The 72,089-nt window shown below is 41.4% G+C and overlaps 1 protein-coding gene and 1 non-coding gene across 3 annotated transcripts; both read right to left on the minus strand.

Moving 5' to 3' along the window:
- Nucleotides 1-5,310: 5,310 nt before the first annotated feature.
- On the minus strand, nt 5,311-47,172 carry LOC101521880 (zinc finger protein 81). Of its 2 annotated transcripts, XM_058658928.1 has the most exons (7): nt 46,972-47,172; nt 41,329-41,537; nt 28,097-28,157; nt 19,074-19,194; nt 15,276-15,371; nt 8,235-9,973; nt 5,311-5,610 (listed from the first exon to the last, which is right to left on the minus strand). In XM_058658928.1, the coding sequence occupies exons 2-6, from the start codon at nt 41,343-41,345 to the stop codon at nt 8,274-8,276; spliced, it is 1,995 nt and encodes a 664-aa protein (XP_058514911.1). In that variant the 5' UTR covers nt 41,346-41,537; nt 46,972-47,172; the 3' UTR covers nt 5,311-5,610; nt 8,235-8,273. The 2 variants fall into 2 exon arrangements, with proteins under 2 accessions (XP_058514911.1, XP_058514912.1); XM_058658929.1 differs by lacking the exon at nt 28,097-28,157 and having other exon boundaries at nt 46,972-47,171.
- Nucleotides 12,849-12,981, minus strand: LOC118760456 (small nucleolar RNA SNORA9). Its single transcript, XR_004996797.1, has one exon. It is a non-coding gene; the product is annotated as a small nucleolar RNA SNORA9 (small nucleolar RNA).
- Nucleotides 47,173-72,089: the final 24,917 nt, after the last annotated feature.

Consider the following 72,089-nt stretch of genomic DNA (forward strand, 5'->3'; position numbering starts at 1 on the left):
AAAATTGAATCTTTTAAAAAAAGGGTGAATTATTTTAAAAATATAGTAATGATCAAGGTGATATAGAAATGAAGTCTGTTTCCTGTTCCTATAACAAAATAACTGTGGAACAGTTATTTACAAATGAAAGAAGTTCATTTTGGCTTAAGGTTCTGGTGAGGAAGCTCTAGATGATAGTGCTAGCATCTGCTCAGCTTCTTGTGGGGCCTCACAACATCATGTTATGGTGCGGATGCAGGTGCATATTGACACAACACATGTGTACATGTGTGAGAAAGGAAGCAAGAAAAAGTGAAGGAAATCAAATGTGCTTTATAACAATCCAGCAACTAATCCACTTCTTGGAGAGCTACATGTCACTCTGAGGGTTCTGCCTCCATGACTCAAACACCTCCCCATGGCTCTACAATTTTCTCCATGCTGTTATGTTGAAGGCCAAGCATCAACATGAGTTTTGGCGATAGTTTCTAAACCACAGCAGATGAATAAATGCCAAGAAAAGGTTTTCAAACACTAGCTATTAGGAGAGTATAAATTAAAATCACAGTGACATATCACTACATCCATACTAAAATGGCTATATTAAAAACCATGCCCAGTGAAGATATGGAGCAACTGGGACACTTCTGCATGGTTGGCAGGAATGCAAAATATCAGAGTTTAGAAAACAGTTTGGCAACTTTATATAAATTAGATTTGTTCTAATTGATTCAATATAGAGTTCATAGACACAAGTCCTCCCTTCTTTCCACCTTCCTTCCTTTGCCCTTTCTACATTTAATTTTGAGACAATATATTTAAAATACTACAGTAAAATGGATTAATGTTTCACTGAATAAGAAGTTTAACAAGCAAAAAGCAAAAATATCTTACTTTAGTAGGAATATAGACAATAACCATAAGCAATAATTGAATGGAAAAATGACAATTTCACTCGTAAATATGTACCTACTATATGACCAAGTTATTCACTATTAGGTATTTATTGAAGAGAAATGAAAACCATGTACACAAAAAATCTGTATATACATGTTCCTATTTATTTGTAATAATCCAAAACTAGAAACACAAATTTCCATCAATACATGCATAAACAAACTCGAATATATCCATACAATGAAGTATCACACAGAAATAAAAAGGAATGCATGAATATAGATATTTAAGAATACACAGGAATCTAAATTATGCTGAATTAAAGAAACTAGAGTATCCACAGTATGACTCCATTTATACAAAATTATAGAAAATTTAACTAATCTAATAGCAGAAACCACATAAATTGGTTGCCTATATACGAGAGAATGATGTGAGGAGGAGGGTTGGCTCACAATGGAGCACAATAAAACTTTTTGCAAATAACAGATGTGTTTCATATTTTTACTGTCATGGTCTGAAAAGTGTACATGTCAAAACTAATCACATTATATGCTTTAAACTAGGTATATTGAATAAATGCTAATATGCATCAATAAAGCTATAAGATATATTTTGGGGACAATGGGAGAAAGTTTAAAATGGACTAGATGTTGAAAATAATAAAGTTAGACTGATAATGATATTCCAGTTATGTGGGAGAACACCAATAGTTTTGAGATGGATGCTTAATCATTTTATGGGCGTAATATCAGTGTCTATAACTTATCAGTATTTCAGAAAAAAATGTACATATAACTGTTAAATCTAGATGAAAACTTATTGAAAATGTACCTAATAAAATGTAGGAGAAATACTGTTATATTTTTTATTGCTCAGTTTCTTTGGAATATCTACAGGGAAGAAGTAATTCTCTGTTCTGATTATCCTTAAATGTAAATAAATCTGAACATATTTGTTGTTAAGCTTTAACAGGAAGAAAAATGAGATTCATGGAGAATTGCCTCTGAACAGGAGGCTAGAGGCAATTACACAAACATAAAAGAATGATGACATGAAACCAATTATTGCATGGCACAAAAACAAATGCAGTAGATGACAAGGCCAGCATATAAATATGAAATTAATATCCCTGAAGAACAGAAATGGGTCAGGAAAAAAATGCTAAGCAAAAGAAACCATCCCTGAAATAAATGGCTCACTATAACCCAGGTAGAATTAATACACAAAAATCAGGACCAAGGCATATACTTCATATACTTTCATGAAAAAAAGAAGGCCTGAGGCCAAAAAGTACATAATGTACAGGAAAAAAAGGAGAACAAGTTCATCTAAGACTTCCAAATGGCATAACTCAATTTTAGAAGTGCAACATGTACGAAATTCTCAGAAACCTGCTATCAGAAAAGCATATGAGTGTATGTTAAAAGATTGAAAAATATTGATTATACTTGACATAATTTATAGGAGTAGCTGGGGAAGTAAAGGTATGAAAGGAAGAACTGTAAGGCGTTTTGAAACACTAGCATGAGTGGGTAAGTCAGCACTTCCAGAACAAAAAAATCTGAGATTCCAGGCATATCTAGTTGAGTGGGATAGGACAGGTGACTGACAAATCTGTAAGAAGGCATTAGTTTTGTGGATCTGCAGCCAACTAACTATCCAGATAGGTAGGCCTGGGGCTACTGCTGGTCAGCAGGGCTGGGAGTTGAAAGGAAAAGGTGGATATGGATTAGATGCTTGGGGGAAATTCATAACTTGCTGCCAAGCTCTGTATCTGTCCTTCACTCTGTATAATCACAGAGATTTCTAGAGTAATGGCCGCTCCTGTCTTTGACCTTCTAAAAGTTGTATCATTTCCATTTTGGCCAACTCTTCATTTCTCAATATAACTTTGACAGCAACAGTTCAGTCCAATGACCTTGTATTTTTCCACCAGAAAAGTTGCTTTATGGTGAAACATTATTACTTAAATTCATAAATTACTTCAGGTTTGCTCAGCTGCTTTCTTTAAACTCATTGCTAAAAATATGACTCATCAAAAGTCAATGATGAGCTTCTTATCACAAAATTAAGCAGCTGTTTTCCATCCTCATATGAACTGATCTCCAGGTTGGACAAGCCCTCTATTGAAACACTCCTCAGAAACACTGTCTTCTGTGAATGCCATAGACAAACTTGCACATACCACCTCTGGCAGTTGAAAAGCCAGTTCACTGAAGGTGCTTCAACTGGGATGGCCGGTTTTCACACATGGGCTCTGCATTCCTAAGAGCTGTGAGAGCGGGAAAACCCTAATGTGCAGGTACTTACCAAGCTTCTGCTTTTGTTGTACATGCTGATGTTCTTTAGGTCAAAGAAATGTCCAAGCCCAGTGTCAAGATCTGGAGAGACCAACTTCCCTCTCTTAACGGGTGAACTGGCAGTCACATGGGGAAGGGAAATGTGTTCTTATGGTGTGGCCAGAGGAACATCTAGACTTTTAGCTTTTGTCTAGCATGCAGACAATGTGGAAAGAGTGTTGCTTCCATCCTTTCAAAAAAAAAAGGGGGGGGTGAGTAATCCATAGAGTCACCTTTATTGGGCCTACCAGAGAACTAAGACCAGAGAGCAACGAACCATCTTGAGCATAACAAGACAGGAGATAAGAAACGATCACTGGTTACCTGTGGCAAGAGCAGCAAGGAAGATGGGGCCACTATACAAGCAGTAAGAATTCAGTAAAAACTTTCCAACGAATTGCTGAGGGCCAACTATAGGATGGTGAAAGAATATAGAACCTCTGATAACTATAGAGCTACAGGTGGCTGGCTCCTACTTGCAGGCTCTCTTCTCTACAGATTTCCACTAGAGCTCACAAGAGGCACTGGGGGTAAGGCGGGAAACTAGAAAAAGACTCCCTCCATGGTGTAGGCTTATAAGTGGGTAACTGCTAATTCAGACAGGCGACAGAGCTTCCATGTGACCATACTCTTCTAAAGAACAAAAGCCTTAAGTCACTAGCTGAAATGGAGCTAACTTCGCTGTCCTCAGGACATAAGTGAAGATCCACTGTGACTAGAGGAGGGAAATGTAGAGGGGAAAAAGATCTACTCATGATCTAAGAGCAGGAAAACATTCTGGGCCCAGAGTATTTAAACTTTTTACTGAGGGCCAGTACTATGGTGTAACAAGTAAAGCCACTGCCTGTGGTACTGGCATCCCATATTAGCACCAGTTGCTGCTCCACTTTTGGTCCTGCTCTCCACTAAAGTGCATGGGAAAGCAGATGAGCATGGCCCATGTGGGGGACCTGGAAGAATCTCCTGGGTCCTGGTTTCTGTCTGGCCCAGTTCTGACTCTTGCAACCACTTGGGGAGCAAAGCACTAGATGGAACACCGCTTTCTCTCTGTAACTCTGACTTTAAAACAAATAAATAAATCCCATTTTTTAAAATAGAAAAGCTTTCTGCAAAGGGAAAAGAGGCAGGAACACTGAAAAACCGATATGACTCATGGATACAGGGCCTGACTAAAAACTAAAGCTAGCCCAGGACAAGCCCTGATTCACCAGGGCAGCAAGAACCACATAACCAATCATGTACTACTAAAGGAAAGGCAAGCACACAGAAACTCACCCTGAGATGCAGGCCCACAGGAAAGGCCTAAAGGCAAGAGTAGTCCAGGAACACTGTGAAAAAATCTCTGGGAAACCAGTATCAGCACCAAGTATAAAGTAACACAAAAGGAACTTAGAGTTTCTGGCATATCAAAGGTAACAATAGCAACAACAAACTCAAACCCAACCCAAGCCCTGACTAGACAGATTCAATTCCAGCAGAAGATTAGCTTCTGCTACCCTATACACAATGTCCAACATTCAACCACAAATTACATGATGCAAAACAGGAAGAGGATATAACCTACTGCTATGATGCAAAGCAATCAACAAATCCAAACTTAGCTGATGCAGTTACTGGAACCGTCAGAGAATCAAAAACAGCCATTAATATGTTAAAGCGTTTTACAAACTAAATGTATACTCAAAGAATTTGTTTTTTGAAGTGATAGGGTAAGTGGAGCCTCTAGTAGTTAATAATCATGCAGCCCTCATAAATGAGATTGGCATGTTTAAAAAAGGAACTTTAGACAACTTTCTACCATGTGAGAATACAATGAGAAGTTGACAATGTGCAGCCTAGAAGAGGGCCCTCATAGATTTCCAGTCTGTGAGAAATACATTTCTGCTATTTGTAAGCCATCCAGTCTATGGTACTTATAGTAGCTTAAGATAAAAGAATAGTGCAAAATATGAACAAGCAAACAGATGGAAAATTTCAGCAGAAATGCTAAAACAGTAAGAGTCAAAGGGAAACACAAAAGAAAACATAACTGAGATGAAAGATGCCTTCAACAGACTCATGAGCAGATATGACAGCCACAGTTGGGGGGGATTAGTAATTTTGAAAACAGATCAATAGAAATTGTCCTAACTGAAACATGAAGATTCAAAGGGGGAATACATATGGGGAGGGAGCAATCTATAGCATTTTCTAAGACAAGGTGTCTAATGGTCACAGATAATTCACATTACTGCTTCTTGCAAAATATGTTCACTCCTGTCCCAGGACCTACTAACGTCTCATCCAAATTTACGGCATCAGGCTCAAATCCAGGATTTCAAGTCTTCTATATGAGGCTCTGGAGTGGCTGAGGCTTCTTGGGTACAGTTTCTCAGTTGCTTGATTCATACACCTATAGGCTCAATGACAAGTTAAAAGACCCCTTCCCCAACACACCCCACCACAAAATATATACATATATATATATATATATATATATATATATATATATATATACACACATACTTATACACACACACACACACACACAGTGCTGATACAGACGTGATAACTACATTACTTCCATTCAAAGAGAGGAAGAACAAGAGGCACCTATTTGTCACTGCTCCACAACAACTCTGAAATCCCAGAGAGAAAATATGTTTGGGTTTCCTTGCTCCACGGGAATTTTTTTTTTTTTCGAGCATACTTTTCCCTAGTAATGGTTTACTAGTCCATTTTAGTACATTGTTCTTGAGTCTTCCCTCTGATATGTTCTTTACTTCCCATTAGAAATGGCCCAAGTTTGCAGTTGAGTAGCTTTCTTGGCTTATATTCTGTCCATAGAAGTTAAAGAATGGGAGTTCAAGAGGCCACTTTTTGTTTTCAATCCCTTTAAGTGCGCATGGAGGTCGTTTCGCTGTAAGCCTCTATAAGAAACTATGGGTTCTCCATGAATCTGGTTTGGATCTACTCCACACCCCAAATGGCTCTGACCATATGTCAAGTTACTGTAGGACAATGCTATAAGGATATTTAGAAACCCTTCAGTTTTGCTGACAGTACCCCAAGTGCTAACTAAATATTTTACATATTATAATAAAGGAACTTTCACACTCATGATTTGAGGCTGAGCCCATACTTTTTAACCTTGAGAAATTTTGATGTTTGGTGAGACTTACGATGAGAAAGTTATTTCCCATTTAGTCCTAGATGTTCTGTATTTCTTCTGAACTCTGCTTGCCAATAGAACGATTATTAGTTTAAATTTCTGTATCTTTTCATTAACAGCTAAAACAAGCAAACTGACACTTGTAGCTGCAAACCTCTAGGCAGATCTGTAAGTGCATTATTTGGTATGTTGACTTTTCACAGAGCTTGATGACTACTTTGGCAGTTTTTCCTTACCAAATCAGATGGATAGCCTTCTTTTTGAGCCTTTATTAACACTTCCCTGTTTTTTTTTTTTTTCCAGTCTCCCTCTGTACTTAGGCCCAAAGCCAATGCCATATGCATAATGTTTTAGTACAATACTTCCTCCACAATATACTTTTAAGTATGACTGAGCATTTTCTGTGCAACAAAATATTCTAGAACTTAGTTGCTTAACCTGATGATGATTTATTTCATAAATTTCTGGGGTGGCTGAGTTAATTGGACTGGTTTTTCTGGGTTGGGATGGCTTCACTGAGGTTGCAGGTCTGGAAAGGTCTTATTTCCATGTCTGATTGTTGGCAGGCTACTTAGTCTAAGGGCCTTCAGCTGGGGTCTATGAAGGCTTGCCTCTGCTCTGTGTGGTTTCTCATCCCCTAATCGAGTGCTCTGAGCTTCCTGACATGGAGCTCTCAGGATTTCAAAGAGCCAGAGATGGTAAGCCTTGGTCAGGCAGGCTCTCCACACTTTTTCAGCCTCTTTTCAAATCTGTTTGCTAACATCCTTTGGCCCAAATAAGTTACACAGCGAGGTTTGAAGTCAAGGAGTGAAGAGACACTATTTCTTAGCAAGAGAAAAAAGAAAAGTGACATTACAAAAGGACATGCACAACAGAATGGGCAGAATCTGTGGCTACTCTGCATTTTTAAGACAATGAAGAAAGATATGAACATTATGCTATGGAAACCAGTGTGGATGATATATAAAATTACACCTGTAGATATGTGTGCATGAAAAACTAAACTGACTTTCAAATTCTGGATTCACTTGATAGAAATAGAGGAAGAAACATATTTGACAGATAAGATTATCCTAAATTTGAGAGGAGAATTTCACCGAAACTGTGTCTTCTGTTGTGTGATGTGTCTGCCACAAATGCTCCACAATACCAAGAGGTCTACAGTCAGATGCATTATTTTGTTGCTTCAACCTTCCTTCTGTCATTTGCAGTTGCTTAATATAACACATTAAATATTATTATCATTTACATGAGTTTGTCCTCTCCATCCTCTAAGAATTTGGTAATGATTTATCTTAAAATATTCATCCCTTGGAATCTCCAGGGAATCAAAATCCATGGATGCTAAAGTTCCATATATAGAATGGCACTGAACTTCCATATAAGCTATGCACATCCTCCTGTACACTTTAAATCACCTCTAGATCTTCTAATTTAGATGATAAGTCAATACATTGGAAATGCTAAGCAAACAGTTGTGTATATTGTATGGCTTAGTGAATAATAACAAGAAAAAAGGCTGTACATACTCAATACAGACGCATTTTTTCACAATAATTTTGCTCCAAGGTTGGTTGAACCCATGGATGTGGAACCCGTGGATCCAAAGGGCTAACTACTTGCTAGAGGAAGGCTTTTCCTAGCACATCAAATGGACAGTAACTTCCCTAGCATGAATTTGGTTGTTTTCATGAGGCTGTACAAATCTGCAAATCCCACCTCACTGGATGCATTCTCTGAGTCTTTACTGAGTCATTTTTCTCATCTTACATGGGATAGCCTGATGAATGCTTTTTCTTACACGGTTTGCACAGGTAAGATGTGTCCTGGAGAAGTTTTATAACACACACTTAAACTTGACTTACGTCATAAGGTGCTCTCATTTTCAAGTATCAGGATTGCTTTCAGGTATGAACGTTGCGATGCATACTGAGAACTGATTTCTGGGTGAAGCCCTTTCCACACTCACTGCATTTATAGGGTTTATCCCCAGTATGGATGGTCTGATGCTTGTTGAAATTCGATCTGTCTGTGAAGGCCTTCCCGCATTCTGGACATATATAGGGTTTCTCTCCTGTGTGAATCCGCTGATGGACCTTGAGGTGTGGCTTCTTGGAGAAGGATTTCTCACAGTCAGGACACTTGTAAGGTTTCTCTGTAGTGTGCATTCTCTGGTGCGTGATTAACTCGGACTTGTGGATGAAGGCTCTCCCACAGTCAGCACAAACGTAAGGTTTCTCTCCGGTGTGAATGGTCTGATGTTTGTTGAAATTGGACCTGTCGGTAAACGCCTTCCCGCATTCAGCACATATATACGACTTCTCTCCAGTGTGGGACTTCTGGTGAGTGTTCAGATTGGATCTGTTGGTGAAGGCCTTCCCACACTCGGGGCAGATGTATGGCTTCTCGCCTGTATGAATTCGTTTATGCATCTGCAGTTGGGACTTAGAAGGGAAAGACTTTCCACAGTCACTGCATTCATAAGGCTTCTCTCCAGTATGGATTCGCTGATGGGCAATCAAGTGGGCCTTCTGGATGAAGGCCTGCCCACATGCCGTACAGATATAGGACCTCTCACCCGTGTGAATCCTCTGATGCATTCTGAGCGTCGATTTCTGGGTAAAGGCTTTTCCACACTCATTGCATTTGTGGTGTCTCTCTCCGGTGTGGATTTTCTGATGTATGGTGAGGGCTGAGTTCAGGGAGAAGCCCTTCCCACATTCACTGCACTCATACAGTTTTTCACCAGTATGAGTTGTCTGATGCCTGAGTAGAGATGACGCCTGGAAAAAGGACTTTGCACAGTCACTGCATTTGTAGGGTTTCTCCCTTGTATGGATTTTCTCATGCACCATTAACTCTGCGCTCTGGAGAAAGGCCTTCCCACATGTGGGACAGATATATAGCTTTTCGTCTTTATGAACTCTCACGTATATGCTGAGTAGCGGCTTCTGGGGAAAGACATTCACACATTTGCTGAGTTCATGAGCTTTTTCCACGGTGTGAATTTTCTGTGGAGCAAAGATGCGAGACTTGGGGGTGATGATCTTCCCAAGTTCACTGCGTGCACTGGCTTTCTCTCCAATAGGAAATTTGAGGTTTGGGCTGAGTGCGTGCCTGAGGTTGAGCACTTTCCCACACTGGTTGCTTTCACACAACTTCCCCCCCGTGGGGGTATTTTCGTGGTTAGTGTAAGAAGCACTCTGGCCGAAAACACGACCATGTCGAATAACTTTATCCAAGTTCTTGGCTGTATTGCTTTTATGGTGAAGATGTGAGTCTAAATTATGTTTCAAACACTTCCCAAATGAATCATGTTTATGTGGTCTTTTCTGTAAAGAAAAAAGATCCGAGTTTGGAGGGATACACTTTCCAACGTCTTTATAGTCGCAATCCCACTCTGTATGCCTCCTTTTCTTATTGTTGAGAACACCATGACCTAGGTGTCTGGTTTGCTTTTCCTGACATCTCTTAATCTGTTCAGCATCTTGCCACAGTTCTTCCAAAATGGAATACAAGGAATCATCTGTTGTAGCTGGGCCCTCTACTTCACAATGAAATGTAGCTTTTCCAGAAATTCTTTTTGGTGAGGCTTTAATCCCATCTAAAAAGAGAAAGCAAAAGGAAAATTGACACCAGGATAGAGAAAAGCAGACGAAAAAGGACACATAAGTTCATCCAAACTGAAGAAGCAGAGACCAATGTGATGAGGATAATGGTATATATATATCATATATATTATATACATATAACACATGCAATATAGAATGTTTGATATCATATCATATATTTAATGTATCACATATAATATTATATAACACAATATACATACCATATTATATAATATACCATATTATAGAATATATATTATGTGCCAACCTATTACATGACACATAATGCTATATAATATGGTATATGTGTATATGCATATACACACACCATATTATATATATACACTTTATTATCTGCCAACCTATTACATGACACTTACATAATTTTCAGATATTTTTCTGATAAACAAAACATATGAATTTATTTAATAATTTCAAAATCCCAATGAGGCCTCTACTATTATTATCCAATACTCACAGATGAGAAACATGAATTTCACAATGGTTCTGTAACTTGTCCTAAAATATAGTTAGTTCTTCAGTGTTAAGAGATGGTGGGCCCGGCGGCGTGGCCTAGCGGCTAAAGTCCTCACTTTGAACGCCCCGGGATCCCATATGGGCGCCAGTTCTAATCCCGGCAGCTCCACTTCCCATCCAGCTCCCTGCTTGTGACCTGGGAAAGCAGTTGAGGACGGCCCAAAGCTTTGGGACCCTGCACCCGCGTGGGAGACCTGGAAGAGGTTCCAGGTTCCCGGCTTCGGATCGGCGCAGCACCGGCCATTGCAGCTCACTTGGGGAGTGAATCATCGGGCGGAAGATCTTCCTCTCTGTCTCTCCTCCTCTCTGTATATCTGACTTTGTAATGAAAATACATAAATCTTTAAAAAAAACAAACAAACAACAAAAAAAAAGAGAGATGGTGTTCCACACAAGCAGACTAGTCAATTTTGGTAGGAAGCCTGCATATCAAGCAGCGTGGACAGAAAGTTGCTAGGACAAGAAGGCTGAAGACATATTTATGGTGAACCTTGGCTGGAAGAGGTGATTCAGAGTCTAAATTGTCCTTAGTTTTCAATTCCAAATCCTCATTACCTTTATCTTGCTCATTAGCAACAATACCAGATTAATACTCCCAAAACCAATCTGTTTATATCTATTAGCAAAAAATATTGGGGGTCACAACGAGGATTTTGCCACTAAGCTATTGCACCAGGCCTTTATACGTAATTTTTGCTGAAGTTATCACAGTTGTTTCCAATACCACTTCAGCATATGAGACACTAAATCCATGGCAAATCACTTTTTATATATGTATATATACACCTGCCTTACTAGCTGAGAGATTTTAGCTATCAAATACAGTTTCCCTCTTAGTCACTGGATACTCTACTGTGGATACATGGTCCATATAAAATTTTATTACTAATAATTCCATCTAAAAATTACTACTATTTATTTGAAAGGCACATTTAAAGAGAGAAGGAGAGACACACACACAGAAAGGGAGGTATTTCATCTACTGCCTTTACTCCCTAAATGGTTCTAACAGCTGGAGCTGAGCTGATCCAAAGCCAGGAACCAGGAGCCTGCTTTGAGTCTCCCTTATGGGTGCAGGGGCCCAAGGGACTTCAGCCATCCTCTGCTGCTGTCCCTGATCATTAGCAGGGAGCTGGACTGGAAGTAGAACAGCCAGGACGTGAACCGGTATCCATATGGGATGCCAATGCTACAGGCCGAGGATTAGTATGGTACATCACTACAACGGCCCCTACATTTTTTGATTATTATGTGATACTTGTATATCTTTAGGAGACACAGTACAATATTTCAACACAAATATACAGTGTAAACCGATCAAACCAAGTAGTCTTTTAATTTTCTTATTTGTGTATGTGTGTTTGGAGCCTGCCAGCTCCTCTCGCAGTCCTTGACACAGCATATAATACCTGCTGTGAACTGTAGTCACCCCACCATGCTGTGGGCATCCTCTTATTCTTGATTGGCATTTGTTGCTACGCATGGAGCTTGAACACATTCTGAAGGTATTAATCACTGGATCCCTAGGTCTGTGTTTAGAAGCAGTCTTGGTTTTCTTATTTATGAACTCCAAGGCCTCTGCTGCATCAGACAAGACTGCGATCGCCAGTGCCAGTGCTCCCTGTGAAAAGTCTGCCTCCACGATAAAAGCTTTCCTGCATTCTACACCTCTCTCGGGCCCAAAGATTCCGCCAACAGCACATGGATAAAGAATCAGTCTAGGAAAAAGACAGCTGCTCCTATAGGCTTATATTCTAATTTTCATTGCTTAAAATGCTTCAAATAAGTCTGTTGTATTTCCAATTGAAAGGATATGCCAAAGCTGCTTCCTCCATTCAGCCTTCTTAGCACTTCCTTGTATGCCATTAAAATAAGTTATAAGTGCTTCATTAAGCAGTCCAAGAATCTTTTACTTTGAAATTTTACCTGACCACAATGCTAGTAAGATGCTTTTCTTCTTCTTTTTTTCCCAAAGGCTGATTTTATTTATTGAAAGGCAGAGTGACAGAGAGAGGGAGAGAAAATGATCTTGCTTCCCATATAGCTGCAACAGACAAATCTGGGCCAAGTCAGGAACCAGAAACTCCACCTGAATCTTCCTTGTTCGTGGTAGGGTCCATGCCCTTTGGCCATCTCCAACTGTTTTCTTAGGTGCATCAGCAGGAAGTGAGATCAGAAGCAGAGCAGCCAGAACTCGAACTAGTGTTCCAATATGAAATGCTGACATTGCAAGTGGTAGCTAACCCACTGTACCACCGCAGAGGCCCCAAGACTTTTTTCTAAACTTAACCAGACACTCCATATACTATTCATTTTGATAATTATTTGTTCAATTGTCTGACAGTTCTACAACCTCGCTCTGGACAGAGCAGGGCAAGGCCTCAAGTCACTTCAAGACTGCTCTGGCAAGCACTGTAGGAATGCATAGGGCCACAGCAGACCCGAGCACGCTGGAGGCTTGCAATAATACAGCAGATTCCTTATAGAGAATCAGCATTTATTGATATGACCCATGTGGCAATTTCAATTGTAGCTATTTTCACAAGAGAAAATGTAAACATATGCTCACAGAGACATACCAGACTGTTCACTGCAGCTTAATCCATTATAATAAACAGTGCATATTTTAACAAATGATAATAAATTCAGACAATGGAATATTATTTAGCACTTAAAATGAACAAACAAGAGATACAGACAGCAATGTCTTACAAAATCATTGTGCTGAGAAAATGAAGCCATACTCAAGAGCAGGTACAGAATGATTCTGTTCATATGAAGCCCTAATGAAGGCAAATCTAATTTATAAAGTATGTCCACAGGGACAGGTATTTGGCCTAGAAATTAAGATGCCCACATCTCATCCTGGAGGATCTGAGTCAATAATCAACTCCAACTCCTGATTCCAGCTCCTGTCGATTTAAACCCCAAGAGGCAGCAGGTGATGGCTCAAGCAGTTGTAGCCCTTCCGCTCATGTGAGAGACCTGCATGCACTTCGCTGCTCCTGACAATGGCCTCAGCCTAACCCTGACCATTTGGAGATGGACCACTGGATGGGTGCTCTATTTACCTGCCTGTCTCTGCTCCTTGCCTCCCAAATAAATAAATAAAGCATGTCATTGGTTGTTTGAGGCCAGAATGATTCTGGATATTGACCATCAGGAGGCATGAGGGAGCACTGTGTGTTAAAATTTAAATGTTTAAAAGTAAAGAAAAAAAACCAGTTTATAACTGTGTAAATAGAGACAGAACAATATGGTAACTGAGAAACCCAAGGCAATTAATCTCCAAAGCATGCAATGAAGATGGATACATTTTGCTCCATACAAATGATGCTTCAATAAAATTGACTGTAAAGGGGAAAACTCTAAGTGACAATGGAAAAGTTGGTAATAATGAGACAACCACATTTCTCTGAGGAACGGAGGAGGCATCACAGAGGTGGGAAGGAACTGGAGAATCTAAGGGATCCAGAAGAAGAGCCAGAACATAACGAGGGGGGAAGGCTTACGCCTGTCTGCCCGTGAAAAGAGCCTTCCAAGAAAGTCTTTCACATTCTCCATGTTTTGTAAGTCTCACATGCACAGATCTCTGTAACCAACTTTGTCTCTACTGTTCTTTAAGACTGTAATAACTCAGACAAGATGATCTTGTCAGGACACCCACCCAGAAAAGCTACCTGCAGTAAGGAGATGACACCACCTCCTGCTTCAGGTCTCCAAGACCAATGGACACTGTTGGTCTAACAAGCAACTTATGTAGAATTTCCCCCTTTCTGCCTTCAAGCGTTTCCCTTCCCTTCAACTTCCTTGAACACAGCATAGTTTACGATGGCATGCCTTTCACCACTGTGGTATTATCCTACTTTTGAATAAATACTATTATTCAGACAGAATCTGACAGTTATTTAGGTTGACAAAGGTGACTATAAAGTCAAAAGATGGGGGTAAGGCACAAAGAAATGGGAAGGTGAAGAGGAGTAAGGCAATTGTAGGTGATACAAAGAGAAGAGCAAGTGAGGCTGCTTGTAGATGACAGTTTATTGATATTTTAGAGAGAGAAAAACAGGGATGAGACAACCAACAGATGTTCAAGGAAAGCAATTCATCTAATGAATAAGGTATGAATTCAGACTTTAGGTGTGGGCCCGGTGTGGTAGCCTAGTGGTTAAAGTCCTTGTCTTGCATGTGCTGGGATCCCTTATGGGCACCGGTTCTAATCCTGGCTGCTCCACTTCCCATCCAGCTCCCTGTTTGTAGCCTGCAAAAGCAGTAGAGGATGGCCCAGGGCCTTGGGACCCTGCACCCACATGGGAGACCAGGAAGAAGCTCCTGGCTCCTGGCTTTGGATTGGCTCAACTCCGACCATTGTAGCCACTTGGGGAGTGAATCAGCGGGTGGAAGATCTTTCTCTGTGTCTCTCCTTCTCTCTATAAATCTGACTTTCCAATTAAAAAAATTAGTCTTATAAAAAAAGATGTTAGGGGTGTGGTCTAAATAATAGAGCATAAAATTGTGATGGAAAGAGAATATCCAAGAAAGCAAGACTCATAGTGAGGAAGTCTGATATAGGATCCAGAAGATGAGAACTGGGGCAGTTATCCTAGAGAAAAGCCAAAAACACAGTTTGTAACTATAAGGTAAACAAGGAAAAACAGTTTGGCAACCGGGATTTATCCCCAAGCGATTTGAGGTTTATTACCTTTAATAAGAAAAAACAAAATTACTTCCATGTTTGTCATTTGTCTACTGACTCACCTGGACAGCTCTGATGCGGCATTTCCCTCTGCAACATCCATGGCTCCTCTCCTTGCTCCAACTTGAAGATGACCTCTGGCTTGGGAACTTGGTACCCTGTGAACAGGACAGGAGACAGGATTGGGTCCAGCTCACTCGCACTTGTTCTTCAGAAAAATAACCACATCTCTCTGAGGAACGGAATAAGCATCACAGAGGTGGAAAGGAACTGGAGAATCTAAGGGATCCAGAATGATGCCGTTACACATCTCAGATGTCCCAAAGCACTCAGCAGGTGAGAAAGGAAATGACCTCTCTGAGGCTCTGTGTTATTTCCTAGGGCAGCATAACAAAGCACTAAAAACTCAGTGGAATTTCTCCTCTCCCATTTCTTGAGTCTAGAAGTGCAGAATCAAGATGTCAGCAGGATCACAGTGTTTGTAACAGACCTAAAAAAGCCTCGAAATCCTCACACTGCTTTCTTGATATGTGAGTGAGAAAGGTCAACTAGAAGCCACTGGAACCACATCCACCTAGAAAACAGTAAACAAAACAACAATCTCATACTCGTGAAGGGCTTACGAGTTTCGTGTTACTATCAGGAACCTGAAGGAGGCAGAGATGGACATTTCCACCACATCCCCACTCAACTTGTCTATTTGGCCTGTGCAGAAAACAGATGGATATTGGAAAATGACAATGAATTGTCTCAAACTGAATCAGGTGGTATTTATAATTGTACCTACTCTTCTGAGTGTAGTTTCACTGCTTGAGTAAATCAACATATTCCCTGGTACCCAGTATGTAATTATTGATTGGGATAATGCCTTTTTTAAGGTGATCTTTTGGCAAACAGCATCATAAGCATTTTCTTTCAGCCAACAGGGCTAGGAATATAGTATGCCTGTCCAATCTCAGGGGTACAGTGTATGGTCATATGTTATAATTTACTCTGAAGTATTTTAACCTTTTCTTCCACAGGACATATTGGTCTATTATATCAATAATATGCTGAATGAACCTAATGAGCAAGAAATAGAAACTACTCTATAGTTACAGGTCAGACATTCATGTTTCAGAGGGTGGGAAATGGATCTGACAAAAATTTGAGGACCTTCTGTCTTATGAAAAGTGTTAAGGGGTCCAGTGGTGCAGGCATGTGGAGCTATCCTCTCTCAGGTGAAGGATAAAATTTTGCATCTGGTTCCTTCTAACAAGCGAAAAAATAAAAGAGGGATAATACCTACTGAACCTCTTTGGATTTTGAAGGCAACACATTGTTCACCTGGTCCATTTACTCAGTGATCCAAAGTGACTACTTTTCTGTGGGGCCCCATAAGAGAAGCATCCTTAACAGAAACAGGCTGCCACGCAGGATATTTTGTCAAGTTGGCTATAAGTCCCAGCGGACCCAATGGTACTTGAAGTGACAACAGTGGACTGAGAGTTTGGAGCCTTTGGCAGACCCCCTATATGTGAATCACAGCACAGACCCTTAGGATTCTGGAGCATAGTTCTGCCATCCTTTGCAGACAACATCCCTTCTTTTGAGAAACACTTTTCGGGTTTGCTATTGGGCCCGCATTTACTCACTCACTGAATGTGAGCATTAGTTAATGGAAGGGAAGGAACTTCACAAGGATTCTCTCAGTGATAGCAAATGAACATGGAAGAATACAGTGCTGAGTCCCTGTCCCAGAGTTGGGTGCTGGAAACACAGAATGTGGAAGACTGATTCTGTTGTGCTGCTTGTAGGGGAGCCAGGTTCTTCTGTCTGAGGCTTGTGGATGGTGTAGGCCAGCAGCAGCCCTTAGAGCACTGCACCTGGGTATTGCTAGTCATGCTGCTTGGGAATGTAGCCCACAATGGGTGATGAACCCCACCCGAAGCCAAATGCTGGTGAAAAGTTGGAATTTAAGAATTACCTTGAAGAGAAAAGTTGCAGAGAATTTTGACGACTGAGTTCAAGAGTGTGTAAAATTGTCAGAAGATGTGAATTCAGGTGAGAAATGGCAACTCTATACCCTTGGTCCAAGGTGGTTATCTTAGCCCTTTAGTCCTGGAAACAAGGAGATGGACCTGCCCTTGAAACAAAGCAGAGGATCTCCCAAATTCTGCGGTCTGTACCCTCAGGACTATAGTGGCAGCTGCAGTGACACTGGCCTCTAAACCATCACTGAAGTCATTCTTCCATGTTCTAAAAGGATAACACATGTTCATGGCCAAGTGGCTTTTCCATCCCTCTCTTGCCTGAGGAATCCAAGCTTACAGTCTTCCTTCATTTTCTCCCATCGCTGGTCCATTTAGCACTTGCTGACAGCATTTCTACTGATGTTGATTAGATCCAGAAGTTGCATATAGAATCACTTTAGTAACTGGCTTTCCAATTCTGGTTTCTTTCCACAATAGATTTTCTTAAGATTTGCAATGTGGGCAAGAGGGAACTCTTCCAAATCTTCTGGCATGTTTTTTCCTAATAATTCCTTCTTCAATTTGCCTGTTTTCTTTTTCCATATCTTCATATAAGCAGCAAGGGGAAGCTAGACTATGCTTAACACTTTGCTTAGAATTCTCTTCAGCTAACTATTCAAGCTGATTACTTCCAAGTTCTATGTTTCACCCACAGAACTCAGTTCACCCCCCAAGTGACCTGGCACTTCATATCAAGAACTATTTTTCCCATAGTTTGTAATCACATATTACTCTGTTCCATCTGAGACCTCATCAAAATTAATTTTAACATTCACATTTCTACCAAGAGTTCCTTCAATGCACTCTAGGCTTTTCTGGTTAAGTGCTTCAAGACATCTCCAGCCTCTGTTCATTGCCCAATCAAATACCATTTTCACAGTTTTGAGGTAGTTATCACAGCAACATCTCCTTTCTAAGTGTAAGAAGCATCCTTATTCATTTCCTAGGACTATGGGGACAAAGCGCCACAAGTGGGAGGGCTCAACTCAACAGCAATTTACCGGCGCATAGTTCTGGATGCCAAAATGAAATGTATGAAGGTATGATCAGCCACGCCCTCTTCCCAAGTGCTAAAGAAGGAGTAGTTTCCCACGTCTCTCCTAGCTGCCGGTGGCCTCAGGTGTTTCTTTGCTTCCAGATGTATTGTTACCATGACAAGGCATCTTCCCTCTGCCAGTCTTGGCATTGTTTTTCTCTGGGTGTGTCTCTGTGACCAAGTTTTTTCTTTCTTTTTTATTATTATTATTTTTTTAATAATCTTACTTAGTTGATTAGGGAACAAAGTGTCAAGGGCTACAGGTAAAGTGGGTAATACCATTGTTTCCACATCAATATCATTTTACCCTGTATCTGGGGTCAGGGAAATAAACAAAGGGAAAAGCCACACCCAACCTCCCACCCATCCCAGATCCCCAACGGGAGGCACGCTCTGAGGGTCCTGCTCATACAGTTTTGATAGTTCATCAGTTCTGGATTGCTGCCAATCTCGCAGTTCCAATCGCAATGAACCCTATTCAGAATCCACTGGCTGACAGTCTCTTCATGGTTGGGGTTCTAAGATCAGCAGTTCAGTTGGAGGGATCTCCAAAGAAACTTCATCTGAGATGATCCCAGGCCTGATTCTTGTGCGAGTTTGCTAGTACAGAGTCCAAACACCATCCGTCACACCAATCAGCTTATGCTGATGTAAAAGCCCACCTTGATGAGCTAATTTCAGTTTTATGAATTCTGTAAAAACTCTATCACTGAACATGGTGTCAAGGGAGAGAACTTCAACACATTTCACTTGAGGGGCACCACTGAACCTGCAACAGGCTCCTACTGAATTTACATGCTGGCAGTCCTTACCCACTGAGATCAGGTGGCTGTAGTTCTCCAGCATCACATCCTGGTACAGGCTCCTTTGAGTAAAGTCCAGCTGCTGCCACTCCTCCTTGCTGAAGTCCACAGTAACATCCTCAAATGACACCTGTTAACAAGACAATCCTGTTTCAAGACAATGTCATCAGCACTGAGGGATGAAATAAGATTTTTTATCATAATATATCTTACAATATTTCTATTATATATCCGGTCATATATAATAGATGCCATATATTATATAGAATATAACCATCTAGTCAGATTTCTTTTTTAAAGCATTTATTTGCAAGAGTGACAGAGACAAAGGATAGAGGGAGAGGGATAGGAGGAGGAGAGAAAGAGAGACAGAGAAGAAGGGGCGGTGGGGAGAGAGAGAGATAGATAAGCAAGCAGCCAGGAACTATCTCTAGGTCTCCCGTGTAATATCCTGGGTTCAAACCAGACACTTCAATATAGAGTGTGGGATCCCAAGTGTCTATTTAACATGCTGTACCACAATACCTACTCCAGCCATTTTCTTTTGATGCCTCTTCATTGATCATTGCTAATTTAATTCGGTGGTGGTAAGAAAACATATTCTATGATTTCAACGTATGATGACACTTTAAAAATTTATGGAACATAAGCAAAATCCACAAATCTCTAGTTAGACTAACCAAGAAAATCAGAGAAGACTCAAATAAAATGATAGGTTAAAAAGGAAATATTGCAACCGTTAATCACAAAGTTATTTTTTTAAATATTTATTTTTATTGAAAAGGCAGATTTACAGAGAGAAGGAGAAACAGAGAATAAGATCTTCCATCCACTGGTTCACTCCTCAAATGGCCTCAACAGCTAAAGCTGAGCCCATCTGAAGCCAGAAGCCTCTTCCAGGTCTCTCACACACGTGCAGGGTCCCAAGGCTTTGGATCATCCTCCACTGCTTACCCAGACGATAAGCAGGGAGATTGGTAGGAGGTGGAACAGTAGTGACATGAACCTGTGCACATATGGCATGCCAATACATACTGGCACTTGTAGGCAGAGGGTTAGCCATCATGTCTGTAGCCCCTAAAATACAGTTATTAGAGACTACTATAAGCAACAAGGCACGAACAAATGGGAAAAGCTGGAGAAATGGATAAATTCCTGAACATATATAACTTACCAAGATTGAATACATAGAAAACCTGAAAAGATCAGTAAAAAGTAATGAAATCGAATCAGTAGTAAAATGTGTCCTATCTGCATGGGAATTCTGCCAAACTAAAGCCAGAACTAACACCAATTCTTCTCAAACTATTTCAGAATACTCCATGAGGCAAGCATTATCTTGATTCCAAAACCAGACAAGAACAGAGACAAAAAGAAAACTACAGAGCAGTGTCCCTGAAGAACACAGATGCAAACATTCTCAAGAAAATACTAGCAAACTGAATCCAACAGCACAGCAAAAAGATCATTTACATGATCAAGGGGAACTCATCCTAGGAAATGCATGGATGGTTCTGTACTGCACAGGAAACAAGCAAGAGTGAAGAGATATCAGGGGACCGGGAGAAAGGTATCTGTAAACTATTTCACTGACGAAGGGGTAAATATTCAAATTATATCAGCAATTCAAAAAACTCAACAACAGCAACAAACAACCCATGTAAGAAGTTGGTAGAGGATCTGAAGAAACATTTTTCAAAATAAATACAAATGGCAACAAACACACTCAACATCACTAGCTATCAGAAATGCCAATCAAAACCACAGACATTAGGCGGCCTGCCTCTTTCCTTAAGTGTTTGTGTCAGTGAAACTACCGATAGCTATAAAGTTCATAGCACTAAACTACACCCAAACTGGCAAGAATCTTATCAACAGACGCCTCAAAGCATAAATAGAAGAGATTTCTAGGATTTTAACAGTCCCTAGGATTATAACAGTTTGAAAAATGCATAGAAAATGTGGGTTTTAAATACTTTATAAAGGGATTAAAATATTTTGCATCGAAATAAACTTATCTTTTAACTCATTTTTTTTCTGTGAACTTCTTAAAATATTCCTTGCAAGAGATGATTTCTTTTACAGTATCTGAGGTCAGCAGCAGTCACACAACCACATATGTGTCCCTTGCAGCCTCGCAATATGGAATCTGCTTATTAATGAGCCCATTTGGGGCAAAAGGTAGTTTATCAGGATACCATCCTGAGAGAAACAGCAGCAGGTTCAAGTATAGCTCCTTTGCTATTGAAACTTCTAGTGTAGAACTAAGTTAATGGCACAAACACATAATAAAGCTGTAAACAGGATGGCATGACATCATGCAAGTGAGTGTAAGTAAGGAGGTCAATTAGAGTGGAAATGGAGAAAATACTGAAATTAGGCTGTTACAAATAATTTCAAGATGGACTAGAAAGTCATCACATAGATCTCAAAGGTACTCAGATACACAATCCAGGAGCAGTTAGCTATAAAATAATTCCCAGACAGTGATACTAGTTCAGAATGTCAGAACTGCTTATATTTAAGGGACCAGATAGGTACTGAACTATGATTATTCCAGAAGATAGAGAAATGACATAAAAAGAAAAATAAAACCTTCTCCTGATAATATAAAGGTAATAGAAAGGTATTTCACAAGATTCAGGGAAAATGAAATTAAAGGGTAAGTTTAGGACCTGGTATAATAGACTAATGGCTAAATCCTTGCCTTGCATGTACTGAAATCCCATATAGGCACCAGTTTGTGTCCTGGATATTCTAGTTCCCATCCAGCTCCCTGCTTGCAGCCCAGGATGGAAGTAGTAGAGGATGGCCCAAAGCTTTGCACCCACATGGGAGACCTGGAAGAAGCTCCTGGCTTCAGAACGGCTCAGCTCTGGCTGTTGTGGCCAGTTGGGGAATGAACCAGTGGATGTAAGATCTTTCTCTCCATCTTTCCTTCTGTCTATAAATCTTTCAATTAAAAAAAAAAAAAGAATAGGGCCCAGCATGGTAGCCTAGCAGGCAAAGTCCTCGCCTTGCACACCCTGGGATCCCATATGGACACCGGTTCTAACCCTGGCAGCCCCGCTTTTCATCCAGTTCCCTGCTTGTGGCCTGAAAAAGCAGTCAAACATGGCCCAAAGCCTTGGGACCCTGCATCCGTGTGGCAGACTAGGAAGAGGCTCCTGGCTCCTTACTTTGGATTGGCTCAACTCCAGCCACTGCAGCCGCTTGGGGAGTGAACCATCGGACGGAAGATCTTCCTCTCTGTCTCTCTTCCTCTCTGTATATCTGACTTTCCAATAAAAATAAAATAAATCTAAAAAAACATTGTTTTAAACAAGTTTAATTTGGGTGCAGAAATGTGAAGTTCATGCATATTTTTTCATAACAAATTTTCTGAAGGTCCCTATATGCATGGATTCCAATTTTTTTGCATCAAAGGAAACATCCTTGAATTCTGTTTCCATGAATTTTGTGACAAACTCTCACTACTACTGAAACAACTTAGTTCATTATCTCCATAAAAAGGCACAATTTTACTAAGAAAAACTTAGAAGCGGCCCTTATGCTACATTTTTTTTAAAGATTTATTCATTTTATTACAGCCAGATATACACAGAGGAGGAGAGACAGAGAGGAAGATCTTCTGTCCGATGATTCACTCCCCAAGTGAGCCGCAATGGGCTGATGCTCGCCGATCCGAAGCCGAGAACCTGGAACCTCTTCCGGGTCTCCCACGCGGGTGCAGTGTCCCAAAGCATTGGGCCGTCCTCAACTGCTTTCCCAGGCCACAAGCAGGGAACTGGATGGGAAGTGGAGCTGCCGGGATTAGAACCGGCGCCCATATGGGATCCCGGGCCTTTCAAGGTGAGGACTTTAGCCGCTAGGCCACGCCGCCGGGCCCCCTTATGCTACATTTAGGATCTCCCTAAATTCATTTGTGAAGAGTCCCCACATCTGAGGATCTAAGGTCAGCTCACTTTGGAGGAGGCTGAAAAATGGCAATGTCTTCAATCTATCTCTGTCACCACCAGTCCACTTTTGATCCTCCTTCCCCCCAACTAAATCCCAAAATGCTTTTTCCACCCTTACCATCCCAGTCTTTTTCCTACCCAGTATTCCTACTCGTTTTGCAGATACCCTCTTTTCCTTTGGGCCTTATTTCTGCACTTTACCTTTGCTGGTTCTATTAAACTCTCCTCCTCTCCGATCCCCTTCCTCATCTGTATTATCGCCCTTTCCCCAGCCTGCAACAATAGGGCAATGACCTGAGCACCCATTTGCAAAGTGTCTTTTAAGTCCAGGGTCTTACTCAGATTTACATGCCCCTTTGTGAGAATAAAGAATGTGGTCATCAATTCATACTGGTTCTTTTTATTATTATTATTGGAAAGGCATATATACAGAGAGGAGGAAAAACAGAGGAAGATCTTCTGTCCAATGGTTCAATCCCCAAGTAGCCACAACAGCTGGAGCTGAGCCAATCCGAAGCCAGGAGACAGGAGCTTTCCTCCAGATCTCCCTCGCAGGTGCAGGGTCCCACGGCTTTGGGCCATTCTCTACTGCTTTCCCAGGCCACAAGCAGGGACCTGGATGGGAAGCGGGGCCGCCGGGATTAGAACCGGTGCCCATATGGGATCCTGGTGCATTCAATGTGAGGACTTTAACCGCTATGCTATAGCGCCAGATCCCATATTGGTTCTTGGGGTAGATTCTCCTGGGCTTTCTAATTTATATCACCTTGTACAATTATCTATAGGCCCTGGAAACAGACCTTCCTAGAAATTATAACACCCTAAGTCTTACATGCAAGGGAAAACCAGAGGGAAGAGGTTTTTAGAATCACCCTCAAGGTAATAATAGGCAAAGATAGAAGATTGCAGACAACAAAGAATGACTATCTCTAACTCCAGAGATAAGAGAATGCCTGGAAAGACAACGCTGCTGGTCTTGTTCTCAGTCAAGCTGCAGGTACTTGGGTTCATTAACTCTGTCAAGAGTTTAAAACAAGAAACTCAAGATATCATTCACAAACATAGTGCAGAATGGTCAAATACTTCTCTTCCCTAAACATTTATACTGATGCAACATCAGAAGGACTTCACTACAGACAAGGCCAAATCAATATAATTCAAACCCTTAGCTTTATAGCTTAAATGATTAGAATAATACACTTTTCAGATCCTCACATACAGGAACAGTTGCAGACATATACACAATGGACTTAGAATTTCCTGGCTCTAAAACACAAGACAAAAAGTCCAAAAACCCATCTCCCCAATTTCCTTCGTGGAGAGATCTTCCCCCTGCATCCACACACCTGACTAGGTGGACACCAGAGACAATCATCCCTAGCCAAAAACAGGTTGCCACCTTCCTAATGGACAGGACAGTAACACACTCCTCCCTTAGCATCTAATTTTCCCCAAACCTCCCTGAGTACACAAACCACACCCATGTGAAACCTGACCATCTACCACATGGTAAATCTCTTTCATGTAAATCTCTTTCTGTCTCACTAGGGTCTCTTAGTACCAGCATGTCCTTCTGCTTAGCTCCACTAAGCCAGTGAATCCAGTGGGAAGAGAACAGCTCTTTTACATGAGCTGTGAGAGAAGGTGCGGGGGAGGCAGTTCTTCAAAAAGCTCGTGGAAAATAAAAACCTATACGTGGATTTCTGACAGTTTTTTCCCCACCAAAATAAACTTAGCTTTTGAGTCCATCTTCCTGCTTGCATGTTGACATTCCTTCATATAAGCTCTTCCAGTCTGCATGTGTATTTGCATGTCTGTAAGTCATACATTCCTATCTCGGGGGGCGGGGAGGGCTGCTGGAGATGAATGTTACTAAAATTCCCTCCCAAATAAACTGAACTTTCAATCACTTCAATATGCCAAAAGAAGGTATTCTCATAGAAACTAATTAAGTAACTATCTGGCAAATTAGACTAATAAAAATAAAAATAGTCATGTCTTTGCCATCACAAGGATCAAATATAATAATATGGTTTTTTCCTTCTGATTGGAACCAGCTCTTTCAAATTTTTTTCTTTTTTTTCTAAGTATCTACTTATTTATTTACTTGAGAGATGGAATATCTCTCTGTTTTTCTCCTTCTCATCACTCTGCCTTTCAAATAAATTAAAACAAATCCTAAAGAAGAATACCAGAATGTGCTATTTCTGTCCTAGAGTTGATATGGTTACAACAAAACATAAAATACACAGAAGGCTTTCTTCATCCAAAAGTTAAGCCTAACAGAAACATACACTCCTATCTCAGTTGGGATTATTCTAAGTTTATTATAGGCTTACTGACTGTAAGCTAACATTGCAGCTACTAGATGTTCAAGATCACAAAAATGCAACTTTATATTTAGCCAAACTGAACTGCTATCCTGATAAACTTTATTTTAAGGAGTAATAAGGTTTTGTAGTATGTCAGCTTGAAGACAGTTCCCAATATCTTTAGGTAACTTAAACCTTGGAACTATGTTAAATTATTTAATGGTTACTAGTTAGATACTTAAGTGCTTATTAAAATAGAAAACTAAAATATTAAGCATAAGGTTTATAAATTTTTTAAATTCCATTTTAAAAATATTTATTTGAGCAGAGTGACAGAAAAAGGAGACAGAGACCTGCTGGGTCACTCCCCAGCTGGCCTACATGGGTGAGGTAGGGCAGTCAAAAGCCAGGAACCTGTACTTGAGCTAAGTCTCCCACATGCAGCAGGGGCACAGGCACGCAACCATCTTCTGCCACTTTCCCAGCTGCTTCAGAAGTGAGCTGGATTGGAAGCAGGACTTAAACTGAAACTCTAATATAGAATGCTGGCAGTGTACACAGTAGATTAACTTACTGTGCCACAACACTGGCCCCTTGAATCTTACTTGTATATGATACTGACTATATACATTTGGGTTTATTATGGAACTTGTTTGGTTTTGTTACTTGGAGAAGCTGCACTGCAGGTTGAATCTACCTTATCTGAAATGCCAGGGACCAGAAATGTTTCACATTTCAGAATTTTTCAGATTTAGAAATATCTGCATATATTTTGCAAGTCACACCACTCCTAATTGAAAAGTCCAAAATCTAACATACTCTAAAATGCCAAAATTCTGGGCCCAGCGCAGTAGCCTAGCGACTAAAGTCTTCACCTTGCATGCACTGAGATCCCATATGGGCGCCGGTTCTGATCCCGGCAGCCCCACTTCCCATCCAGCTCCCTGCTTGTGGCCTGGGAAAGCAGGCCCAATGCATTGGGACACTGCACCCACATGTGGGAGACCCAGAAGAAACTCCGGGCTCCTGGATTCGGATTGGCTCAGCTCCAGCCATTGCAGCCACTTAGGGAGTGAATCATCAGATGGAAAATCTTCCTCTCTATCTCTCCTCCTCTCTGTATATCTGACCTTAAAAAAAATAATAAAAAATAGATCTTTAAACAAAAGATCCAAAAACTCTCAAGTACTTTAAAGGTTTGTTTTGATTCAATCTGATTCTTAGATTTTCATATTAAGAATTACTAGCATGTATTAAAGAAAGTTTATGACTAAAAAATTAGGATACATGCTCATAAACTCAGCTAATCTGATACACGGTTATGATATATTATGGATAACTCATACTTACTCACAGTTAAGTACGCTTCAAGTTTTAATTGGTGTTAGGTGTTTGGCAGTGATTAAGACACCTTTTAAGATGCCTGGCTCTCAGTTCTGATTTCCTGCTCATGCAATCCTGGGAAGCAGCAATAATGGTCCAAGTATTTGGGTCCCTGCCACTCATGTGGGAGACTGACAGTCCACATAGGAGACCTGAATTGAGTTCCTGGCTCCTAGTTGTGGCCTGGTTTGGTCCCAGCCGTTGCAGGTATTTGACTAATGAACCTATATATAGAGAAGCACGAATGTTCTCTCCCCCGACTTCCTGTAGATTAATTAACTAACTAAATCATAATAACAGGGCTGGCACTGTAGCACGCAGATTATGCTGTAACCAGTGACACTGGCATCTTACAAGGACACCAATCTGTGTCCCAACTACTGCACTTCCCATCCAGCTCTCTGCTAATGCATCTGGAAAAGCAGTGGAGGGGCCCAGTGCTTGGACCCCTGCACCACACGGGGGACCCAGATGAAGTTTCTGGCATAATCCTGACCCAGCCTGACCATTGTGGCCATCTGAGGAATGAACCAGCAGATGGCCAGTCTCTGTCTGTCTCTCCTCCTCTCTCTGTTTTTCAAATACATAAATAAATCTTAAGAGAAAAAAACCCACATTTATAACTGAATACATGAATGAGACTCTACTAGGAATAACAGTGTCAGAGAAGAATGCAAGGTATGTACGATACATATTTTTTCTTCTTAATTGATATAAAATTAGTAGATTTCACATTTTTCACGATGCATATTTATACACATAGGTGTTGGAGTGAACAGTTTTGCCCTAAAATTACTGGTTATTCTAAAATAAGAGTAAAATGTAGGACAAAACCTGAATGGATATAGAAACTTGCAGATGGTCCACATACTGCCACGTTTTAGGGGTTTATTTCTAACATTTTGCAGGAACATAAGTGTCAAATATTAAATTGTTATCCTAGAATTTGATGAAAACTATTATCCCCACCAACATGCTTCCTCTTCTGTTCTTTGTAAAATACCTCCATTTTCATTGACCACTTGGCCATCAAAAAGCTGGAAGAGGAACAGAGTCAAGCCAAGAAAAATTTTCAACAATTAAAGGACACTATTAAAAAGCCAAAGATAAGAGTTATGGGAATTCTAAAAGGCACAGAAAGAGAAGCTGGGTTTAAAAATGTATTCAATAAAATAATAAAGGCAAACTTCCCTAATCTGCAGAAAGAATTGGGAAACAAAATACAGGAGCGGCACAGAACTCCCAATAGGGTTGACCAAAAGCGATCTTTGCCACGGCACATGATAACCAAGCTCTCTTGAGTGGAACACAGGGAAAAGATCCTCAAAAATGCACATAAAAATCAATTACCATATAGAGGAACCCGAATCATACTTACTGCTGACTTCTCAGAGGAAACTTTACAGGCCAGAAGAGAATGGAGTGACATATTCCAGACTCTAAAAGGAAAAAATTGTCAGCCCAAAATAATTTACCCAACAAAGCTTTCCTTTGTCTATGAAAATGAAAGAAAATTCTTCCACAGTAAAGAAGATCTCAAAGAAGTTGCCTCTTCCAGACCTGCCTTGCAAATGATAAAGATGTTCTCTTGACAGAGAAAAGGAATAGCACTTACCAAAACGAAAGGTAACTGTACAGAATGTCCAAATAAAACAGCAAAAGAATACTAAATCAAACAATGAACAACCCATGGCTAAAATGACAGGACCAAATTACTACCTATCAATAGTAACTCTGGATGTAAGTGGCTTAAAGTAATCAATCAAGCATCATAGATTAGCAGAGTGGATCAAAAACAAAACCCATCTATCTGTTACCTATAGGAGACACATCTCACCAACAAAGATAGGCAGAAACTGGAAGTGAAAGGATGGAACAAAATATTCCAGGCTAATGGAAAAGAAAAATGAGCTGGTATGGCATTCTTATATCAGATAATACAGACTTTGATGTGAGAAATATTAAAAAAGAGATGAAGAAGTATACCACATATATGATCACAAAGGATCCATTCAACAAGAGATCACCTTAGTAGTTCCCTATGATGTTTTCTTTTTCATCTCTGATTTTACTTGGTTTTTCTCTTGCTTTTCTTTGTTAGTCTGGCTAAAAGCTTGCTTTGCTCATTTTCTTTAAAAATGGCTCTTTCTTATTGCGATTTGCAGTTTTTTTAGTTTCAATTCCATTTATTATTGCTGTGATTTTCATCACTTCTTGCTTCCAGCTTTTTTCTTTTTTAACAAGTCCTTGAGATGCATTATTAGATCATTTGACATATTTCTATTTTTTGTAATCACCTGATGTTATAAATGTTCATTTCAATACTGTTTTTGCTACATCTCATAGGTTTTGATATTTTTTGGTTTTACTTTCATTTCTTCGAAACAGCTTTTTTTTCTTGTTAATTTCTTCAGTGACACTTAGGTCATGAAATATTGTTTTCTTTCAGAAGGTTTTTGATTTTCTCTTTCATTTTTTCAGCAACACATTGGTCATTCAGTAGCATGTTGTTTAACTTCATGTTGTAAATTTTCTATTTTTCTTCCTGTTGATTTTGTTCTATGATTTTTCATTTAAGGGGATGTATACTAACTGTGTAATAGAGACTATCATATCCAGATGCGAAGATATAATACTGTATGCATCTCTACTACCAAATCAAAGATGGACTCCTAATGAAACTGTTGAAACTGTTAAATATATCTTGACAATAGGCTGTCCATGTCTGCAATGTCAGGATACTATTAAATAGCAGAATGATGGACTTACTATTGCTCATGAAGGACTATACTATTGTAATAATATAGGGCCTGGCACAATAGCCTAGCAGCTAAAGTCTTCACTTTGAACGCACCCGGATCCCATATGGGCACCGGTTCTAATCCCGGCAGCTCCACTTCCCATCCAGCTCCCTGCTTGTGGCCTGGGAAAGCAGTTGAGGATGGCCTAAAGCCCTTGGGACCCTGCACCGTGTGGGAGACCTAGGAAGCTCCTGGCTCCTGCCTTTGGATTGGCTCTGCTCCAGCCGTTGCTGCCACCTGGGGAGTGAACCATTGGACAAAGGATCTTCCTCTCTATCTCTCCTCCTCTCTGTATATCTGACTTTCCAATAAAAATAAATAAAGCTTTAAAAAATAATATAGAGGAAATCAGTAGGGAGTGGATTTGGGGAGGGGGAAGGGAAATCCCAGAAATAAAATATTTTAAAAAAAAAAACAGTTTCTGTCAAAAGAATTGAACAGACTGGGAGAATTCCAATCATTAAACGGAACAAAGTGGAATTGAACCAATGCTTTAAAACATAATACATGGAGATGGGTATGGCCTGGTAACTGAGATGCCAGTTGGGCTGCCTGCATGCTGCATCAGAATGTACAGTCTAGGCTTAAATCAGATTCCAGGGCCTGGTGTGATGGCTCAATGGCTGAATCCGTGCCTTGCATGTGGTGGGATCACATGTGGGCACTGGTTCATGTCCCTGCTGCTCTACTTCCTATCCAGCTCCTTGCTTATGGCCTGGGAAGGCAGTGGAGGATGGCCCAAAGCCTTGGAACCCTGTGCCCACATGGGAGACCCAGGGCAGGCTCCTGGTTCCTGGTTTTGGATTGGCTCAGTTCTGGGCACTGCGCCGCATGTGTGTGGGCCAGTGGATGGAAGATCTTTATATATCTCCTTTTCTCTGTAAAATCTGCCTGAATAAACCTTAAAAAATCTCTTTTAAAACATCAGTTTCAAACTAGCCAACTAATACACTTCCTCGGAGGCAGCTCAATGTAATGAGTTAGTTGAGTAATGGCTCAAGTAATTAACTGGGTTCTGCCACCCTTATGGGAGACTTACATCTTACATTGAGTTCCAGTCTTCCTGCTTCAGCCTGGCCCGACCCCAGGCACTGTGGGTAACTGAGGAGTGTACCAGCAGATAGGAGCTCTCTCTCACTCTTGCAGTCTTGTGTGTACTCTCTCTTTCCTTTTCATCTCTGTCCCTTTGCCCCTCAAAGTCTCCTCTCTCCAAGCCCCCACAGTCTCTGTCATTTTTTATTAAATGTTTATTTATTTTCATTGAAAAGTCAGATATAGAGAGGAGGAGAAACAAACAGGAAAATCTTCAATAATTCGCTCCCCAAGTGACCACAACAGCTGGTGCTGCGCCAATCCAAAAGCAGGAGCCAAGAGCTCTTCCGGGTCTCCCACGCGGGTGCAGGGTCCCAAGGCTTTAGGCCGTCCTTGACTGCTTTCCCAGGCCACAAGCAGGGAGCTGGATGGGAAGAGGGGCTGGATAGGATTAGAACTGGTGCCCATATGGGATCCCGGCACATTCAAGGCAAGGACTTTAGCTGCAGGGCCACTGCGCCGGGCCCTTCTTTGTCGTTTTTCAAACAGCAAAACATTCATAAAAGGTTTAGATTTTATTTGAAAGGTGGATTTTACAAAGAGGAGATGGAGAGAGAGAGAGAGCGAGAGAGAGAGAGAGATTTCAATTTGCTGGTTCACTCCCCAAATGACTACAACAGGTGGGGCTGGGGCAAGAAGGAGCCAGGAGTCAGGAGCTTCTTCAGGGCCTCCCATGTGGATGTAAGAGCTCAAGTACTTAAACCATCCTTTGCTGTTTTCCCAGGCCATAAGCAGGGAGCTAGATTGGTAGTGGTAGAGCTGGAACTCAAACTGGCATCCATATGGCATCATATTAGAACCGCAACCCACATAGGATTCTGACACGCTCAAGGCGAGGACTTTAGCCACTAGGCTACCGCACCATGCCCCAACTGCATTTTTTTTCTTTTCTTTTTTTATTATATTTTTGACAATCTTTACATTGCTAATTAGGGTAAAAAGGTACAAGGACTATAGGGAAGTGGGTAAGACTATTATTTCCCTATTGTTTCCTTCAAATATCTGAGGTAAAGGGAATATTGAGGGAGAAGCCCCACCCAGTCTCCCACCCATCCCAGGTTCCCGATGTGGGGCATGCTCTGAGATCCTTGCTCAAGTGATTTTGATAGTTCACCAGTTATGAATCACTGCCAATCTCGCCACTCCAGGCACGATGAGGTTGTTGAAGAATCCACTGATTGACATAGTCCATCATAGAGTCTCCATTTGTCCAGTATTTCGCTGCCAACATATAGCTGAGGTGATGGGTTGACCTGTTCTGTCTTCCGTCTTTTCTTGGTTAGGGTTCTGAGTCCGCCATTTCGATTGGGGAGATCCCCATAAGAAACTCTGAGGTGTTCCCAGACCAGATTCTTGTATGTACTAGCAAGTACAGGGCCCGGCACAGTCCATCACCCGGGTCAGCTGGTGATTGCAATTGCTGGGTTGGTTTTGTTTTCAGCCCCGACTTCCACTGGAACCAATGGGTGTTGCAGTCCAGCCTGGTTCCGCCCAGCACACACTCGGCCCTCACATAAACCAGTGGGAGCTGCAGCCCAATCAGAGCGACCCATAATAACCCCCACCAGGCCCACCCCTACCCTGGTTCCAACTGCATTTTTTTAAGGTGAAGTTATAAAGTAGGCATTTTAAAAATTACAAAAACAATGCCTGACATGATAGCCTAGCAGTTAAATCCTCACCTTGCATGCACCCGGATCCCATGTGGATGCTGGTTCATGTCCCGGCTGCTCCACTTCCCATCCAGCCCCCTGCTTGTGGCCTGGGAAAGCAGTAGAGAATGGCCCACAGACCTGAGAGTTGCAGCCCATCGGAGAGGTGCCCAGAGTTTCCCTATGAGGCCCACTCCTAGCCTAGAATCTTGCACTCTCCACGTAGTTCTACAGTCCAGCTTGACAGGACTTGCCCCCAATCCCAGTACTTGCCAGCCAATGGTGCAGCAAAGCCCGATCAGTCTGCGTTTACTCTATCTCATGTATGTACCAGTGGATACAGTCATTTAGCTCAGCCTGGCTCTCCCCCTAACCTAGCTCACTTTCAGGCCAACGAGTGTTGTAGCCCCATCCAGCCTGGTCTGCCCCCAGTCTCAGCTCTCACACTCACCAGCACGGGCAGTGGCTCAGCAGAGGAACAACGCAGCTCTCCTGCTGGGTTCACCCCCCATCTTGTGTCTTACATGTGCTGTTGGGAGCTGTGGCCCAGGCTGGCATGGCTCACCTCACCTAGGCATTCACCAGCAGGCTTTGCAAGCTGGCTTGGGCCAGCCTGCCCCCAGTTCCAGCTCATGCTGGTGAGTGCTGCAGCCTAGCCCAGCCCAGACAGCCCAGTCCCGGCCCTAATGTGAATTGGCTGAGTTGTGTTGTGGCCCAACCCAGCCTGTCCTTTACCCTGTCCTCGTCCCCATATCTGTCAGTGGATGCTATGAACTGGCCCAGCCTGGCCTGCCCCAGACCTAAGACAGTCATATGCCAGCAGGTACTGTAATGTGACTTGGTCTGGGCTGATCTCAGCCTTGGTTCTTGGGCTCACCTGCAGAGACTGCATCCTGACAGAGGAATTTCCCAAGCTTCTTTTATCAGGTCACCTCCCAGTGGCAGAACCCATACACCGATGGTCCCTTGGCCCAATCTGACTTGGCCCACCTCCTGACCTGGCAAGAACAGTGGCCTTGCTCAATTGGTGCACACCAGTTCTGGCTCTTACTGTTGGGTGCTACAGCCCAGCCTGTCCTACACCTACCCTAGCTTTGTGAGCATTAAGTGGGTGCTGCAGCCTAGCCTGGTCTGGCATGCCCCAGATCCAGTGCACACCCATACCGAGAGATGCTGCAGCCACATCCAGCCAGTTTGCTGCCCCCATTCCAGCTCTCACACTCACTGGTAGCAACCGCAACCCAGCCAGGTTGTCCTCTTAACTCCCTCAACAAGCTTGCTCCATGCCACAGATCTTGCACATGCCAGTGGTTGTTCGGAACCAGCCCAGCATAGACCATCACCCAGCTTGACCTTTGCCATCAGATGTTGCAGCCTGGCCTTGCCTGGCCAGCACCCAGACCCAACTCTCCATTGTAGGTGCTGCAGCCTAGCCCTATTCAGCCTGCCCCCAACCCTGGCTTTCATGTAAATCAGTAGGTATGATAGCCTAGCCTAGCCCAGCATGACCTGTACTTCATTCCAGCTCCTGCACAGACCAGTGTTTGGTTTGGCCTGGTTCTGCCTGATCCATACCCTGCAGAGCCAACCCACACACCTGCCAACAAGTGAAGCTGCCCGGCCCAGCCTGACCAACACCCAGCACTGACTCATGTGCTCACCAGCGAGAACTATGGTCCACCAGGGCAGTTCCCTAAGTCCTCCCACCAGGGCCCCTCCCAGACGCAGATCTCACATGTGCCAGTCAGTGGTAGGCCCTTACCTGGCAGTCTGCCCCCCCAAGTGTCAGTTTCAGCCTGGCCCACCCCACACCTAATTCTTGGGTGTGCCTGTGGGAGCTACAGTCTAGATAAGCCCAGGCTGTTCCCAACCCCAGTACCCATGAATCTTAAGTTCCATGGTCATGCCTAGCTCAGTCCGTCAGCACTCTAGCCCTCGAGCAAATCAGCTGGTACAGTAGTCCCACAGAGGTGAGTCCAAGATCCCTCACAGATTCTGTTCCTAAACCTAGTTCTCTCATGGCTGGTTAGCGTCATGGCCTAGCCTAACAAGGCCCACTCCCTACCCCAATACTCACTGGTGGGTACTGTGGTCAAGCCCTGCCAGGCAGGTTCCCCAGCCATGGCTTTTGTGTCCACCGGTAGGCAGTGGTTGATACCAACAACTGCAGCTCAAGTCTCCCATGTGGGTGGATGAATTGGTTTGGCCCCAAAAGGGTCTCCAGTTTCCCTCTAAACCAGCCAGGCTCAGCCCCCTAGTTTATCTGCAAGTGCGGTAGCCAGGTTGGTGTAAGTACCCCAGAAGTCAGTCCTCATTCTCAGCAGTCCTCCCTCCCACAAATCTCCTGACCCACTTTCCTGTGCAATTGATAGCCCCACCCCCATGTCCAGTCCTCTGGCAGTGTGCTATGCCAGCCTGGGGTCCTGCCTGACTACAGGGTCTATCCACACTTGCACCCGGGTCTCCAGACTCTGTTGGTGTGCTGGTGTCTATCCCCCACATATGTGAAAAAAATAAATAAAATAGAATAGGCGACATGCTGGCATGCTGCTATAGTTAACACAAATTTGGCATTAACCAGGCCCAAGATGCCTACCAGCTACTAGCTGCTTTTCTCCCAGCAGTGTAATACTTGCCTAGCGACAATACTACTGAAGCCATTGCCTACAGGTTGGGGGTGGGGGAACTGATTCTTTTTTAATGGGAATAAAGTTCATGGGTACACAAAAGGAGTAACCAAAGGCATTCCGATCAGATAATATCTCCTCTACCTCCAAACTTAGTTTTACTATATAAACTGAAATAACGCTGTTTGCATTTAGCCTCGACGTATTTTATAATAGTTTTGTACTTTCCCTTTAAAATATACTTACAGGGGGGAGGGGCATGGGGAGGGGTGGAGGGATTCCCAGAGCCTATGAAACTGTCACATAATGCATAATAATTAATAAAAAAAATAAAAAAATAAAATATACTTACAAAAATTTTGTTGTTGTTGTTGGGCTTCGTACAATGGCTCAATGGCTAATTGTATTTTTACTGTTTTATTTGCTCACTCTAACAGAAGGCTTTATTTATGTATAAATGTCTCTAACAAGGTGTATCAATATCTGTTTCTCTCCCCTGAACACGAAAATCACAGGACTTTCTTGATTTTCCTTTCACTTATATAAGACAATGTTCGCACTGTCTTTTCATTCAGAAACTAGAAACAAAAGCTAATGCTGAAAACACATTTGTCAAAAATGTTGGCACACTAATAGGGAATACAAGGATTATCTTTAAAAAAAAATACCTAATTCTTTAGTACCTCTGAATGACTATAAACAAATGACTCTATCTTAAAATGTAAATCTAATGCTAGCTCACTGACAACAGTAAGAGGATTTCTGGAACACTTATCAAGCTGATTATAAACTGTGTGTAGCAAAGAGAATGGCAAATTTCTAAAACAGAAGGATGGCCAGAGCCTTAGCCCTACCATCCTATTACACTAAATTATAAACAGAGTTGAATAGGAATAATAAAGATGATGATGACTAGATAGTTCAGTAGAAGAGAATAAGGTCCAGAAACACCCTAGAACTATAAATGAGATGTCTGTGACGGCCATGTAGGACTGCGCAGTAGTGGGGAAAACAGTAATTAGCAACTGATGTTGGGACAGATGTGTGATGAAAATGAACATGGAGCCCTGACCAAGGTTTTACAACAGAAGCAAAAATCCAGATAATCACAGAACCAGAAAAAATAAACCCATGAAAGTACTAAAAAGAAAATATCAAACTTGGTGTTTTTTTCCCCCAATACAGTTAAGCAATGACAATGAGCTTTCTAGCTATGATCTAAAACTTAGAGGATTCAAAAGATTGGTATAGCTAATTATAGGAAGCACATGCACATTTATTTTTAAAGCACAAATGAGAAGTTGGGAGGAATAATTTGAAGCACATATAGTAGATAAAGAGTTAATGCCCTTAATAAATAAATAGTGGGGCTGGAGTCATGGCACAGCAAATTAAGACACAGCCTGCAATGGGTCGACTGGCTAATCCTCTGCCTAAAGTGCTGGTATCCCATATGGATGCTGATTTGTGTCTCAGTTGCTTCCCTTCCCATCCAGCTCCCTACTTATGGCCTAGGAAAGCGGCAGAGAATGGCCCAGGACTTTGGGACCCTGCACCCACACAAGAGACCCAGAAGAAGCCCCTGGCTTCAGATCAGTTCAACTCCAGCAGTTATAGCCACTGGGATGGAAGATCTTTCTGTCTGTCTCTCCTCTCTGTAACTCACATTTTCCAACAAAAATAGGCAAATCATTTAAAAACAGAAAGACATAGCCTGGCATCCCACACAGATGTTAGTTCAAGTCCTCGTTGCTCTATTTCTAATCCATCCCCCTGGTAATCCACCTGGAAAGGAAACAAATTATGGCCCAAATACAGGGGTTCTTGCACCTATATCGGAGACCTGGAAGAAGTTCCTGGCTTCTAGCTTCAGACTGGTCCAGCTCTGGCTGTTGAGGCTATTTAGGGAATGAACCAGCAGATAAAAGAGCTCTCAGTCTCTCCCTCCCTCCTCAGTCTATACATAACCCTGCTTCGAAATACACAAAGTAGGGCCCGGCAGCGTGGCCTAGCAGCTAAAGTCTTCGCCTTGAACGCGCCGGGATCCCATGTGGGCGCCGGTTCTAGTCCCGGCAGCTCCACTTCCCATCCAGCTCCCTGCTTGTGGCCTGGGAAAGCAGTTGAGGACGGCCCAGGGCTTTGGGACCCCCCAGGGCTTTTGGGAGACCTGGAGGGGGTTCCTGGTTCCCGGCATCGGATCGGTCCAGCACCGGCCCGTTGCAGCTTACTTGGGGAGTGAAACATCGGATGGAGGATCTTCCTCTCTGTCTCTCCTCTTCTCTGTATATCCGGCTTTGCAATAATAATAATAAAAATCTTTTTTTAAAAAAAGAAATACACAAAGTAACTTTAAAAAATAAAGAGCTGGGCCCGGCGTGGTAGCCTAGCAGCTAAAGCCCTCACCTTGCACATGCCAGGATCCCACATGGGTGCCAGTTCATGCCCCGGAGGCCCCACTTCCCATCTGACTCTTTGGCTGTGGCCTGGGAAAGCAGTCATGGCCTTGAGACCCCACACCCATGTGGGACACTCAGAAGAAGCTCCTGGCTCCTGGGTTAGGATCAGCTCAGCTCCAGCAGTTATGACCACTTGGAGAATGAATCATCGGACGGATGGAATATATTTCTGTCTCTCCTCCTCTCTGTATGTATCTGCCTTTCCAATAAAAATAAATAAATCTTTACAAAAATAATAAATTAAAAAAATAAATAGCAGTGACTTAATAAAAATAATGGGCCAAGGAAATTTAAAAACAGCCCAGAAAAACAAGATATATGGTTCTTTAAAGAAGATTATCTTATTTGCTTGAACATTTGACATAACTAATTCCTCCTTCATTCTGAGAACAGTTTCTTTTTGCTTCCTCGACACTGGTCTGGTTTCCCTGGATTCACTGCTTGTTTTTTCCCTGGCTCTTTGTTAGTTTCTCTTTTAGATATCAGAACCTTGGGCTTGGGCTAGGGCCACCTTCTCTGATCTATGAAAGGTCCTTCCTTGTTCATTTCTTCTGGTCCTATGGGTGTATTCTTTAAATATATATGCATATATGTATTTGAAAAGCAGTATGACAGAGAAGGAGGAAAAAAAAACAGTGATCTTCCACATACTTGTTCACTGTCTATATGGCCACAATAGCAGGATCTGGGTTAGGTCAAACCCAGAAGGTAGGAGCTCCATCTGGGTCTCCCATGTGGGTGGCAGTGGCCCAAGAACTTGAGCTAGCTATCATTTGCCACTTTCCCAGGTACATTATTAAGCAGGGAGCTGGATCAGCAGCAGAGTAGTGAGGACTCGAACCAGCACACTAATAATGGGAAGCAGGTGTCACAATCAGCAGCTTAACCAGCTAACTGCACAATGCCTATTCCTAAATGACTCTTTAAACACAATACACATGCGCGCGCGTGTGTATATATATATATATAAAATGTCTGCCATAATAAGAGAAATGCATATTAGAATGGTACTGAGATATACTTTTATCTATCAGACTGGCCAAAAAGATGAAAAACATGAGAAGATACTGGTTTGTCTTGGGTATGGTGAAAATAGGCACCGTTATCTTAGGGTACCTTAGAAGGACAAGTTTAGGGCCCGGCGTGGTGGCCTAGCAGCTAAAGTCCTTGCCTTGACCGCACCAGGGTCTCATATGGGCGCCGGTTCTAATCCCGGCTGCTACACTTCCCATCCAGCTCCCTGCTTGTGGCCTGGGAAAGCAGTTGAGCATGGCCCAAAGCCATGCACCCATGGTCCTGCACCCATGTGGGAGACCTGGAGGAGGTTCCTGGCTCCTGGCTTCGGATCGGTGCAGCACCAGCAGTTGCAATCACTTGGGGAGTGAATCATCGGATGGATGGAAGATATTTCTCTCTTCCTCTCTGTATATATCTGCCTTTCCAATAAAAATAAAATAAATCTTTTTTAAAAAGGACAAGTTTATTTTAATGCAAAAACAATTTTGAAATCCATGCTTAGTTTTTGCATAGTATTTTCCATATGTTTTTGGAACCAAAATAAACTCAATCCAGTGTTCTGCAAATTCTGTGAAGCACACCTGCAAAACTGATATAATCCAGAATGCAGACCACTTCACACCACTAAAAATGAGTATGAATAACAGATTCTGAGAAACCTACTTGTAGGGAATTTCTCTTTTAAAAGTACCTCCTTACAGAAAATAACGGTAGAAACATCTCTCTCTCCCACCTTTACTCTCTGCCCACTCCATCCTTGGGTTTCTGTGATTTTTCTCGCCTTTTAAATAAACTTGACAAAAAATCCACTCCCCCTTGTACCTGGTACCCTGCCATCCATCCACGTGGCACACTCAGTGGAGTTCCTGGCTCCTGGCTTTGGTCTGGTATAACCCCAGCCATCATGGCCATTTGGGGAGTGAACTATTGGCTACAATATCTCCCTCTCTGCCTTTCAATCAAATAAATAAATGGATTTTTAAAGAATAATAAACATTAACCATGGATCCTATCAAAAATGATGTACTTACCTTAGAAGAAAATGTATATGTAAGTGGGGTTGAACAGAAAAGCTAAATCTCTATGTTCCATAGTGTAAAGTCAACAGGTAATGCTTCAAATTGAAAAACAGAGATATTCAAGATGTCAAGAGTACTTCTTGAGCACCTGGAACCTGAAGAAAAAGGAACCTGGGAAAAACCATTTTTCTTCTCTTTTAAGATTTATTTATTTATCTATGGAAAAGCAGATCAGATTTACAGAGAGAAGGAAAGACAGAAACATCTTCCGTCCACTGGTTCACCCCCAAAATGGTTTCAACAGCTAGAGCTGAACCTATCCGAAGCCAGGAGCCAAGAGAGTCTCTTTTTGTCTCCCATACGGGCTCAAGGTCCCAAGGCTTTGGGCCATCCTCCACTGCTTTCCCAGGCCACAAACTGGGAGCTGGATGGGAAGTGTAGCAGCTGGGACAGGAACCAGCATCCACCCATATGGGATGCTGGTGCTTACAGGTAGAGGATTAGCCAATCAAGCCACTGCACCAGAGCCAAGAGCTATTTTTTTTTAAAGATTTATTTTATTTTGATTACAAAGTCAGATATACTGAGAGGAGGAGAGACAGAGAGGAAGTGGAGCTGCCAGGATTAGAACCAGCGGCCATATGGGATCAAGGCGAGGACCTTAGCCACTAGGCCACGCTGCTGAGCCCAATAACTATTTTTCTAACAAGACATCTGAAACTACTTGATACTTCACACAACTTTTAAACAAAACTAAAAACCAACTGAAAATTATCAAGTGGCCAAAAGTATTCACACAAATATAGAAGAATGATAAAGGGTTATTAACCTTACTATTTTTTAAAACACATAAGGTAAGATAAACATTTTAGCAGAAAAGGAGGGGGAAATTCCCAAACAGAAATAAACTACCAACCATAATACATATACATGTGGGGGAGGAGGGAAGCAGTTCCTGGCAAGAAAGAAAGAAAAAAAAGCAACACACAGCATCTTCAGTTTGTGGAAAAGTCATATTACCAAAAAAGAACTAATTTCAAAATTTTTTGTGCCAAAATAAATCAATGTTATAGTTTTAATTTCCCTGAACATTTTCAAGCAGCCTCTGCTCTGGTTTGGAGCTTCATTTGGGTATCTCCCCAAGGCTAAAGGATTAGTCTTTGAAGTCCTATGTTAATGTTGCTAAGAAGGAAATTTAATCTAGAGTTGGTGTTTAGAGCGGGTCTTTGGGAAGTGAATGGATTAGGCTGAATTGTGCTGGCTTAGTAAGGAGCACAGCAGATAAGGCGAATCAGATCAATGTGCTTCTCCCTGCCCATGTGATGATTCACATCAAGTAGGGACTAGACCAGCAAGAATGTCCTCATCAGAACCCCAACCAGTAGGGATACCTGATGTTGGACTGTGAATCTCCAGAACCATGAGCTTAAAAACAAAATCTGGGGCCTGGTACTGTGGCCTAGTAGCAAAAGTCCTCGCCTTGAACATGCTGGGATCCCATATGAGTGCCGGTTCTAATCCTGGCAGCTCCACTTCCCATCTAGCTCCCTGCTTGTGGCCTGGGAAAGCAGTCGAGGACGGCCCAAAGTCTTGGGACCCTGCACCCGGGTGGGAGAACCGGAAGAGCTCCTGGCTCCTGGCTTCAGATCAGTGTAGCACCAGCCATTGCGGTCACTTGGGGAGTGAATTATTGGATGGAAGATTTTCCTGTTTGTCTCTCCTCCTCTCTGTATATCTGTCTTTCCAATTAGAATAAATAAATCTTTTTAAAAATCTGTTTTTTTCTTTAAAAAGTTAGTTTTCTCTTTCTATCTCTTATTTCATTGCAGTGATTTAAAGCTAACTAAGACACCCCTGTACAAATCTAAAAAATGAGATCATTTCTTTTCTTTAAGCTTTGGAGTGCCAGAATGAATTTGTTCTTCTAGGCATTCCTCTCTCCTCACCTCCCAGGTGTTGCCATGTTCCCTTGGTTGGGGGGCTTCTGTGTGAGCTGCCATACTCCCACTGGACCTCAGCCCTGGGTTCTCCTGCCAACAACTCCGCTCTTTCAGGATGGTGAAGTCCAGTGGGTCTGTAGACTCAAATAGAGGAAGGTCCTGCAGCCTTCACTGTGGGGGTCTGACCTTGTGACTCAGCAGAACCTCCAAGACACCTAGAAAGACAACATCCACAAGATCAGAGTCATGAAATACTCACTACACAAACACTTCTTGGGGGCATCAAAGCGCACTTCACATCACCGGACCCGGTGCAGGAAACAAAAGTCTAGGAAACATTTGTTAATTAAAATGGAATATGACAGACTTTGTGAGCTTTGGGTTATGATTAATAAAGGTGGGCAGCTTCTCAAAATATAAACCATAGAGAAATGAAAACATGTATCTGCTCTAAACTTTATACATAAATATTCTATAGCAGCATTATTCATAGCAAACAAAAGTAGAAACAATCTAAATGTTCTTCAACAGAAATGGGTAAGAAAAAAATTGGTATAGCCATGTAATCGAATATTATTTGGCAGTAAAAAATACTGATACCTGTTACAGCATGAAATAAACCTAAAGCCATTCACCTAAGTGGAAGAAACCAATCACAAAAAATTCACATGCTCATATTTGATGATTTCAAGTCAATCAAATGCCCACAATAGACAAATCCATAGATAGAAATTAGATTCGTGGTTGCCAGGGCTAGGGGCTGTGGAATGGCATAAGTGGTGAACATTTGCTAATATAAACAAGGTTTCCTTTGGGGATATTTCAAAGGTTCTAAAATTGTACTACGATAATGGCTATGTGACCCTGTGAATGCTAAAAACCACCAAACAGTATACAATTTGCATTTTCTAAAAAGATTTTCTTATGTGCTATTTTTATTTGAAAGGCAGTGTTGGGCCTGACGGCGTGGCCTAGTGGCTAAAGTCCTCGCCTTGAACGCCCCGGGATCCCATATGGGCGCCGGTTCTAATCCCAGCAGCTCCACTTCCCATCCAGCTCCCTGCTTGTGGCCTGGGAGAGCAGTTGAGGACGGCCCAATGCATTGGGACCCTGCACCCGCGTGGGAGACCCGGAAGAGGTTCCTGGTTCCCGGCATCGGATCGGCGCAGCACGGGCCCATTGCGGCTCACTTGGGGAGTGAATCATTGGACGGAAGATCTTCCTCTCTGTCTCTCCTCCTCTCTGTATATCTGACTTTGTAATAAAATAAATAAATCTTTAAAAAAAAAAAAGGAAAATGCCCAGAGCAGTCTAGCCAAACACCTATGAGATTCATATGCCTTTTAAACTTCCATCAAACACACCATAAAACACCTCTGTACCTGGAAATCACACACTAGAAATCAGTAACAGAAATACTGGCGAATCTCCAACACCTGAAAATTGATACATTTCTACACAATGCAAGGAACAAAGAAGAAATGCACTGAGTGACAATGAAAATATAACATACAAAAATGTGTACTTTGCAGGCTGCAGATAGAGCAGTGCTGAGAAGACAACTTACAACGCCAAACTTCTGCATTACAAGACAGGGTTTCAATGAATAAAGTAAGCTTTCACCTTAACATAAATGAAAAAGAACAACAAAGGAAATCCAACACAAGACATAAACAATAAAGAGCAGAGCCAGGTGTTCGTCCTAGTGGTTAACATACCAACTGGAGTGCACACGTTCTACGTCAGAGCACCTGGGTTGGAGACCCAGCTTTGGCTCTCAATTCCAGCTCTGACTTCTGCGTTCTTGCGGGTGATGGTTGCAGTGATTGGGTCTCAGCCACCCTGTGGGGAATCCAGATTGAGTTTGGGGGTTCCTGGCTTCATCCTGTGTAATTCCCTGAATGTGGCAGGCATTTGGGAGCATTTTCATTGTCTCTCTCATGTCTCTCTCTTTCAGAAAAGCAGGGGAGAAAACATATTTGAAAAGATCAACAGAACTGACAATCGTGTATTGAAACTAACAAAACTAAAAAGAGAAGACAAATACTACCAACATCATAAATGAAGAGATGTAACTTCACATCCTTCAGCAATGAAAATAATGGTAAGAAAATACCACAGTGTTATACACACAACTGCAACAAAAGTGGAAGGGCGGCTTGTGGCATAGCAAGTAAAGCCACTGTCAACAGTGCCAGCAGCCTATGTAGGCACCGATTCAAGTTCCATCAGTTCCATTGCTGATCCAGCTCTCTACTGATGTGCCTGGGAAAGCAGCAAAAGATGGCTCAAGCGCTTGGGCCTCTGCACCTTTGTGGGAGACCCAGAAGAAGCTTCAGGTTCTTGGCTTTGGACAGGCGCAACACTGGCTGTTGCGGCTGTTTGAGGAAAGAACCAGCAGATGGAAGATTCTATCTCTGTTCCCCACACCCCCTGTAACTCTACTTCTCAAATAAATAAATGAAACTTTTATTAAAAAAAAAATTCAACAAGATGAAATGTTCCAATTCCTTCTAAAATGCAAACTATCATGACTCATCCACTATCAAATAGATAATATGGAAAGGCATTAAATAGATCATCTAAATGGTTATATTACTACAAAAAGCTTCCAAACGGAAATTATCAATCCCAGATGGCTTCACGGGAGACGTCTATCAAGCATTAAAAGAAAAATTGCCACTAATTTTACACAATCTCTTCCAGAACACAGAAGAAGGAATTCCTGAACTCATTTGTCCAGTAAAACCAGGCAAATACAGTACCAAACAAAAACAGGAAACTTTACACCAATATCTTTTGAACTTAGAGGCACAATTTAAAATAAAAGCATCATCAAATCAATTCTTGCAATATATCCAAAGAACTGTGTGCCACAACTAAGTGGGTTTCTTTTAGGGATGTAAGGTTGGCTCAACATTGAAAAACCAATCAGTATAATCTCTGTAGTAACAGGCCTTAGCAAGAAAAAATTCAAGGTCATATAAATTCATACAATGCAAGAAAATTCAACATTAGTAAAGCTGTAACCCACAGCAGATCAGGAACAGAGGCAAACTTAACAAAGAACATCTGTATAAAGAAGAGAGAGGAATAAAAATACTAGCTCTAATTAACAGTGTAAGGGTGAGAGGCTGAATGTTCAACCCCTAAGATGGGGAACAATGCAAGGATGCCCACTGTCATTCAGCATAGCATGCACTAAGTATGCACCCAAAATTCCAAAACCCCAAACTTGCTGAGCACTAATGTGATGCCTAAATAGAAAATCACACACTGACTTCTTTCCTAAGACTGGCCACAGTCACGGGCCCAGCATAGTGGCCTAGCCGCTAAAGTCCTCGCCTTGAACATGCCGGGATCCCATACGGACACCAGACACTCGTTCTAATCTCAGCAGCCCCGCTTCCCATCCAGCTCCCTGCTTGTGGCCTGGGAAACCAGTTGAGGACGGCCCAAAGCCTTGGGACCCTGCACCGTGTGGGAGACCTGGAGGGGGGAGGTTCCTGGTTCCTGGCTCCTGGCTTCGGATCAGCTCAGCTCTGGTCATTGCGACTGCTTAGTGCGTGAATCAGCAGACAGAAAATCTTCCTTGTCTCTCCTCCTGTCTGTATATCTGAGTTTCCAATAAAAATAAATAAAACCTTAAAAAAAAAGACTGGCCACAGTCTTAATGCAGGTGCACTAAAATATTGAATAAAATTATCTTTGGGCTTTGTGTCTATTCTGGATATAGAACACAAATGAATTTCATTTTTAGACTTGGGTCCTTTCCCAACATATCTCATTTTATACACATAGACACACATATGCAAATATTCCCAAATCATTACAATTTCAAAATCTGACATACTTCCATTCCCAAGCATTTTGGATATGAGATATTCTGTGTTGGAACTGAAATTTCTAGCCAGTGTAAAGGTTAAAAAAAAAAAAAGGAAAGTGACAAAGTACATAGATTGCAGAGGAAGAAATAAACACTTCCTCTTTGTATAAGACATGATTGTTCATGAAAAAAAAAAAGAACAGAATATACCCCAAAAAAGATGTTAAAAAGAAATACTTGATCTGAGCAAAATTGTAGGACAAAAGATCAATGCAAAAATATTCAACTGTACAAAAGCAGGAAACATGTGGAAACCAAAATTGAAGACAGCCACCTGAAGCCACTCCAAAAAAGATTAAGTACTTAGGTGCAAACTTCAAAAACAAAAAAAAAACAGAGAACTTGTATGCTGAAAATTATAATCACTACTAAAAGAAAACAAAGATCTAGCTAGACACACTGTGTGCACAGATTAAAAGACTTGACGCATTTAAGAAGTAAATTCTTCCCAAGTTGTTTATACCAATAAAGGATTAACAAAATTCCTAACAAGATTCCCAGCAAGATGTTTTATAGATAGAAACAAAAATTATTCTGAAATGTATATGGAAAGTCTAAGAAAAAGAATGAAGTGGGAGGGCCACTGCAATAGCCCAACTGACTTGTCCTCCCCCTGCAAGCATCAGGATCCTATATAGAGGCCAGTTCATGTCCCAGCTGTTGTACTTCCCATCCAGCTCCCTGCTTGTGGCCTGGGAAAGCTGTTGAGGACGGCCCAAAGTCTTGGGATCCTGCACCCACATGGGGGAAGCCGGGTAGGGGGAGGCTCCTGGCTCCTGGCTTCAGATCCACACAGCTCTGGCCACTGCAGCCACTCGGGGAGCGAACCAGCCAACAGAAGATCTTTCTCTCTGTCTCTCCTTCTTTCTGTAAATCTACCTTTCCAATAAAAATAAATAAATCTTTAAAAAAGAATGAAGTGGGAGAAATAACTCCATGAGATTCCAAGACATATACAGCCATTGTCACCAAGGTAACGCGGAAACACAAGCAAGGGGTAGTGGGGTAGCACTTGGCTCAATGAACAGAACAGAGAACTATGAGCGCCTACACAAGTAGCGCCTATTTATTTCTGACAAACGTGAAAGTCAATTGAAGAAGCATACTCTTTTCAACCAATGATGCTTAAACTACAGAACATCCATTACTGCATAAACACACTTAGAAGTGTCATACTTCTTTAAAAAATTAACTCACAACGCTTCAGTGTTGGCAGTAAGAAGGCATGAATCAAACACAGTAGAGAATTTCTGTCTTGTTTCTCAGAAACGGGAGGAGCAGACAGGAACGTAATATATTTTTGAATGGCATAATGGCAACCAGATAATTAGGTGTCATTTTGAGTTCTACACAGGGTATTTTTAAAAATTCATCACAGACTAGGCCATCAGTATCTTCCAATTTCAAGGAATAAGAGCCTCTTGTAGGCATTTCCTGACACAGAAAACTAAGGTTAGAAATCCACCAAAAAGGGAAACTTTTGGAAGCTAAAACACACTTCTAAACAACTCCTAGGCAAATGACAAATTATTTCTTCTAGAAAGGAAGAAGAGAAAGAAAGAAAAGAAAGAAAGAAAGAAAGAAAGAAACAAAATAAATCTAAAACACAATGCATCAAACCTAGTGGCTCTTAGAGTGAACTTTGTCTTCTTACCATCGAAACGAGGGGGTAAAAAAAAGCCAGCAAAATAATGAGGCAATCATCGAACTCCAGTAGAACAAACGATTCCCTCCCTGACCACATACAATCCCCCAGAACTCACCCTCCCAGGCCGCCCGTCATTGAACCTAGAATCCTCTTGACAATTATTAAACCGTGGCTGGGAACCGCAGCCGCTTCCGGTCACCCGCTCGAGCACCGCCCCTTCTTGAGGTTTGGGGCTTTTCATGGGGCGTGGGATAGGGAAGAGGAGGAGAAGGTCTACGCATGCGCAATGCCATTTACGAAGCCGGCTGGGCAAGTATACCAGGAGATGTTGTGGACTCTGTATTTTGGACCTTCCATATTCCTTAGCAACGTTACCAGGCGTGGAACATGGCTGCGCCCAGTTCGTGCTTCCCCAAGGGATACGCCATGTTGAAGGAGTGTCCATTCGCTACCGGGAATGAGAACTCTCAACTCCGGGAGAAAGGGGCGGGGCTGTGCCGTTGGCTGCGGAGAGCAGGGGTGGGGACATTTCTCCTGGCCGACTTACTGAGGAAAAGAGAACTGTGGATTTAGCTTATATAAATACGATTCAGAAAAGCTCTAGAGTCTCCTGGTAAAACGCTGACGCCGGCGGCATTTCCTGGCCCATACCACAGGTTGGGAAGCGGGGAGTCAGGCTGTTTCGTGGAACATTCCACGAAGGAAGAAGGGAGGGAAATCAGCTGTTGTAAGATGCAGAGGGAGAAGTCGGAATGTCAGATACCTCCCCCCCCACACACACCTGATATGCCTGTGGGATTTGAATACTCCCATAAGGTACCTTAGCTCGCATTCTGCCTACACCAACTAAAATAAAAGTATTTAGCAATGATAATTTTTGAGATATTCTTAGTCTAATGCAGTGTGGCCAATGAAAACGTCTTGAGGATACTTTATCAGTTTCACTTCATCATTAAGTCGTGCCCTGATTTTGCAAATGTAACTGCAATACAAAACTTTTACTGTGCAGTCCGTTCATTCTCCCTTATCATCTTCAATGCAGACATTTTGGAGATTTCCCTTTTCCTCGGGGAGAGTTCACAGTGTCAGAATGGGAAGCGGCAGTTGGGCCCTCGACCGGGACTTCACCCTTCAAACCAGGTTCCAATATCTCTTTCAGGGAGTCCTCCTAAATGAGACATAAGGTTTCATGTTCTATAGCCTTTTTGAACCTTCTGTTGGGAGAAAGATGGAAGTACTGCAAAAAGCTCCTGGGGAGTGAAATTAAAAATAAATTCTGCCAGGCCAAAGCTGGGAGCCTGAAGATTCTTCCAGGCTTGCCATGTGGGTGCAGAGGCCCAAGAAATCCAGTCATCCTCTGCTGCTCTCTCAGCTCATAAGTCGGTAGCTGGATCAGAAGTGGAGAATCCAGGCCATGAACAGAGGACCTTATGGGATGCCAGCATTGTTGCTGCCAGCTTAACTTGCTGCACCACAACCTTGGCTCAAATGTGTTGAACTTTAAGTTCCATATGCAGTTACCATCACAGGACCAGGCCAAACTATTTCATGGGCTTGTACAGTCAATGGACTGGACATTCCCCCAACCCTGACATGACATTTATCTTGTACAGGATTTATTAAATAAAACTGAAATTATTCCCCATTATGTAGTACATTGTAATTAAACTCTTCTCGGTTACAATAGGCCACTTATTTGTAAGTGGAATTTTATGTCTGTGTATCTTGTATGACTCATGTTAAACTGCGCTTTTCAGATTTTCCTTAATGTTTTCTACATGTGAAATTCCTCTGCATATCTTGTCTATTGCTATTTTTGTTTGTTTTTTGTTTGAAAAGTAGAATGATGGAAAAAGAGGCAGACAGAGACAGAGAGAGGAAGATTTCCATCCGCTGGTTCATTCACCAAATGGCCACAGTGGCCAGAGCTGGACCAATTTCAAGCCAGGACCTTCTTTCAGGTCTCTCACATGGGTGCAGGGACTCAAGGTTCTTGGCCATGCTCTGCTGTTTTTCCCAGGCCACAAGCAGGGAGGTGAATGGGAAGGTGGATCAGCTGGGACATGAACCAGCACTCATGTGGGATGCCAGCATTGCAGATGGCCGTTTAACTCGCTACACCACAGCACCAGCCCCATCTGACTTTGAAATAAACAAATCAATCTTTTAGAAAAAAAATGGCTAAATAGTACAGTCGCAGAGTCTGAAATGCAAAATAATATGAAAATATACAGTGAAGAGTCTCATTCTCATCTCTGCCCCCATAGTCTTCCCCAAGGACTACAGTGTCACTAGGTGCTTAGGTTTCCTTCCAGAAATATTGATACCCCAAATGTGCTCATAGTATATGGTATTTGGTGATTTCCTTTCTATGTCTTCTTCAAAATCCTTACATGTAAGAGCAGCAATTTTTCAGATGGAGAAATGAAAAACGTAGCAACAAGAACTGAAATTAGTCATTTTGTGGAAATGGGAAAATGAGTGTATTTTGTTTCAGTCAGACTATTGTAATGCATTGAAAAGCATTGAAAGGAATGGATTGTGGGAAGAGAAAATAACATGACATCAAGGCACAGTAATTCAGCCTTGGTTCATTAATCATTCCAGTAACAAGGACAACCAATATTGAAAAAGAGTTCAGGGCCCAGCGCAATAGCCAAGTGGCTAAGTCCTCACCTTGCATGCACCAGGATCCCATATGAGCACTGTTACCTGTCCTGGCTGCTCCTCTTCAATCCAGCTCGCTGCTTGTGGCCTGGGTGAGCAGTTGACAGGCCAAAGCCTTGGGACCCTGCACCTGCGTGGGAGACCCGGGAGAAGCTCCTGGCTCCTGGCTTGAGATCAGCTCACTCTGGCCATTGCGGCTGCCTGGGTAGTGAACCAGCAGATGGAAGATCTTTCTGTCTTTCCTTCTCTCTGTAAATCTGTCTTTCCAATAAAAATAAACATAAATAAATCTTTTTAAAAAGAAAAAGAGGGCCAGGTGCAGTAGCCTAGCTGCTAAAGTCCTCACCTAGAATGCCCCAGGATCCCATGTGGACATGGGTTCTAATCCCGGCAGCCCCACTTCCCATCCAGCTCCATACTTATGGCCTGGGAAAGCAGTCGAGGATGGCCCGAGGCCTTGGGACCCTGCACCCACGAACTCCTGGCTTTGGATCGGTGCAGCTCTGACTGTTGCGGCCACTTAGAGAGTGAATCAATAGACAAAAGATCTTCCTCTTTGTCTCTGCTCTTCTCTGTACATCTGACTTTCCAATAAAAACAGAATAAATCTTTAAAAAGAAAGTTCAAGTGGAGCTGTGGTTATGCAACAAGGTGGAGGAATCCACCATGGTGGGAGGGTTTGGGGAGGGGTGGGAGAACCCAAGTATCTATGTAACTGTGTCACATAATACAATGTAATTAATGAAGTTAAATAATAAATAATTAAAAAAAAAAAGAAAGTTCAAGTGGATAAAAAAGACGGTGTCTCTGAATTCAAACATTAGAGAGAATTCTATCTCCCTAGACTTGAGCAACAATTGGGAGGTGTGTTTTCGGAGCATAGTATTTCTAACTGATCCGTAAATCACACATCCATTGGGAACTGACACAAATGAGTTTAAAAAAAAAAAATAGCAAGCTTAACAGATGAATCTGTGAATGGCGATCGGATTGGAGGAGAAACTGGGATTTTGAGTTTATGTTGGTGACTAGTGGCATGCAGGCTCACATATGTGGCTCCTTTTCCAGGCTCTGTGTGTTGCTTTTGAAGTCTGTAAGCTCGGGAGTCTTAAAGCTGATATTTTTAGCGCAGGAAATAGGCTTTTTTCCTTGAAGACTGATAGTTGCAAATAAATATTGTATAGTTTGGGCATACATATGCTACATGAGATACAAAGTGTGAAAAAAATTCCCAGCCCATGCCTGTGAAGTGGCGTGTTTTTAAAATATACAGAATAAATTAAAGGAGGTTTATGTGTATTAAAGTATAGTCTAAGGGTGAAAGAATAATGAGGTTTGGGGGACAAGCCAAGTTCTGAATACCGGTATTTCAGCCCAACTAAAAGGAAAACAAAGTAGATTTCATGACTAGATCATGCTCGGGACCTTTATTCTTCCATCCTCCTCATTCTCCTCTTCTTCCTCCTCCTCCTCCTCCTTCTTCCTCGTCTAAGATTTATTTAACTAAAAAGGCAATGTGACAGAGAGACAGAGATTTCTCCCATATGCTTATTTACTCCAAGGCTAGCTACAACAGCTACTGGGCCAAGCTGAAGCCAGGATCCTGGAACTCCATTTGGATCTCCTGTGTGGGTATAGGGCCCAAACGTTCGGGCCATTTTCTGCTGCTTTCCCAGGTGCATTAGCAGGGAGCAGAATCAAAAGTGGAGCAGTCGGGACTTGAATCTCTGCTCCCATATGTGATGATGGGTTGCAGATGGTGGCTGTACATGCTGTGCCTCAATGCTGGCTGAATGTTTTGACTTTCTACAGAACCCTGCCCCTGGCTGACTATAGCAATGTTTCTGGAGAAGCTTAGGACATGTATCACCCTTGGGGGTGGGGGGTAAAATAACTGACTTATGCAGGAATACAATAACCCATGTTTCACCCTCAAGGTAGTACAACTTTGCAGAGCAATCCACAACCCAGGAGCCCCTCCCCTCCCTTTACTCCTTATGTAACACCAGAGTCTTGTGATGACTTTCTCTCCTTCTCTGTCTTTTTTGCTTTATAGGTTCAGCCTAAAGAACACACTTGAAATATAAACACATCATTTGTATACAGATATCTTTCCTAGCCTCTGTGTACACAGAGAACCAAAGCTAAGATAGTATCATAGGTTCATAGGACCCAATTAAGAAGAAACTGATCAAATTTGATGCCTTTGGAAGACTTCCCATAAAAGTAGCATAATATAAATTAATATTGATCTCCTATTGAAGAATATGGGAATTAGGTAAGTCTTTTTCTCATATCTGTGAAATGCAGAGCATTTTATAGTATCAACAAGCTATGTTCTAGAGTAACTACGCAGTATATCAACTGTAGACATGTCCTAATTTAAGAAAATATGGTCCAAAAGATACTCCATAACAGGAGTTGTAGTGTTTCCTTATTGTGAATTCCTAGAAAAAGATTTCACAATAAAACCATGATTCTGGTTTCATTATGTGTATAATCCATGTGTACATGCATCAATACAATCGCATCAAATTAGATTTTATATCACAGTGCTTTTTCTTTTCTCACTGTAGACATTCACATGAATGCTTAAACACTATGCTGTCATTTTCGCTGGATTCTGTTATGTAACATTTTTCTCTTTTTAGCCTCTCAATTTTTTCTTCTTCCTTTCATTCTGCCTACACCTATATCTGCAATTCTCTTTGCAGACAGCCAGCTCAAACCACCAAGTAGGAAGCATTTCACTCTTATTTCCATGCTATATTTCCATATCTTTCTCCCCCATTTTATGTACAAGTGTATTTTTCATTTTACAAAAGTGAGATAATATTCAGAGTACTTCTCTTAATCTTGATCTTTTCACTTAATAATATTGCTAAATGACTACATTAAGATTGCACATCCATCTGTATTTAAGTCAAAAATCTATTATCTGGATCTGGAAACTGCCTGAAGTTTTTCTCATCTAGTCTGAGCTCCACTAGGTGGCGATGCAGCAAGGCCAACTCTGCACAAGCCTCCCATTCTGCAGCTAAGGCTGGGAAGCAGCAATTTACCTGGGTGTCTTCTTAGAGCAATGCAAACAGGCAAGAAAAGGAGCCTGAACAAACAGGGAAGTAAATCAGACGAGCTAGCACGAAGCCAGTGGGGCAAGAGAAAGGAAAAAAAATGGAAACAGATATTCAGCCTCTACAATCCTTTCCCTAAATGCTTTCTTCAGTAAAAAGCTAGTATAGCATAGTAGTTAAGAGAATCAACTCACAAATCAGAAGGGAAAATGAGCATGTAAAAATAGCTAGAAAATTGTAATTGACAAAAGTAATGATGCAGATTAACTCTACCAGGTACTGAAACATACCATAAAGCCCCTATCAGACTATGTTATTTTAATTATACACATGAGTTTATGATTTAGTGAAATAGAGGAAAATGTCCAGAAATAAGCTAGAAATTTCCAAATTCCAAATAGAATTCTGTCAATGACTGAAATGGCCTCTCACATCATGGAGGGCAACGATGAATTTTGAAATGGAATCTTTGTTTCCTAGGACTGAAGTAACTAGTTACCACAACCTGGGTAATCTAAAGCAAGAGAGATGTAACTGTTAATGATCCTGAAAACTGGAAGGCCAACATCGAAGTGTCATGAGGGCTAGTTCCTTCTGGAGACTTGAGGGACTATCTATGCTATGTGTTTGCTAGGTTCTGGTGGTTCCAGTAATCCTTAGTGTCCCGTGATTTATAAATGCCTCACATCAATCTCTGACTCTTCACATCACTTTCCCTGGATGTTTTTCATCATTTGTCTGATACAAGTATACTCATCATTGGATTTAGGATCCATCCAGTTAATATAAAATGATCTCACCTTAACTTAATTACATATGCAAAGATCCCTTTTCCAAATTCCACATGCACAGTCTCTGGAAACCTATCCTTTTGGCAGATACCATTCTACCCATCAGAAACAGATTAAATGGGATCTGAACCATACACCATATACATAAACTAACTCCAAATGGATCAGAGATGTAAATATAAAAGTGAAACCACTCTATATTCGTGCCTCTCAATTCATTTTTCTAAGTGGAGAAGGCATTTGGTGTAGGTACTAAGATTCCAACATCTTAATACCCAAGGTCTGTTCCAGTCCTGGCTCTAGCTATTGACTCCAGTTTCCTGTTAATACATACAGATCCTGAGAGGCAGCAGTGAGGGCTCAAGTAGTAGTAGAGTCCCTGCCTCCCAAGTGAACTATCTGGATTACATTTCTGGCTCCTGACTTTGCTCAGGCCTAAGCGCTAGACATATTAAGTGCTAGGAGAAAAACCTGGGTTTATTTCTTTAGAATCTGAATTTTGGGATATCCCAATGTAACTGCAGATCAAAGTCCAGATATTTCAGAGAAACAAATTAGTCAGCAGATACAAAGCACTTAGAATTATAAATGGGCCAGTAAATAATGAATAGAAGACATGCCCTTAAGTTTGTTGTTTTGTTTATTGTTGTTTTTGCTTCACCTTCAGCTTAATTTCTCCTTCTAGCTCCATAAGGTAGCGCTTGCTTAGGAGTGCAATTTTGTCATCCTGACTTCTCTCCCCCGTAAAGTGGAATCACAAACATTGGAATTATACCTCTTTGAACTCCTTCACAGCCACTAGGATTATTTCCCAGGAATGAAATAAGCCATGTTTCTTCTTTCTTCTGCAATGGTATGCCTTAGTAGCTTACTATACTTCCCTCATTTTCTCATGTGCTCCAATAAACAGTAACACTCAGAAAAGAATGACTCCATCTTGAATTGTCTCCACTCTGTTACAGTTATATGTCTTGGAAAATAACTTTCCTGCCTTTTCCTTATACCATAACCTAAAGGGCACTTCCAGTTCTACAAATATCACAGATCTCTTCCAACACCATCTGCTATAGGAGGTCTGTCTAGAGAAGGCCCCCCGACCTCTATAGTGAAACAAACAGGGACATGTCCTTCTCTATATAATAATGAAGTTTTCTAAGGTTACAGCCTCCCCAGTGGAGCACCGCAACAATTTTTGCCATGTTTGCTGCTTGAAAACACCATTTATGGGGATTGAACACACAGACTAGTTGACTGTTGGCCCACATGCCTGGGAAACCTCAAAGCATCATAAATCTTGTGTTTGGGGCACAGCACCCAAAGTAACAGCAGCTTTGAATGTAAGAGTAAGTCCCAATACAAGAAGGATCTCCAAGTCTCAGCACCCAAGAAGTGCTGAGCTGACTTGAGTGTTGCGATATCAGGGAGTGAAAGGTGTTTGTATTGGCAGTAATAAATTTCCAAACATATCTAGTTTCAACTGAGAGTTATGAAGAGCTGGAAAGACATCATTCCCACCTTTTCAGCAAGAAAACTATCTGTATGAACCAGAAATTGATAACTTCTTTCTCTCTCTCTCTCTTTTAAAAGATTGATTTTGTTTGAGAGGTGAATGGCAGAGAGACACAGTCAAAGACATCTTTCATTCATGGGCTCACCCGGCAGATGACCACAATGGCCAGGGCTGGGCCAGGACAAAGCCAGGAGCCAGGAGATTCGTCCAGTTTTCCACATGCGTGGTGCAGAGTCCCAAGAACTTGAGTCATCTTCTATTGCTTTTCCAGGCGAATTAGCAAGAAGATGGATTGAAAGTGGCACAGCTGAAATACCCACGACATCAACCACAGACAGTTCTCTTCAATCTGTTAGAAAGCTGAGATCAAAAGGCAGACCATTATTGTAAAATCTTGAGTCAGTTACTTCCAGGGGCAAACAGGATGTAAGTCTTGTCTTATATGGGACAGATGCCATCTGAATGTCATATTAAGCTAGTATAAAGTTTACACTGCAACTTTTAATGAATTACTAAATCACATACGAATGAATTTGAAATTGTAAAATTCCTGGGGACTTCAGATGTGGGTGGGTATATCCTTTAACAGGTTTTCACCCAGGAATCCCATAAGATTCTTCCAGGGGGAGCGTCTAAGAAGAGTTCTTCCTTTTGATAGTGCTGACTGGGTGAGAGTGAGATAAGCCACTGTGAGAAATCATAAAATAAAATTTCATTTTATATCACAAGGCTTAATCTGCTGAGGAAAATGAATCCCAATCTAGATCCTGAGGACACTGGTGAAATTTTGCTACAGTTGGGGAAAGGAACAAGTTGAACCATCAAGTTCTAACCCCTCTCCCCAACACAGGTCCACAACACCTGCCAAAGGTTGAGGTTTAATCAAAGCATCAGCGACAAGTCTCACAGCCAACCCCACCACCTTGCCAACAAACAAATGTTATTGGGAAACAGCTGGGAGAGTCACAGGAGACAGATTGTCTCTGGGTAGCAACACTAAGGAAAGATTCCAAGACAAGCGAGGAGAGAAAAACAAACTGTCGCTAGAAGAATTGCAAAGTTTTGGTGCCCATAGCAACAATAAGCTAAACATAGCCCTATTACTGTTTTTTTTTCAATTTTGACCCATAACTGTACAGAATTTTGAGACACCATTTGATATTTCAATACGCATATAAAATATATAATGATCAAATCAGGGTGATTGGTATTTCCACCTCATTATTTCTTTCTGTTTGGAGACTTCCAATATCTTCTCAGATATGAAGATACCTTAAAACATTATAGAAAATGCATAATAACATAAAGCTCTGCAGATATTTCAAATTTTTGCACCAAAATAAACTTTTAGTTCCATGTTCAACAAACTTTCTAAAGTGCTTTTGTATGTGATAAGTCATTCTAAGCCACAGTAAGTGTACTGTGCTCTAGAAGACTAGAATTGATTCCTTCTATCTAACTGCATTTTGGTACCCATTTTCCGGTTTCTGGCTAGCCCACCACATGCCTAGTCTCTAGCAATCATTCTTGTCTTCTATTTTGAGATCAAGCTTTTAAAACTTCCACATTTAAGACAGAAAAATGATGTTTGCCTTTTTGTGCCTGGCCTATTTCGCTTAACGTAATGTTTCCCAATTCCATCCATTTTTCCACATATGATTTCATCCTTTTTTTTTTTTAAGAAAAGTCTATCTTTAATTTGAAAGGCATAGTTACAGACAGAATGAGAGACAGAGAAGTCTTCCACCTGCTGGTCACATCCCAAATGGCCACAATGGCCAGAACTTGGACAGTCCAAAGCCAGGAGCCAAGAACTGCTTCCAGGTCTCCCACGTGGGTGCAGAGGACCAAGCACTTGAGCCATCTTTCATTGCTTTCTCTGGCCATAAGCAGGAAACTGGATCAGAAGCAGAGCAGCCAGGATTCGAACTGGTACCCATATAGGAAGCTGATGCACAGGCAGAAGATTAGCCTACAACATCATGACTCTGGCCCCAGAATTTAATTTATTTGATGAGCAAATAATATTCATCTGTGTAAGTGTAACAGTTTACTTTATCCGTTCATCTGTGGGTGAACATCTAGGCTCATTCCATAGCTTAGCCATAATGAATAGTATAGCTATAAGCAAGGGCATGTAAGTATTGCTTCAACGTGCTGGTTTCATTTGCTTTGGAGAGCTCGGTCATGTAGTAGACCTATGTTTGGTTTTCTGAGGAACCTGCACACTACTCTCTGATTGAATTACTTTGCATTCTCACCAGAAGCACACCACTTATCTCTCCTCTTTCCAGTTCTTAATGTTGTTAATTTGTTTTTTTTCAAATGAGTTAATTCCATTTTTACAAGTTCTATAAAGATTCATTTATTTTAAAGGCGAGACACACACACACACGGATGGGGAGAGAAGAAAGAGGGAATCTTCCATCTTCTGCTTTAGTCCTTACAATGCACACAGCAGCAAGGGCTGGCCCAGGCTAAAACCAAGAGCTGGGAACGCTGTCCAGGTGGGTGGCAGGAACTCAACTGAACTGAGCCATCACCTGCTGCTTCCCAGGTGCAATAACAGGTACTGAATGGGAAGTAGAATTGTGGGTTTTTCTTTATTTAGACGTCTTGATGTTAATTTAATCTGATTATTCATTACTGAACTGTTCGGATTTTCAATATCTTTGTAATTAAGTTTTACTGGATAATATGTCTTCAGGAGTTTTCCAATTTTTTAATCACACTTTCCTTTTGAGGCATATAGTTCATAATAGTTCTTAATTATCCTTTGCTTTTCTGTGATATCTTACTTATCTCTGGTTTTATTTATTTGGATATTCTATCCAAATAAATATAAATATCCAAATATTTGGATATTTATTTATTTGGATATTCTCTTTTTCTTACTTGTTTTGTCTAACTATAGACTTGTCAACTTTGGTGTTCTTCCCCCTAGAAACAGCTGTTTCATTGGCCTTCTATATTAGTAGTAGTAGTAGTATTTTGATCTCTAGTTTATTTCTGTTCTGATCCTTGTGGTTTGTTTCCTTTTACTGTTTTTGCTGTATCTCAGGTTTTGGTATGTTGTATTTCCATTTGTACTTGTTTCAAAGACTATTTTAACCCTCCTTCTGATTCGTTCAATTGTGTCATCACTTATTCTACAGCATATTGTTCAGTTTACATCATTCATTTGTGCTATTTCTACAGTTCCTGTTGCTGTTTTCTAATTTTATTCCACTGCAGTCAGAGAAGACACACGATATCATTTTCATTTCTGTGAATTTGTTGAGACTTGCTTTGGGCCCTAACATATGGTCTCTCTGGGAGAATGATTCATGTGTTTATGAGAACTTGTTTACCGTGGCTGCTGGACTAAATGTTCTGTGAACATCTGTTAAATACAAGTGATCTAGTTACATGGTTTGATGTTTCGTTGTTGACTGCTTTGTCTGGGTGAACTGTATATTAAAAGAAGTGATATATTCAAGCCCAACTATTACTGTATTGTTGCCTAACCCTTAATCTAGATCTAATAGCATGTTATATGAAATTGGGTACTCTGGTGGGTATTTGGCACAGCAGTAAAGAAGACACTTGGAACGCTTGCACCCCACATCAGAGTGCCTGGTTTGATCCTACCTTTTCTGTCTCAGATCCAGCTCCCTGGTCATGCACACCCACAGGAGCAGCAGCTGATGGCTCAAATACGTGTGTTTCTGTCACCCACATGAGAGACAGATGGAGGTCTGGGTTCCTGGCTTTGGCCTGACCAGCCTCTTACTGTTATGAGTGTTTGGGGAGTGAACCAGTAGATCAAAGATCTCTTTCTTTCTATCTCTCATCTCAATGTTTTAAAAATTGAATCAAAATAAATACATAAAAATTTAGAAAGATAATGAACAAAAAAACAAAATTGAAAAAAAAATTAGGTGTTCTGGCATTAGGTGCATATATACATAAGCAATTTTTTATATCTTCTTGTTGAATTGATCTTTTAATCATAGCATTGTGACCTTTATCTCTTTCTACAGAAAGTCTGCTTATGAGTTTATCAAGGTATTTTAAAAAGTCTGTGGAGATTCATGTGTTTGGCTCAGTGGTTAAGATGCTGCCTGAGAGACCTGCATTACATTTTTGAATGTTTGGGTTCAAGTCCCTGTTCTACCTCCAGTTCAGCTTTCCGGTAATGCACAGTCTTAAAAAGCAATAGGTACTTGGGTTTCTGCAACCCACATGGGAGACTTTGATGGAATTCTGGCTCCTAGTTTCAGCGTCTTGTAAGCACCTGAGAAATGAATCAGCAGATGGAAGATCTGTCTGCCATCTCTCTTTCTGTCTCTCTCATCCCCATTTCAAATACATTTGTAACTTTTTTAAAGATTGTGGAAAATGTACATTATCTTTTAATAACATGTTCAGACTTTTAAAGGATGCATATAATTACTCTTGCTTCCTTTTGGTAACCACTTGCAAGCAATATCTTTATTCCATACCTTTAGTTCGCTAGCTTGGACAAACACATTTGGCCCCGCCCCCCTCAGATGTGTTCGACCATATGCCTACTTCCCCAATCCATCTAGTCCCTCCAGGTTCAGCTGAAGTAGCTCTGTGCTCCTGGATACGCGCGGTTTCACTTCATTTTCCCGGGTCTGTTGGTCCTCACACATGGTACCGCAGCAGCCCTGTTCCTACCTACTGATAGGTTCCACCCTTTCAAACGCCGCGTTGACCAGTTCCTTCACGAACCAAGTTGTGCCTTGGCTCCTGGCAGGCTGAGACGCCAGGATGCTAGGACACCAGAAAGCTAAAATGTGTGGCTATAACCCTAGCCCTGCCTCTCCCCAGACTTGCTGAAGCCCAACTGTGTCTTCCTCACCCCCCGCCCCGCCCCCATCCCCTGCCACCACCAACCTCGAACCATTTGCTTAAAACAATTTAACACTCTTTAAAAAATACTGGTTGTTCTTTTTTTTTTTCTTAGATTTATTTATTTATTATTGCAAAGTCAGATATAGAGAGAGGAGGACAAATAGAGAGGAAGATCTTCCGTCCGATGGTTCACTCCCCAAGTGACTGCAACAGCTGGTGCTGTGCCAATCCGAAGTCAGGAGCCAGGAACTTCCTCCAGGTCTCTCACACGGGTGCAGGGTCCCAAGACTTTAGGCCATCCTCGACTGCTTTCCCAGGACACAAGCAGGGTTGCTGGATGGGAAGTGGAAAAGCTGGTACATGAACCAAAGCCCACATGTGACCCTGGCACATACAAGGTTAGGGTCTAGCCACTGGGCCACCTTGCCAGCCCCAACCTTTTAAATCTTTTTAAAAATCTATTTATTTTTATTGGAAAGCCAGATATACAGGGAGGAGGAGAGACAGAGAGGAAGATCTTCTGCTGGTTCACTCCCTCAAGTGGCCACAATGACTGGAGCTGCGCCAATCCGAAGTCAGAATTGAGGAGCTTCCTCCAGGTCTCCCACACGGGTGCAGGGTTCCAAAGCTTTGGACCGTCCTCAACTGCTTTCCCAGGCCACAAGCAGGGAGCTGGATGGGAAGTGGGGCTGCCGGGATTAGAACTGGCCCCCATATGGGATCCTGGCATATTCAAGGTGAGGACTTTAGCTGCTAGGCCACCACGTCGGGCCCTAAAATATACTGTTATTGGTACACAGTAACACCACTTACAGCACATATGTACACATATGTGCACATATGCAAGCAAAGCACTATTTTCAGTAGTTAAAAGAACAGACAGCAACAAGCACATGCATTGAACAAGGCAATTATCAATAGAAGAAGTCATATTATCATCAGAACAATGAGGTAATATTATTAAAAAGTAACCCTGGACTCCGAACAGTTGCCAATGAATATGCATCACACAAGACGGAAATAAATCAACAAAATACCTAATTTTATGCAAATTGCAAAGGCACATTTAAAGAACTGCTACTTTGATCCCGGTGCGTCAGCTCAGTAGCTAAATCCTTGCCTTACAAGCACCGGGATCCCATATGGGTGCCAGTTCTAATCCCGGCAGCCCCACTTCCCATCCAGCTCCCTGTTTGTGGCCTGGGAAAGCAGTAGAGGACAGCTCAAAGCCTTGGGACCCTGTATCCGCGTGGGAGACCTGGAGGATATCCTAGCTCCTGACTATAGGTTGACCTAGCTCTGGTCATTGTGGCCACTTGGGGGTGAATTACCAGATGGAAGAACTTTCTGTCTCTCCTCTCTATAAATCTTCCTTTCCAAAAAAATAAAACAAATATTTTTTTTAAAAGGAACTGCTGCTTAAAAGGGAAATGCTTGTGTATGTGTGTATTCACTTCCACACATGAGAGAAAACATGCCATGCCACATTTGCCTTTCTGTGTGTGGCTTATTTCACTTACATGATGATCTGCAGTTTTATCCATTATGCCAAAAATGTCAGAATTCCATTCCTTTTAATGGTTGAATAGCATTTTTTGTATGTATGTAGCCACATTTTATTTATTAATGCCTCTGTTAAAGGGCACCTAGGTTAATTCTGTCTCTTGGTTGTGAATAGTGCTGAAATGAACATAGAGTGTAAAGTACATTCTTATATGTTAATTTCCTTTAGATATGTACTTAGACATGGGATAGCTATATCTTATGATAAATCACTGATCAGGTATTTTTTAAGAAACTTCAACACAATATTGTTTTCTCCATAATGGCTGTACTAATTTGCATTCCCACCTACAGTGTATTATTTTTCTCCTTATCCTTGCAAGCATTTGTTGTATTTACATTTTTACAAAAGATTTTATTTGAAAGGTAGAGTTACAAAGAGAAGAGAGAGAGAGAGAATCTTTCCTCCATGGTTCACTTCCCAAATGATTGCAATGGCCAGAGCTAGGTCACTCTGAATCCAGGATCCAAGAACTTTTTTCATGTTTCCCATATGGATGCAGGAGTCCAAAGACTTGGGTCATCTTTAACAAGGAGCTGGGTCAGAGGCAAAATACCCAGGACTCAAACTGGTACCCATATGGGATGCTGATGCTGAAAATGGTGGCCTTGCCCATTGCACCATAGCACTGTCTTCACATAGTCCTTGTTTGTTTGTTTGTTTGTTTGTTTGTTTGTTTGTTTGTTTTTCTCTCCTTGTTTTTTAAACAACTCTACTGTGAGCCTTTGACATAGTGGTTAAGACATGACTTAGGATACTCACACCCCATGTAGGACTAGTTGGTTCCTGTTCCAGTTCCTCCTCTTTCAATCCGGTTTCCTGCGAATGCACACTCTGGTAGGTAACAGATGATGACTCAAATCGTTGGATATCCACCACTCACATGAGAGATCATGACTGAGTTCCAGGCTCCTGATTCAGCATGGCCCAGCACTGATTATTTTAGGCGTTTGGGAATTGGATCAGCATATGGTCAACAGCTCATTCTCCCTTTTTCTGCCTTTCAATAAAAAAAGAAAAGAGATTATTTATTGAAAAGTCTATTCAGATTCTTTTCTCATTTCTTCTCTGGATTGTCTGTTTTTGTTGTTGTTACTGAGTGTCTTTTCCCCTTAAGTTCTTTATTTAGTTTGGATGTTTTTTTTCTTTTCCAGATGAATACCTTGCAAATACTTTCTCCCATTCTGTCAGTTGTTTCTTCAGTCAATTGATTGCTTTTTTTGTTGTGCATAAGCTTCTTATTTTTTAATTTTTTATTGTTTAAATTCTTTTCTATCTATGTTTACTTTTGCTCCTAGTTCCTGTTGTTGGAGTCTTATCCAAAAAAGGTGTTCTCTATCCTAGTTTTTTTAACTGCTTTCTCTATTTTTTCTTTTCATTTTTTTATGATTTTTAAATTTTTATTTGAAAGGCAGATTTACAGAAAGAAGGAAAGACAGAGAAAAATCTTCCATCTGCTGGCTCACTCCCCAAATGGCCACAACAGCTGGAGCTGATCCGATCCGAAGCCAGGAGCCAGGAGCCTCTTCTGGGTCTCCCACACAGGGGCAGGGTCCCAAGGCTTTGGGTCCTCCTGTGCTGCTTTCCCAGGCCACAGACAAGGAGTTGGATGGGAATTGGAGCAGCCAGGACACAAACCAGCACACTATGGGTGGAATGCAGTATGTGCAAGGTGAGGATTTAGCCACTGAGTCATTGTGCCAAACCCTTCCCTATGTTTTTATCTAGTATTCATAATTTTTAATTTAAATTTAAAATATTAGTTCATTTTATTTTGTTTTTGTATAGGATGAGAGGAAAGGGCAAATTTCTGTCTTCTGCAGGTGGATATCCATTTTCCCATTAACTTTTAACTGAAGAGACTGTCCTTTCTCTAGTGTGTGTTGATGGCACCTTTGTCAAAAAGATCAATTGGCTATTGATGAGGGGATTCATTTCGGAGATTTTTTTTTGTTCCATTAGTCTGTGTATCTATCCTTATGCCACTACCATGCTTGCTTTAGTTAGTACAGCTCTGTAGTAAGTTTTTTTTTTCTGTAGTAAGTCTTGAAACAACATATTATGATGCTTTCAGCTTTGTTCCTAAAAGAAAAGTTCAATATCATTTTGAATATTTCAGATCTTTTGTGTTCCCATACAAAGTTTAAGACTTTTTCTAATTCTGTAAAGAATATTATTAGTATTTTAAATATTTATTTATATATTTGAAAGAATCTGAGAGAGAAAGAGGAAGAGAGAAAGAATCTCCCACCTGGTGGCACAGTCTCAAAAGGGTCACAATGGACAGATGTGGGCCAGGCTGAAGCCTGGAACCAGATGCCAGCAATTCCAACTGGGTCTCCCACATGGGGGGCAAGGGGTCAGGCACTGAGCCATCATCATCCTCTGGCTTCACAGGTTAGCAGGAAGCTGTAATGGAAAAGGAGTAGCCAGGACTTGAGCCAACACTCTGATAAGGAATAGCATCAGTTCAAGTAGCAGCTTAACCTGATATAGAACACACCAGACCCTGTTATTAGTAAAGTTAATTGCAAAGGTAATTGGATTGAATCTTATGAATTAGTGCCAGAGGCCAGCACCAACCAAGTTTGGAGCTCGAGAAGGGTGTGTGGCATCGGCGAAAAGGTAAGACACGAACACTGTCACTTGGTGCCCTCCTGTAACAGCTCAAGAAGCTGCCTTTTGTATTTACTCAGACACATCACAAGCCTCTGGACAAACCTTTGATTGTTCTATTTTTACATCATGACTAAGTGGGTATGCACAGATGTTTGATTATTTTATTTTTTACTTCATGGTCAACCAGGTGCTCTTAAAGATAATTCTGTAAGTTACCATAATCAGTTTCTTCAAACCAAGCCATTATTCATTCTTCAGTAGTAGCCATTGGACGACAGCCAGGACTCCAAGGCCAAAGGACATGCGATTACCAACTAATCAGTAATACATGCCAAGGCACATTTCTATTTCCACAACTTGCCCATCATTTAATGAGAGAAATGTGTCACAAGGGAAAAAACATAAACATCCAAAAGTTTCAAATATTAAATCCCCCTTCAACTACATGTTCTATAACCCCATAAACAATCAAATAATAATTAAAAACTTATCTCTATAATTTTAATAAAATCACCCTATAATTCCTCTAGCCAAACATTACATAAGAGGCTAAAACAGATACAGTCTCTAATGCTCCAAAGAAATTGCAAAGACAGGCTAGCCTTTAAGGTCACAGTAACTGTATTTATCGCCATAGAAGTTTCAGCTCACACTTCCATCACGTCCATTAGTTTGTAGGATTCTTATCAAGCCATTTCCCAGAAGGTGTGTTACTTGACTGGGCCAGATTCCAGGGCAATGGGTAGGCACACAATAAGGTGTCCAGAAAAGGCATGGGCTTAATTGTGCTCCTGTGTGTAGTTAAAGACCCACTCACCAGCACATTATCAATAACATTAACTCCCAAGTTCACATTGGTTGCAAAAGCCATTTCACAGGGGTAAAATGCTTTATTATTTTTTAAATATTTAACTATCTCTAGCATTTGTTTGACTGCGTCTCTATACTTACATTGTAGTTCAAGTTAAAGTATGTTCAGATTACAATCTTATTTTTTCTTAATTCATGGATCTTTTATTTTTCAGAAGAATGTAATTTCTAAACATTTGAGCTTTGTTCAAAGATTTTTCTGCTAGCTGTTGTGTAATTTAACTTAGTTGTTGTCACAGACCATACTTTGTATGATTTGAACCCTTAGAAATTTATCTTATGGATTTCATGGCCCTGAATATGGATTATCACAGTAAATGAGTTACATGTATTTTTTGAAAAAAATACATTTGATATATGTCACATATTTATTTTATAGAGTTACAGAGAAAGAGATTGAGTCATACCCCAAATGGGCATAACTGGTGGAACAGAGCCAGGCCAAAGCCAAGAATTTCATCTGGGACCCCCAAATGGTTGCAGGGGCCCAGACACTTGGGCTGTACTCTGCTGTTTTCCTAAGTGCATTAGCAAAGAACTGGATTGGAGGTGGAGCAGTTGGGACTTGAACTGTCACCCATATGGGTGTTGCAGGCGGAAGCATTATTCACTATGCCAGAGCAAGAGTCCCCTCATGCAAACATGTATTCTGCTGTTGGGTGAAGTGTTCTGTAAATATCAATAAGGGCAAGTTTGTTGATAGTCCAAATTTTCCATAGCCTTAGTTATTTTCTGCCTACAAATTCTATTAATTACTGAAAGAGTGATGTTGAAATGTGTGATGGTGTTTTGGATTTATCCATTCTTCCTTTCCATTATATTAGGTTTTGCTTAACATATCTTGAAGCTATTATTAGATCCTTAAATGTTCAAATTTCTCATGTTCTTTTGATGTATGTGCATCAGTGGGGGAAAAAATAAGAAAAAAAAAAGCTTCCTGAAGATAAGAAGCATAGAGAGGTACATGACTGTGGTCTGTCCCAGGTGGCAAATTTTCTTTTCTGTAATTGTTTAGAAGCTGTGACTGGAACCAATGGGAGATTTACCGCAGTTTTGAATGTCTCTGGCCCAGGGTCACTGATGCAGCTCTCAGAACACTTCTTGGAGAGCTGTTCATAATCCTTGGGTTGTTCAAGACTCTAGGAAGAGTTAGCAAGAAAGTGAGTGGGGTGGAACACAATTACAATGGGAAAATGGTAAATGTTGGAACAAGAAAAACTGAGGTTTTTTTTTAATCCTTTTACTATCATTCCTTCTTTTCAAAGATGTATTTATTTATTTGAAAGGTAGAGGAACAGACGGAGAGCAACATATCTTTCATCCACTGATTAACTCCCCAAGTGGCCAGTTGAAGGTCAGAAGCTCATCTGGGTCTCTCATATGTGTGACCATTACCTAAGGCCTTAGTCCATCTTCTCCTTTTCAGGCATATTAGCAGGGAGCCGGACTGAAAGCAGAGCAGCAGGGACTCAAATCCTCCGGTAGAGAATGCTGGCAATATAGAAAACATCTTCCCCCGCAACATCCCAAAGCCAGCCACGTAACCATTCCTCTTGTCAAAGATTAACTTCTTTCTTCATTAGCCAGATATATTGAAAGGGAAAATAAAAACAGCAGAAATGTTTGCAATCAAGTTAAGAAGGCCTCCGTAGTGAATTGGCAGTGCAATTTGTTCTTCGGTATTTTATTCTTTTTTTTTTTTCTTATTTCTGCAAGGAGACAAATTTCATGTATTTCATATATATGTATATATATAAATTTTAAAATATAATGATATTTCCCACCTTATACTTCCTTCGGCCTAGGCTCCCACCCTCGCTCATCCTTTTTTATTTTTTCTTTTCAATTTTTTAGAACGACATGCTTTGAGTTAATTTTATAAGATAAGATTAACCTTCCACTAGCTAAAGAATTCAACTATGTTTTAAGTAAAGATTATAAACATTTCAAATAGTAAGTAAAAAAAAAACTGTTCCGGGCCTGGAGCGGTAGCCTAGTGGCTAAAGTCCTCACCTTGCACCTGCCGGGATCCCATATGAGCACAAGATCTAATCTCAGTGGCCCGGGGCTTCCCATCCAGCTCCCTGCCTGTGACCTGGGAAAATGAGGACAGCCCAATGCCTTGGGAACCTGCACCCGGGTGGGAGACCTGGAGGAAGCTCCTGGCTCCTGGCTTCAGACTGACTCAGCTCCAGTCATTGCAGTCACTTCATTGGATGGAAGATCTTTCTGTCTTTGTCTCCCCTTGTCTCTGTATATCTGACTTTCCAATAAAAATAAATAAAGCTGTAAAAAAAACAAAAACAAAAACAACTGTTCCTTAAGAGTATACACAGATTGTATGTAATAATCAAATTTCAAAATGTAAATTTTGCTTGTATATATTATATATTTTGTACTCTGTATTATCTCCCCAAATCAGGGAAAAATAGATTAATCTTTTGGGGATTTGCTTATTTCACCAAACAGATGGTTTCCAGCTGCATTCATCTTATTGCAAAACAGGGTTTCATTCTTTTTTATGGCTCAGCAGTATTCCATATTTTGTATGTCACCATGTTTTCTTTATCCAGTTATCATCAGAAGGACATCTGGATTGATTGCATATCTTACTATTATGAATTGAGCTGCACTACACATGGGGGTACAGGTTTTCATATGCTGCTTTCATTACATCTGGGTAAATTTCCAGGATGATCTTTTGTTCTTTAATCACATAAGATGGATCATCTGTTTAGACATAATAATGGAGATCTTGATTAGACATGATAAATGCAAAAGGATTAGGGATAATCCTCACATCAGTCATTTTCATTACTGCAGCAAAATACCTGAGGTAAGCCAATTTTAAAAGGACAACTCTTAGAAAAACTATCTAAAGAAAAATTATTTAAAAACCTAAAACAAAAACTACTCGCTATTTACTCAGCAAATAGTTTTGAGAAGCAATGGTATGGAGCAGGCATTGGCTGATCATCCTCTTACGTCCAGAACCTTGAGGCAGGAGACAGCATCACAGGGCAAGAGGCAGCAAGTGTGGAAATCTATGTCTGCCCTATCCTTCCTCTTATAAATCAACCTAGATTCCATCATGGGGACTCCACATTAATGACCTTATTTAAACATAGTGGTTTTCCAAAGTTTCTGCTCCTAAATACCATAGTCATTTAAATTTAGTCATCTAAATTTCCACTCCATTAATAACAATGGCATATGCTTTTGAGGTAGATTGGTGCATTATTTCATGGGGAGATGCTATCTTCTTTTTTTAATTATTTAAGTATTTTCAGTATTGTTTACATAGCTAAGAGGGATGCATGCCCATGTGAACCTCTGATCAGAGTGGGAGAGTCAGGTGTGGAGGAAGGTGGGTAGACAAATGATTCAGTTCTTTTTTCATCTACTATGTCCACAGGGGACGGGGAGGGTCCACTCCTTGCTGTCAAACTATGTTAGCACCCAGAGATGGGGATAGTCCTTTGGTGACATCTGTCTTAGAAACCCCAATGTGAGAAGAATGCTCCGAGGATGTTGCTTGAGTGGTTTTCATGGTTCTGAGACACTGTCAGCTTTGTTGCATCAGGCTTGAGAAAATCTTTGCAAGGTCTATTGGCTGACTAAGTCCACCTTAGGGCATCCACAGACCCAGGAACATGCTGCAAAGGTAACCAGAATTGTCCAATTCTGTTCTGCTTTCCATCCTCTGATGAGGCAGTCAAAATCCCCTTCTGGCCTAGATGAGCTATCTGTCATGTCTCCCATGTGCATCAGGACATTCTGTCCACTGCACGGGCATCAGCAACTGAGAAGGCCCAGTGCCAATACATGCATTCCAAGGTGGGACCACACATCCTGTGATTTTCCCTGTGGCCAGGATCTGAGTCCCACAAGCTAGCTGGGAAGTCCCCCAAAGAACCTTGCCTGGGGTGACTTCAGACTTCACTGTTATGCGCACTAGCCAGTGCAGGGTCAGGTTCAGCCTGCCACCTGCACCAGCCAAGGCACATACCAGTGGATGCAACTTGCTCAGTTCTGCCCCAACCCCATATCTCAGGTGAACTGATGGGTGCTGCAGCCTGGCCCAGCCACCCCACCACAGACCCAGTCTTCTTGCATACCAATAGGTGCCATGGCCTAGACAGGGCAGCCCCCAATAACCTCCACCAGGCCCACCCGAAGCCCCATTTTTTGGTACATGCCAGCCTCTGCTGTGGCACAGCCTTGGCCAGCCTATATGCCATCTGGCTTTAATGCACACCCATGGGTGCTGCAGATGAGCTTGGCCAATCTGCCCCCAGACTCAGCCCTCACATATTCTGACAGGTGCCACTGCCTTGTCCAGCCTGGTACACACCCAGCCTTGGTTCTTGTGTTCAGCAGTGATAGATACATCCCAGCAGGGGAGTGCCCACAGTTCCCCTGTCAGGCATGGGGAGAAGCAATGTTCAAACCACAGCATTACTATCCGGGAACAAAAGAAATTCTCCTAACCCTTGGAGAAATGTGCACCCTTAGGATATTGTCTGTCTAGATTCTTCCCTCTTTTTTCATCAGATTTCAAATTGGCAAAGCAATTTGGTAGCACCTACAAATGTTATCCATGAATTGTGTTTGCATCAGGTTGAACTCTTGAACATATTTAATGTGTTTCAATTCAAACTGTCCCATCTTTCTGCAGTGGAAGATTATTCAGTTGGTTTCCTAGTTTCATGACATGAATGTGCTAGCCTTTTGAAAGCTTCCTTGCTAGCTAGAATGACAAAATGTTCCAATATCATTTTATGCAATTTGCTTTCATAGCAGCTCTGATTGTTTTCAATGGATAATGGAATATACAGACGCCTCCTCTCCAGACATTCCAATTGGAGATGTCTGGCCTCTAAAACTTTGGGAAAATAAATTTGTGCTAAGTTAAGTCACCATGTTTGTGGTAATTTGTCAGAGCATTATTAGGAAATAAACCAATACAAGAACCTACTTTTTAAGAAGTGGCAGCACAACCAAAGAAAGAAAGGAATTCTTTTGTTTGTTTAAAACTGGGCTACACATCCTAGTTAAAATATATACCAAACAAACAGATAAAAGTCCTTTGAAATCTAAAACTATTTTTAGAAGTTACCTTTTTGGTGGCAATATTGCTCATATGTTGAGATTGCTGATTGTGCTTTTGCCAATCCTGGAAATATGCCATTGGTACTTTCAGCCTCCAAGGATTTGAGCTACATAAATTTCCCTTCTTTTCGTAACTTGCCCCAGGTGTTTCACCACAATAATAAAAAGCTGACTTAACACAAGGGATTTGCCAAAATGTAGTCAAAGGCTCATCTACCTTTGAACTCACCAACTCGGTGTGCTATCAACTTAGATTCTGACAGTATGGGGAATGTGTAATGTTACACTAACGAGGCTCACTTTGTTATCAGAACTAAGTTTTACAGTGGCAGAGATGGGGAGAGTGCAAGGGGAAATCCTTGATCCTACAGAACTGTATCGTGAAAAACAAAAATTAAAAAGAGAATTAAATTTAGTTCACATTGAGAGAAGTCATGGGAAAGATTGTTATTCCCCTAAAGAACAACAGAACATTTCATTTGGAATGAGACTTTTTTTTTATCATACATAAGGTCATCTTGATTTGAATCACCTGAAACAAATTGGGTTTTTCAAGGTCAGGGAAAATAATTCTATAAGTCAGGGATTGGCAAACAATAGCCTGGAAGTCAAATCCAGCAAGTCATCTTATTTTCTAATAAAGTGGATTGTTGAACACAATTATGTCCATTCATTTATATATTATCTATGTTTTCATGGCACAACAGCATAGTTGAATAGCTTATAGAAATCATAAAATGTCCTAGAAAACTTAACCTATTTAACTTCTGGTACTTTACAGATAAAAGATCATGAAGAACTATTCAGAATATTTAAATCCAGTCATAAAACACATGGTTCCATTAATGCTTTATATAATACATGAGTAAATTATGCCTTATTTGTCAGAACTTCTGGGTGCCAGCACAGACATGATGGGTTAAGCTGTCTCTTGCCATTCTGGCCTCCCATATGGACACTGCTTTGTCTCACAACTGCTCCACTCTTTTAAAAACCAAAAAAAAAAAAGAAAAGAAAGATTTATTTACTTTTATTGGAAAGGCAGATCATATTTATAGAGAGAAGGAGAGACAGAAAAAGCTCTTCCATCCTCTGGTTCACCCCCTAAATGTCTGCCACGGCTGGGACTGAGCTGATTTACAGCCAGGAGGCAGGAGCCAGGTCTTCTTTCGGATTGCTCCTGAGGATGCAGGGCCCCAAGGCTTTGGGTCATCTTCTACTGATTTCCCAGGCCATAAGCAGAAAGCTGGATGGAAAGTGGAACATTCAGGACGTGAACCGGTTCCCATATGAGATCCGAGTGCTTGCAAGGTGAGGATTTAGTCATTGAGCCATCGCGGTGGGCCCAACTGCTCCACTTCTAATTCACTTCTTCACTGATGACCTAGGAGAAGCAGCGAAAGATGGCCCAAATGTTTGGTTCCTTCCTACCCATATGGGAGACACTGAAGAAGCTCATGGCTCCTGCCTTTTAGTCTGGACCAGAGCTGGTTGTTATAGGTCATCCAGGAAATGAACCAACAAATGCAAGAGCTCGCTCGCTCGCTCTCTCTCTCTCTCTCTCTTAACTTGCTGCCTCTTCTCTATCTGCAGCTCTGATTTTCAAATAAATAAACATTTTTTTTAAAACCCTCTGGAAATTGTCAAATGTTACAGAACAAATCCAGGTGTGTTTATTCAATAAAATCTACTGGATCTCAGTAAGAATAGAAAAGAGACTGTAATGTTTGTGCTTTGAGTTACTCATGTCCCCTCCAGCTCTGGGGCACAGAAGTTCTACAAGAGAATGGTGGCCTCAAGAAACTAGCAGCTCTGCTTCAGTAGAAGGCTGATTTTACTTAGAACAGAATGATGAAAATTCTGTGCCCCAGGGCATTAGCTAAAATCATAGTGACCTCAATGGCTAACAATCAGGAAAGGCCGATGCCATAGCCTGACAACTTGACATTGAGTGGGGTAAGTCATAAACACATCTCTCACAAATATGACAGGGAGATCCAGGGGGGAAAATACAAGCGGAAAAAAAAAAAAAAGGCTTTGATAACATCTTACTTATTCCTAGTGGCCTGGAAGATTGTTCACATGAGCGAACTTGCATGCATATTCACAAGAAACTGGAGACTCTGCTATGATCTGAATGTGCCTTCCAAAATTCCTAGGTTGGAA

The sequence above is a fragment of the Ochotona princeps genome, chromosome X (assembly GCF_030435755.1).
Source record: "Ochotona princeps isolate mOchPri1 chromosome X, mOchPri1.hap1, whole genome shotgun sequence".
NCBI lineage: Eukaryota > Metazoa > Chordata > Mammalia > Lagomorpha > Ochotonidae > Ochotona > Ochotona princeps.

What these genes read in the sequence shown, in the direction of transcription:
- LOC101521880 (XM_058658928.1), bottom strand. An exon ending in CAGCCACCTGATCTCAGTGG is followed by an intron (nt 15,372 to 19,073) that starts GTAAGGACTGCC and finishes TCCTGTTCACAG; the next exon opens with GGTACCAAGTTCCCAAGCCA. An exon ending in GCCGCATCAGAGCTGTCCAG is followed by an intron (nt 9,974 to 15,275) that starts GTGAGTCAGTAG and finishes TTCTCTTTTTAG; the next exon opens with ATGGGATTAAAGCCTCACCA.